Below are 72,089 nucleotides of genomic sequence, written 5' to 3' on the forward strand. Positions count from 1 at the left end.
TCATAAACAAAGAAGAACCAGTCCAAAATATAATAGTATACATCTTTGGTTGACAAGCTAGATTCTAGAAGGCTAGCCCACAAGTATATATACATCTTCCACCCAATTTACTAGCTAGAAACCCTTTAAGTATATTTTTTAGATTGCATAGCTTCATGGCTTCTTTAGCTATAACCAGAGAATTAGGTATTACAAGATAAAATCACTTCCATGTGAATTAAAATTGCTTGACCAATAATTCCACGCTCATGTGTCAATGATACATGAAAGACATTGTTGTTGCACAGTTGATTCATCATCATTAATCCAATTGAATAGGGAAATCATACATATATATGCAATGTGGCTGGACCCCTAATTATGATAGGCATAATTATTTTTAATGGATTAACAGCAGAGGATGACTAAAGTGAATCAGGTGCACATTTGTGTTTTTCTGTGTTACTGCTTGTGCTATGTATAGAAGGCTACCTCTACTTTTAAAACTCTGGTCTCGTGCACACACTCTTCTATAGTATCTGTTAGTTCTTATCATTATTTTTGTAAATCTTTTATTTGTAGGTTGAGCATGTCTCACATTAGTCTAACACAAATGGCCATATTTGGCGAGACAATTTTTTTTAATTAGATTAGGTTGAAATGATGATCACCTTATTAAAATCCCCAATTGCTTAACAACAACAAAATAAAAATAATTCTAGTTGAGATAGCATATATATACTTATAGAACTAGACATAAGAGTCATCGCTTTATTGTCTTTGTTAACAAAAAGTATGTAATCTTATCATGACAAACCAATAACTGTACATAATAAAGGAAGGCAAGTAATGGTTATGTCATATGTATTTCTTATTAACATAATTTGTTGTAGTTTAATGTCTAGTTACAAAAATGTCGTTCTTTGAAAATCCATATCCACTCCTTTTTGTCGATGACAAACACATATATCATCTGTGTTTGAATTAATTTTGTTTTCACAATTGTACTCCTACTTTGGTGTTAAACAATTTGTATTGTTTGTAGGTAGTACTATTAAACCGTTTATCGTCTCTTAAGGCTACCAAATAACTTTTTCTTGGTTCACTGAAGATACACTCATTTAATAATCATCAGCGTTAATTATTACATTTGTTGTTCACATGTGACTATTGTTTAATACTACATTTTTCTACATTGTGAACAAACCATAGTTCCTCCTTTGAGATTGAATACAATGATTAATATGGACAGTTTGGATTAATTGTTGTATTCCATCTTGAATTGTCTGTTTGGACAGTTTGAGAAGACTAATTATTTTTACTTAGTTCTTACTTATAGGTTAAGTATGTTGTGTTAAAATTGACTAAATTTTGGTTTAGTGCATGTTGCTTTGTTCTCCGGGTGCATACATGATCATGGTGAATTGATGTCACCACTTTCATGTCGTGTACTTGGAGAGCAAAGCAAAATGCTGCCAAAATTTTGTCAAATTTAACATAACCGTCTTAACTTGTTTGTGTGAATCAAGTAAAAAATTGTCTTCCCGAAAGGGGTAGGGTCACACCTTTTTATGAAAAAGAGAGGTTGTCATGCATATCGGATAATCTACCCCGTATGACAGTACACAAAAGATGGATCGAAGTTGGATGAAAGCAACACGCATAAGTCACAAGTATGAGAACAAGGTTGAAAAATTCTTGCAATTTGCCCAACAAAATGCACCAGAAATGGGTGGAGTATATTTGTGTCCATGTGTAAAATGTATGAATGGGCGATGACAATCATTGAACAACATTAAAACACATCTTATATGTGATGGTATCAGTCCTACTTATACAAAATGGATATGGCATGGTGAGTTACCACAGACGTCAATAGTCCCTCCGACTAATGCAGTTGATGTACAAGTCAGTGATCGTATAGAAGACATGCTATGCGATCTTGGACAAGAGGGTTTTAGGCAAGCACATGCACCTTATTATGAAAAATTAGAAATTGATTCTAAGAAGCCATTGTATCAGGGATGCACAAACTTCACGCGGTTATCGGGGGTGTTAGCTTTGGTGAATTTCAAGGCAAGATTTGGGTGGAGTGACAAAAGCTTCAATGCATTACTTTTGTTATTGAAGAATATGCTTCCTATAGATAACACGTTACCGAAGAATCATTACGAGGCAAAGAAGATATTATGTCCTGTGGGTATGAAATACCAGAAAATAGATGCTTGTCCTAATGATTGTATTTTGTATAGAAATCAGTTTGCCCAAATGCGCAACTGCCCTACATGTGGGCTGTCACACTACAAAGTGAAGTATGGCGAATGCAATGATGATGTAACCGTATACAGCGATCATCCAGCAAAAATGTGTTGGTATCTTCTAGTAATACCAAGGTTTAAGCGATTGTTTACTAATCCACTGTTTCACTCTCCAGAATACTACTTATTTGTGTGGATACGAAATCTACCGTCAAGTGCACCGGGTCGTCAAGTAAATAATTAAAACGGTGTGAACCGAGTATCAAACTCATGGAACTTGTTCATTTGGTAAAGTTTTGTTCAATAAGCAGGCATTTGCAAACAAAAATCATGATTGTGACTGAAAGTAAAAGTATGTTCTATTCTAATTACAAAGCAATAAACGTGAGCAAGTAAGAGTGAAAATAGATATCTAAAGGTGTCAGGTCCCCTTACTGAGCTAATTGATGCAATTAAGGATGTTTCTCTAATTAAAGATGTTTCTGTGTTCTATACTGAAGGCTCAAGTACTAAATACCGATGTCTCGTGAGTTTAGCCTAATTCTAATTAAACTTCGTTCACAGATGTCTCTTGTTGAACTTAGCTTAATTGAACAGCTTTATGTTCACAACATAATAAAAACTAAATTACCGCACTCCGTGTCCAGACATACGGTAACCTAATCCTGCTCTATCAAGTTCTAAAGAGACAATACATCTTTCAATGCTAAAGCTCCTAACAGTACACACATATGGGTGACCAAACCATAAGCGTGCAATAATAAAGTACCGATAGAAACAATGAACACATAAAACAACCTTAATTAGATAGGGAAAGAATTTACATCAATTACTCAACAAGAATCCCCAACTGAGGGTTTAGCCTTCCATAGCAAGGAAGCTCATTTTACAATGAAGAAGAGGAATTAAGAGAAAATGTTTGCTTACAAAGGAGTGGGGATGTCTCCTCCACCTAGGAACCTCACAATCACTCAAAAACTCACAAATCTTCCTAAAAGATCAAAACTTGGATTCTTTGCTCTGTTCTTTGCCTCTGTGTATTTCACTCTTCAAGCTCTGATGGCTATTCAACGCTCTCTATTTCACCCCCCCCCCCTTTCTCTTCTGCTATTCCAAGCTTAAAAAGGGCTCATTGACCTCAACGCCGCGCTTAGCCCCATTCTCGCGCTTAGCACGAGTAAGTGAACTTTCGCCCAGTGCCAAACTTGCGCTAAGCCTGGAAGGTGACAAACAACTCGCTAAGCGAGTTGATGACGCGCTGAGCGCATGCTTGCATGACAGATTCCCTTCCAAATTCCTCCTAATCGCTAAGCGCGTTGATGCCTCGCTTAGCAGATTTCACACGCTAAGCGCATTGAGCTCGCTTAGCGAGACATCAAATTTAGCACTTCTTCAAAATAACTCCTTTTTGCCTGAAATTGAAGAGAAATTGACATTAATTCCATACACAAGGCTTCTACTGAGCATAGATAAAAACAAAGCAAAATTTATTTACAATCCTACAAAAAGAACCATAAATTGGGGAAAATATATACATTTTGTAAAAGTTTTCTGTACAAAAGTTAGTCGTATAAGACGACTAACATGCACATGACGCAAAAAACCTAACATGGCATGCTGATGGGAGGATAAATGATGGATTGATCTGTCATCCTGCTGATTCTCCCCAATGGAAGACAATTGATCAATTGTATTTGGAATTTGGATAGGATCCAAGAAAACTAAGGCTTAGTCTTGCTTCCGACGGAATAAATCCTTTTGGTAACTTGAGTTGCAGCCATAGTTCATGGCCTGTTTTGTTGATGATTTACAACCTTCCTCCTTGGTTGTGCATCAAGTGAAAATACATTATATTGTCTATGATGATAGCCGATCCAAGATAGCCAGGAAATGACATTGATGTCTATCTTGCTCCCTTGATTGAAGACCTGACAAAATTATGGGTAGAAGGGGTTGATGTGTATGATGGCAAATGAAGAAGACATTGTATACAAGGCATCAAAGATTTCTAAAACCTTATCACCAAACTAAAGCATGGAAAGAAGACATTGTATATAAGGCATCAAAGATTTCTAAAACATTATCACCCATATCAGCGAATGAAAAAAGCATTTAATGGAACATCTGAGATTGATAGTGCACCGAAGTTGTTGTGTGGACACAAAGTTTTTGATCGGGTCAAGGACATCATACCTATGCTTGGGAAGACGCAAAAAAGGGATGGGTCCGACAAGAACATTTGGAAGAAAAGGTCAATATTCTTTGATCTGCCTTATTGGTGCGATCTACATGTGCGACATTGTCTAGATGTTATGCATCTCAAGAAAAATGTGTGTGATGGTTTAATTGGCACTCTTCTTAACATTAAAGGCAAGACAAAAGATGGTTTGAAATATCATCAAGATTTGGTAGAAATGGGTATACAACAACAGTTGCATCTAGTATCTAAAGGTCATCGAACATATTTGCCCCCAGCATGTCATACAATGTCAATAACAGAGAAAAAAAGTTTTTTTCATTGTCTTAAAAATGTTAAAGTCCCACAAGGATACTCTTCAAATATCAAGAGCCTTGTATCCGTCAATGATCTGAAATTGGTTGGGTTAAAGTCTCATGATTGTCACGTTTTAATGCAACAATTATTGTCTGTAGCCCTTCGCGATATATTGCCTGAGAAAGTTAGGGTTGCCATAACTCGATTGTGTTTTTTTCTTCAATGCGATCTACAGCAAAGTCATCGACCCTCAACAATTGGATGATTTGGAAAATGAGGCTTCCATTATCATTTGTCAACTGGAGATGTATTTTCCACCACCATTTTTTGACATTATGATTCACTTAGTTGTTCATCTTGTAAGAGAGATACGATTATGCGGACCCGTCTTTCTACGGTGGATGTATCCGGTTGAGCGGTACATGAAGGTGTTGAGAAGTTATACGAAGAATCAATATCAACCGAAAGCAAGCATTATCGAAAGGTATGTCGCAGAAGAAGCTATTGAGTTTTGTTCTGAGTACATGGAAACTGCTACACTTGTCGGCCTTCCTGAAAGTCGTCATGAGTCCACACGGCAAGGTAGGGGAACACAAGGATTCAATGTTGTAACCATGGATCACCAGTAGGTCTCACAAGCACATCTATATGTACTAACAACACAGCAGAGGTTATCCCTTACATACATTCTCACAAAGAAAATGTCGCAGCTACTCACCCAAACATGAAAATGATGAGGGTGTTACAAGAGCACAATAGGATTTTCATTAATTGGTTTAGAAAAACAATATTCGCTAATGATAGTGCTTCTAAAACATTAACATTGTTAGCTATTGGGCCAAATCTCAATGTCCTCACTTGGAAGGGACATGATATCAACAACTATTCCTTCTACACAAAGTCACAGGATGATAAAAGTACCGTGCAGAACAGTGGGGTGACCGTTGATGCTCATTCGGATCACTTTAGTAGTGCATTAGATAATAATCCGATTCGAGCGTCCATGCCTTATTTTGGAGTGATTCAAGAAATATGGGAGCTTGATTATGGTGAATGTCGAGTGTCTGTCTTCAAGTGCCAGTAGGTTAATGGAAATGTGGGTGTCTGTCAAGACAAAATGGGGTTTACTTTGGTTGACCTTGAAAGGGTTGGTTACAAGGACGAGCCTTTCATCATGATAGCATAAGCAAGATAGGTGTTTTATGTTCAAGATCCGAGTGACTCTAGATGGTCAGTTGTTCTACAAGGGAAAATAAGTGGTATCCCTAACAATATTGATGCTTCAACACTTGATGTTAACGAGATGCCTATGTTTTCCCCACAAATGCCTTCCACAAATGTTGAAAATGACGAGGAAGATGTACATGCAAATTTTAATGATCATGATGAAGGTTTATGGGAGAATACGGCTACATAACTGCGGTATATACACAAATAATGTTTAACATGTTGAAAAATTATATTTGGTTTATTTACAATTAATTGTCTTTATTTACAATTTCATACTTACATGTTGTTCTAATTAACTTGTGTTTCATTTTTATTTTAATTTTTGCAGGAGCCATGGCAACACCCCCGAGTTCCCCTCCACCTTTAGATGCTCCAAGCGCAACTACAAAAAAGAAGACTAGACAAACTACCCGGCTCAGAAGATTGACTAGCAAAAGCTTGGATCAGCCACGACCTACTGTCAATTTCAACCCTATTATTGGTAAAGGATCTAGCCACCATAAAGAAAAATTCCATAGTTACCTAGGGGTAGTAGCACAAGAAAAAATCCCTATTGTACATCCCAGTTGGAAAGTTGTCCCTGAATCTCTAAAAAATCTAATATGGGATGACATTTTGGTAAGTACACTTTAGTAACCATTTTAGTTTTATTTGTTTAATTAAGTTGCAAAGGTCGTTGTTGAGTAAGTGTTTGAATACAATTTATTATTGTAGGGTAAATTTGACATCCCTGAAGGATCCACTGCCAAAAAGAAGGTCATGTCGACGGTTGCCACGAGAAGGAGGCAATTTAAGTCCTCCCTTACCACTAAATATGAATATGTTGACAAAGACGGTGAAGATAACCATGATCCATCTACTAAGTATGGTCTAAATCTGAAAACTTGGGAACAATTTGCAAAGAGCCAACAAACCCCTAATTGGCAGGTTTGATGTAACTTGTTTTTACATAAAATTTGATTTAGGTAAGGTTTGTTAAACTCATTATTTAGTGGATACTGTTTTTACATCATGACAGGGAATACGAAAAAAAGCTCAGGATCATAGACCCTCCATCAAGCTGAGTTTATCGAAAATTCAGCTATGATCGTAGACCCTCCATCCCCGATTGCAAGAAATGTCAACTGGAAGATGGTCTGAACAAAGCGATATGGGTCGATGACATCTACAGCGGCACAAGAAATCTCTGACAAAATTGTGAGTTCATGCTGCTATGAGTTCATTTGAATTACAACTTTTGGAATAAAAACCATAACCTAAGAAGACCGTATAACTCGTTTTTGTTGTTGTCATAGAATGATTTATATGAACAAACGACATAGGACAGTTTTGTGCCAAATGGTCGTCAGGACATACTAAATATTGCGCTTGGCCGACCAGATCATCCTGGTCGTGTTCGTGTAGCTGGACATGGTGTCACCATCAGTCATTACTTTGGAGAGGCATCGTGTGGCTCCAACACTTCTTCGGCAACAATCACCCCAGATCAATTGGTTGAAATGATAGGAAATCTAAAGGAAGAGTGGAAGAGAGAGGTAGAAGAGGAAAATATACGGAGTATAGAGATAATGAAAAAAGAGTTGAAGGAGGCGATCAAAACACTCACCCCCAGTAGATGCGCCTGACCCTGGCGTATTGGCTACACGTGTAAGCACCAAAGGAAACTGTGTTGAAGCTGCTGGAAATGTTGTAGCTGAGGAGCCTTCTGCTATTGATGTCATTACTATGGGCTTGTACATAGCTGGTGAGGAGTGTACACAACTAGTGGCCTTGGGAAAGGTGTTTGATAGTGCCGCCACGATACACAATGTCCCTCACACAGATGATGTGATGAGGTCATTGTTGTAACTATTTACGATGGTGACGCAAGGGTCCCATTTCCCACGTCAGAGATTTTATATGTTAAGGAGGCCATTAACACATTCATTGGATGGCCGACACATCTTGTGAAACCTATCTCTAATGTAAGTAATATGATTTTCCCTCTACTTGTTTTCGTTGACATTGACATTGGTAATACCTCCTTGACAAAATAAATGTAATTGTTATTTTCTTTAACCATATAGGATTCAGACCATAATATGCCGAAACCGGTGGGACGTGTTGATGGGTGCAATGCAGGTGCTGTAGAGGATCCATTGGGAAATTTGATGAAGATATTGTATGACGTGTACCAGAAGCCAGTGGAACTCCCATTGGATGGGACAAAATTTGGGCTTCCAAATGAAAAAGCAAGATTTTTCATCACACATGCTGATGTAGCTGAAATAATAGCAGGTGACAAGTGTTTGAACATATCTATACTGTAGTTGTGGATAATGTAAGTCATTTCAATTACTAGGTTTCATTTTCATTACCTTATAATGAATATTGTTTCAATGTAATAGCTTAACAATAATCATTTGCTTGGGTTCGAAATAGGTTTATGGATGACTGCAGTAGAAGTAGAGGTCATGGTTCAGTGTATGGTTTCCTTGAGCCTTAGTCTATACACAATGCTAAGGATAGACTGTGAATGTATGAATACATGATTTTGATGATGCCAAAGAAGAATCAAACAAGGTTGTTTCAAAGGATAAGCATTGCTTCAAGATTAATACAAGGTTGCTTCAACAAACAAAGCCTTGCTTCAAGATTAACTCAAGATCAAGCCTTGCCTCAAAATAAAGTGTTTCCAAGACATCCAAGGCTCTGGTAATCAATTACCAGGCAGTGTAATCGATTACCAAAAGACAATTTTGAAAAATAGATGTTAAAAGGGTTTTGAATTTGAATTTTGAACCTGTAATCGATTACCAGATGTTTGTAATTGATTACCAGCAATGGAATGTAGAAGCAAAGCTTCATGGTGAATCAAAGGTGATTCAAAGGTGTTTTGATGATAACAATGATGATAACAAAAGATGATGACAAAGGTGATGACAAAAAGCTCAAAGATCAATCAAAGAACAACTCAAGTGAATCAAGATCAATTCAAGAGTTCAAGATAGAATCAAGAAGAATTCACGACTCAAGAAGAAAGTTAAGAGTCAAGAATCAAGATTCAAGGTTCAAGATCTCAAGAATCAAGATCAAGATTCAAGACTCAAGATTCAAGAATCAAGAGAAGGCTTAATCAAGATAAGTATGAAAAGTCTTTCTCAAAAATTGAGTAGCACATGATTTTTCTCAAAACATGTTTACCAAAGAGTTTTTACTCTCTGGTAATTGATTACCAGATTGCTGTAATCGATTACCAGTAGCAAAATTGTTTTGAAAAAGTTTTCAAATTGAATTTACAATGTTCCAATTAATTTCAAAAAGTTGTAATCGATTACAATGTTTTGGTAATCGATTACCAGTGCCTTTGAACGTTGAAATTCAAATTCAAACATCTGTTTTGCATTTAAAGCAAGGATTTGTTTTGCATTTCAAGAAATCTTATATACTTTTCCAATCAATCTATTACAATTCTTTACAAGCCTTGAATCTCTTTGAACTTCTTCTTCTTCTTCTTCTTTGTGCCAAAAGCTTTCCAAAGTTTTTCTAGTTTTCTAAACCTTGAAAACTTGTGTTGTTCATCTTTTCATTCCCTTCTGCCTTTGCCAAAAAGAATTCGCCAAGGAATAACCGCCTGAATTCTTTTTGTGTCTCTCTTCTCCCTTTTCCAAAAGAACAAAGGACTAACCGCCTGAATTCTTTTGTGTCTCCCTTCTCCCTTGTCAAAAAATTCAAAATGACACAGTCTAAGAATTCTTTTGATTCTTCCCTTTTCCTAATACAAAAGTGTTCAAAGGACTAACCGCCTGAGAATTCTTTCGTATCCCCATTCATAAAGTATCAAAGGTTTAACCGCCTGAGATCTTTGTCTTAACACATTGGAGGGTACATCCTTTGTGGTACAAGTAGAGGGTACATCTACTTGGGTTGTTGACTGAGAACAAGAGAGGGTACATCTCTTGTGGATCAGTTCTAGTGGAGGGTACATCCACTAGGTTCAAAGAGAACAAGGGAGGGTACATCCCTTGTGGATATTTGCTTGTAAAAGGATTTTTACAAGGTTGAAAGAAATCTCAAGGACCGCAGGTCGCTTAGGGACTGGATGTAGGCACGGGTTGTTGCCGAACCAGTATAAAAACTCTTGTGTGTTTGTCTCCTTCTTCCCTACTCTTTTACGTTCCGCTGTGCATTTAATTTCCGCTTTTACTTTTGGTTAAGTTTCTCTTCTACTCCTTATTCTCTTACCAACATAGTAAAAGCCTTAGAAGAGTAAATTTTTAATTAGTAAAGGTCTAGTAATAATTAATTCAACCCCCCCTTCTTAATTATTCTGAGACCACTCGATCCAACACGGAACTCTTGAAATTCAAATTCAAAAGTCTTGACCCTTCAAAATATAACTGTGTAATCGATTACCAAAAACCTGTAATAGATTACTAGTGAAAAATTCAAAAAAAGCTTTTTGAAAAGACACATCTCATCAAACCATTTTGAAAAAGCACAAAGGGCCTATATATATGTGTGACTGATTTCAAAAAGCAAGAGAGAGATATTCGAAGAGAACTTTATTGTCAAATACTCTCTCAACAACTCTTGGGCAAACACTTGCAAATCTATTGAGAGTTAATCCAGGAACTTCAAATTGTATTATCCACTCTAAAGGAGAGTAATCTTTCTATTCTTCTCAGAAAGTCAATTGTAATCAAGAGATTGATTATCTCTTGAATTGTGAGTTTCCTGAACACAAGGGAAAGGGATTCCTTGGGTATTCAGAAGTTGTAAAAAGGATTTTTACAAAGATAGTGGAAAATCTCAAGTGGGTTGCTTGAGGACTGGACGTAGGCACAGGAAGTGGCCGAACCAGAATAAATCGAGTTTGCATTTCTTTCTTCCCTTATCTCATTTATGTTATTGCAATCAATTTTGTCTTGCAGGTTTAAAGAACATTATTAAATTGATTGATGCTTCTTCTTCCGCATTTTGAGCCTATCATTTAGAAGGGGGTTAAAAGTTTGTTAGTGGGAAATTTTGAAACTTAATTCACCCCTTCTTAAGTTATTGAGGCAACTTGTCCAGCATAGACGTCAACAATGTCAACATTACATTGAAACATGGGTCAAGGAGTCGCAACGACAACTGTACTTAGGAGCTTACTTGAATCAGTAAGTTCAAGTTTTGTAAATGCCTTCTAAAAATATTTGGTTTATGAAGTAGCTAATTATAATTGTCGACTTTGGGGCACATTGGCAACTAGTTGTTCTATGTCCAAGGGAAAACATTGTTGTTTGGTTTTGTTCTTTTCGGAAGAAGCCTGATATTAACATAAAAGCTGCAATTAACAGGTTCTCCTCAAATTTATAATTGATTTATTGTGTAATTGTTGTTCAGACTATGACAAGGTTTGTCATGATATATATGTTTTTTTTGTAATTTTTGTAACCAGTACTTTCGAAGGTATGTCTGATCAAGTTGCACCTCAGTGGATTGAACCAAAGGTTAGTAATTATTTAATCAATAGGTGTTTGCAATGAAGACATTTGTAACTTTCTATGGGTTGAATGTTAAATATATTTTCATTGTAAAATTTAGAGTCATGTTCAAATCGGAGGCTATGAGTGTGGATATTATGTCATGCATTGGATGTGGTGCATAGTTATTGGCGGTTTGAAGGATGAATGGAACACGGTATATTTACTAACATAAATTTCAATTGTTAGTTTGGTTAATATTTGTTCAATTATGTTTGCGGTCGTTACTAATAATGTCATGGGTTGTTAATTTTGTAGTGGTTTTCTAATGAAATAGCATTAGACGTGGTGGCCATCACTACACTTTGCAAGAAATGGGTAGCATACTTTTTAGCTATTGAAAAAATGGGATGTTAAATATGATTTAGATTATATAGGATGAAATTTTTTCGTTGATGACACACTTTATTGTGAACATTATAAACAACTTTGGTCAATAATTGACATTTGTTTAACCTCACATTAGATTCATGGATTGAGACTGTCATTTGTAATTGCTGCATTCATGGACTTTAAGGTGTAATGTACCAAATATCGATAGGTGAGGAAAAGGGTCTATTATCAGGCAGGGTTTTTGTTGATAGTGTGAAGCCTCTGTAAACATCAGTTCTTAAATGAGGTGGCTATGTTATGAGTCTTACATTGACTAGAATAAGAAGCTTAATGTGCTAGTCATAACAGTTTTTGTTTTTCTTTTAATTTGATTCTCTGTGTGAGTTATCTAATTTCAAAATTCAAAGAAGGATTTGATGTTGTGCTTGTAGCAGCTGTCTGCATTTGCATTAGTTTCTCCTTTTGTGGGATTTCACTTCCTCAGTGTACAGTGTGTCTGCATGTAGGGCAATTATCCAAATGACATAAGCTGACAATTTTGAACAATAACTTTCTTCAGCTCTATCTCCATGTATGTCTTCATGTCTACATGAGGTTCTTATTCACAAGCACAATTTGTTGAAAATAGCAGTAATGCTTCAAAACTGATTTTGACTTGCTCAATTTTTCTGCTTATGTTCTAAATACCACACTTGTTTGTCTTTGTTGTTTGTCATTGTTTCATTGCTTTTCTGTTTTTGAAATTGAGGTAAAATGAACATGAGTTGGATGGAAATTCAGCTGCTGCTTATGAGTGCTACTAAAAAGTAGTTGATATTTCACCTCAAATTGCATGTGAACTAATTCAGGTAAAAAGGAGTTCAATATATCAGAGTTGGTCTGGTTGTTGTCTGTGTGTGTATGTGTGTATCTCATATGTATTTCATTTGAATATATTCGATACAATAATTACATTACATCCCCAACTAAATACTTAACCTTGTTTTTTCTTGGAAGGTATTGAAGTAGGAGAACCTGCAGTATATTGTTGCTCCTTACGAGGCAGATGCCCAAATGACATTCTTGGCAATTAGTGAACAAGTTGATGCAATTATAATAGAAGACTCTGATCTTATACCATTTGGTTGCCCAAGAGTAAGTTTACCAAGTGCCTTAAGCTATAGATTTTTTGTTATCTTTCTATACTAATGTATATTTATTCCTACTTTGATGTACTCACTGGTTTTTGGCTGGCCTGGTTCTTCGTTGAAAATTTAGATTATCTTTAGAATGGACAAGTTTGGTCAAGGTGTTCAGTTTCAGTATTCCATGCTACAAATGAATAAGGAGCTTAGTTTTGAAGGGTTCAACAGGCAAATGCTTCTTCAAATGTGTATTTTGAGTGGTTGTGATTATCTGCAATCCTTGCCAGGTATGGGTCTCAAAAGGGCCCATGCAAGCATTAAAAGAATTAGAAGTTATGACAAGGTAAGTGCAGTTGATACACTTAACAAACATGATTGTTCAGTACCATAAAAACTAACAAGCATGTTTATTTAACTATCATTGTTCATTTTCCTTATTTAAACTCACTAAAGCAGCTAGGTCTACATCTATACACATAACAAAAATGATTTAAAGTGCTTTTTTTTTTAACTATCTATATCTTTTAAATCTTGTATGTAAATCTTTCTATATGAAATTTTTGTATTTCTGATACAAATGGAAATGTATCAAGTTCTTAAGCACCTGAGATATAGTGGAGTTTTTGTGCCTCCCTTTTATGAAGAGTCATTCAAGAAGTGTGTGTTTGTTAAAGTGAAAGAATAAATTTATAGTAACTGAAATATCTCTATTTTTCTTGCATGTGTTGGTCAAAATAACTTGACTTATTTCATTTGTTCATTTTTGGATTAAGGACAATTTGCACGATTGTGAAAAAAAAACAATTTTGAAAATGATAGGAATATGATTGACAACAACTGAAAAGAATGTTCTTACTGCTCTATAACCGTTGCCATTGGTTTGCATAAATGTGCATGGTACAAGGTTTTCTTGGGAGTTAGAATCACCTTCACACATGTTTTGAGCAAATATGAATAGATTGTCACCTCTTTCTTTTTAATAAATGTTAAAAGCATTTAAGAAGTATACATGGATGTATTCTCCTTCAATTAAACCCTTGTTTAAAGGGTACTGTTGGTTAAAAGTCCATTTTTTTTAAATGGAAGGGAGAGAATCTTGCAACCAGATGAGCAATTGTGGAAACTAGTCAATTCAAAACGCATTCTGAAAGTGCAAAGAAAAAGATTGATTTGCCTGTGCAGAAAAATCTCTTAACTAGGTACTTTTGTATCCTACAAAGCATTCTTCTTGAATTGATTTTGATATGTTTAGCATGTTTAAAGGGGAGGAATGCAGGGCAGCATTCTATGGTTCACTGGGATACTGCCTGATGCTATTGATGCTTTACTTACCAATTTTCTAAAAATTTACATTCAAGATTATATAACATTTAAAACAGTCAAGTTGAGGCAATGAATTTTGGTGGCATTTAAGCTCAATGTTTCTTTACAACATACCACTTGTAGCTAGTGGATTTTTTTCTATTCTTCTTTAGAGTAACTTTTCCTTAGCCATGAAAGGTTTTGCTTCTCTTGAAGCAAAAATGAAATTCAGAGCTCCTTGGGTGTCACCTACTGCTATTAATGAAACAAAGAACTCTACTGCATCGGTTATTGACTCTGATAATTGGGGCAGTGTCCCTCCTCTTAATAGCCATGTAAGTTGCCTTAATATAGAACTATAACAATGAAAACTATACTTATTGTTGGTAGTGAGAATTAGATATATTTTTAACATATTCTCCCTTTCTTTCTTTAGATTGGATATAGTTGTGCCACAAGCATTTCTAAATTTACAAAGTCTCCATGTCATGGTAAGATATAAATCTGATGGTTTGCTTTGGATGGGAAAATGTAATCCCTTATGCCTTTACATGTGTTAGTTATTCATTTCATTGTTTGAATGATTTGTCTATGGTGGGTGAAGAGAAGAAAATCCTTGAACATACAGTACTACAACAGCCCAGGCAGCCAATTCATAAACTGTGTTTGTGGTTGCATGGGCACACAAATGTCAAAGACACAGCTAAAGGAAAAACTAGGGAGGAGGAAACAACAAAGGTAATTGTAAGGAGTGCTTATTTTCAGCACAAGCAAGTGGAAAAGAATGTTTATGACAGAAAACAAGATTGTATGTCATTTGGAATTGCTTATTTCATAGGACAAATGGAAAAGGCACAGTCTAGGGAAAAGCTCCATCAAAGGTGTAAATACGTAGTATTTGCTGTGTATATTTCATTTGGACCATATTTTTTGTTGAATGTGTGTCAAATTCGAATGCTTACACAAATATTTGCCAGTAGACCTACATAAGCTAGACATACTGAAAATACTATTGCATATAGAGGTCACATATACTACTACTTCTGGGGAAACTAAAAGAAGCCTTCTTTTAACCTCTAGATGATAAGCTTTCACTTAAATTTTTATATGATTACTGAAAAGTTGAAACCATACCTACCTCCTCTCCCCGGTTGAGGAGTTTAGCTCACCACTTATTGGGCCTGATTCTGGACATTTGATTTAAAATAGATCATAATTCTATAAAAAGTTGATATTGATAGTTTACATTTAGATATGAATGTTATTTGTTAACCATAGGGGGCTTTTAATTTTTGTAACTCTTGGTTTTTTATATTTGACGTAATGTTGTTTGCTTAGAATACACTTCTGCATTATAAAATAATCATTTCACTTTTACTGTGGTGCCTGTAGGTGGGGATTATCTCGTCCATCTCGTTATGTCCCTGAAATCCTGGCAGCTTTCTTCTGGACAGTCCCAGCTCTCTTCAATCATGTAAGGGTCCCTTTCTCTTTGTACAAGTTGAAGTTTGGAGAAGAATGTTAAGCTGGATTTTTTTTTACTTGCAGTTTTTGCCTTACTTCTATGTGATATTTCTTACCATCATTCTCTTTGATCGAGCAAAACAAGATGATGATTGATGCAAATCCAAGTAAGCATTCAGTTCCATGATTCTATCTGTTGATGTTACCTCTTGTGCATTTTTCTTTTCTGCATACCCTCTTAAGCCTTGTCTATGTTTATAAAAGGTTTGCTTTGTCTTATAAATTTTTGGTTGGATACATAGGCATCATTTTTATTAACACTGGGAGAAGAGAGACACTTGGTGCCTCTAAATTTTTTAAATAATAGATGAAAAAACAAAAAACAAAAGTTAAATACAGTTAATAAAAAAGTGACAAAAAAACTAATGATATAGGAGTGGGAAGTTACTATAGGTTAGAAGAAAAATTTGAAAGTTTAAGAAGTAGTTTAAGGGTAAAACATTCCAATGAAATGTGGACACCAAATAAGGGATATTTCCTTTATCATTAGTATACATATAGATTATTAAATAAACAACATACCAGTAGCCCAGTAGAATTAAATTGTTTTTGAAGTATGCAAATCACAATATAAAACAATAGAATTTTGAGCACGTCTCAACTTCAAGTGGTAGTGCTGCTAAAAGAAACAGAAATTTACAAAAAAGGATATTGCCACAATTATAAAAAAATTAAAAGAATGGCTCTTTTTATTTATCATGATTCATGGAATCGAGTGAAGTTTACATTACAGAAGGTTTGGGAATTGGAATATTCTGTTTGTGGGTCAGCACCATTGCAACATGGAAGTTGAAAATTTTCATTGCATAGAGGTATGACATGTACTGGAAACTATGTTGTGACAAGGTACCTTACAGAATCAAGGGAAACAAGTGTCATTTTCTTTTGTTCAAATAAAGACTAGGTTTGTTTTGTTTTTATTGATTGTTATTTTTCTCAGCTACTTATTCCTTCCAAAGGTTTCTTGTTTCTTGCAATCTGGAAATCAAGTACAGTATCTACAGATTTATGAAAATTCGATTGGTTGGTTGTTTGTAATAATTATTTATTAGTTGACACATAATTTGTGCTAAGATCAAAATGACTTTTGTTGCTTTACTCTTTTACCTTCACTTAAGCAAAGCTTATGAAGTGATTCACATACAATTTTGGCTCCATTGCAGATACATTATCTTTGGAAGGTGTCTTGTGACAGTGCATAGGGTTGATGAAGTTCTGGTGGATCTGATTGGACTAGTTGTCATTTTCAAATATTTTCAGTCAAGGCGCATCACTAAAAGTGGAAGAGGTCTTCATTACTTGACGTTTGATTTCATCCTACTAAAATGGGTATTCGGTGCTCAAAACTCATCCCTGCTGTGTCGATTCACAACTTAAGGCATCTATTATTGAAACTCCAGATGCTGGTGGGTAAAGTCATATTCAAAACTATTGTATAGTTCCAGGTAATTATAAGGAAATATGATATATGTTTATGTTACCTTATGTTCCAGAAATTGAGGATAGTAATGAGGTCAGTAACTGGCCTACATTCCGTGAATATACACTTGAGCAACTCAAGAATGCTACATCTGGTTTTGTTGTCGAGAACATTGTATCTGAACATGGACAGAAGGATCCAACTGTAGTTTATAAAGGAAAGCTGGAGAATCAAATGAGGATTGATGTTAAGAGGTTTAATAAGAATGCTTGGCCACATGCTCTACAGTTTTTGGTAAATTCACCTGCCTCTATTGGTTACTTACCTTGCTCTTAACTCTCAATTCTCGTGTTCATGACCTTGCATTGCTCAAATGCATTATTTATGTACTTTGTATTACTCAAACACATGGTATAGATGTAGACCGTCTGTGGTAGATAACATGCTGGTAAATTTTTTTCCAGTGAACCATCTGTGGTAAATTTTATGTTGTATCCAATTTTTTATATGGTAATAGACTATCCTATATACTCTTCCCATGTTGTCTGGTCAATTTATAGTATTTGTAACATGCAAGTATGCCTAAAGCTTAAAATTGTATCTGTACATACTTTCTTTCAATGGGCTGCTAATAATTTGAGATTTTTAGGTTTCATTGTTTCTGTGAAGCTAATGGTGTGCATTGGGTTGTGTTGATACACCTTCGACTTTTTCTTTCCACTTTCAATCATTGAAAACAATTTTTTTCATAACTACAGGAGGAAGCAAGAATAGTTGGTCAGCTTTGTAACCAAAGGTTGGCAAATTCACCTACCACAAGCAAGATCAGTTGCTTCTGGCGGAATATATGCCCAATGAAACACTTGTAAAGCACCTTTTTCATTGTAATAGCTCCTTTGATGCATTTTTTTATTCCTTTAAGTGTTGCACATCTGATGACTATGTCTTAAATTTATGGTTTATGGTTTTGTTGCTTTTTGGTTTGTTGTGGGGTTAATATTGTGGTTTGTTAGCTCAACTTACTTGATTAGTACATAAGCTGCCAAATTTCTAATGTTTTCCTTCTGGAATTTTCATGACGTTGTCCTTTTTTTATATGTTGATTATCATTTGGGCTTGGATAATCTTAGGACATTAGAGAGGATGCTAGTACAACATATTATGATTATTATCACATGACTAACTTTTAATTAATAATTTATTTTTTCTCTTTTTCTTTAGAAATTGCTTTTAATTAGATTGGAAGTATTCTTTTCTCTCAAAGAGAAGTAATAAACTGTAAACATAGAAGTAATATAGAGGGCAATTGCTTTTATAAGATTTGGTTCACTATAACTTGTTGGAATATTGTTATATAAAACATTATTTTGAGGGTAAAATTACCAAGAAGGCACCTATAAAACAATTATCTATCTCTATAAGGACTTATATGTGAATATGCTGCATTGGGAAGTGTTCACTTTCCAAATTTAATTTTGGATGGTGGAAGCAATGTTTTCTTAATAGTACTAATTTTGAAATGTAGAATTAGTCTTTACATTGTTACCCAAACATTATAACATAAATCTTTTACTAATTTTATGTGCATATATCTAGATTTCAGGAAGTTTGCTCCCTGTCTCTTCTAATATCCTATTTTGTTTGTTGTATTGTTATGATTGTGCAATTGGAGTGATACTTTATATGCCGAACACTAGAGTTTTTATGGTGTGAAATAATGTAGCCATGTGTCTAAATCAGGGGAAACACAACCCATGAAATATTCAATGCGACTAAGAGTTGTTCAACATGTTGCACAACCTCTACAGTACTGAACAAGCAAAGGGTGTGTACACAACCAGACATAACACATGCAGTTGGTGTTGTTAGTAGATTTTTGGCTAAACCAGGAAAAGAGCACTGAAATGCTGTGAAGTGGATTTTAAAATATCTTAGAGCAACTTCCAAAGTCAGCTTCTTGTGATGGCCGTGTAGAATAAAGTAAGATAGACTTAATTTAAAGATCATATGTTTTTCATTCGTACGATTATGAATGAGGTGTACATACAAATTATTTAACATATATGTTACTCGAGTTTGTATACTCTTTTCAGATGTCAACAATAAAAATTGCATAGCAGAAGTTTTCTCAATTAATACGATTTTAGGTGTTTCACAACTTATATGATTCATGCATAACGAAATGCATTGTATGTTTAACATACATTATTTGTCCAACATTTAACCTTAAACGTACTTGAATTTTGATGATGGATATGAATAATTGTAAAATACCTGGAAAACCAAAAAAAAAAAAAATCTTCTACGACGGTTACGTAAAAAATTGTCTGACGATTGTGATTGTAAACCGTCTTAGAAGGTGAAACATTCTAAGATAGTTATTTGCATAACCGTCATAGAATGCTTCAAATTCTAAGATGAGTATAGTCAAAACTCGTCTTAGTATGTATGACATTCTAAGACGGTTATGTCAAAAACCATCTTAGAATGTCATGAGCAAACCCATCTTAGAAGGTTAAGCATTCTATGATGGTTTTTTGTGTATAACCGTGTTAGTAAGTATAGGATTCTAAGACGATTATGACACAAAATCATCATAGAATGTCATACATACTAAGATGGATTTTGATGAAAAGTCGTCTTAGTTTGTATGACACTCTAAGACAGTTTTGTGTCATAACCGTCTTAGAATCATTGAATTTCTAAGATGGTTACGAAACCGTCGTCGTAAAATCTTCAAAAATTTACGACGGATGCTCTGACGATGACTCATAACCGTCTTAAAAAGTCAAAAATAACTGACTTAGAAAAGTGCTTTTCTAGTAGTGTTAAATCAGGGTAAAAGGTCCATAAGCAAAAATAACTTTTATATATATATATATATATATATATATATATATATATATATATATATATATATATATATATATATATATATATATATACCTCTAGCTTTCCAAAAGATGATGCAACATTGACAATTTTTGGCAAGGCCGAAAGCTGGAGAAGGGAATAAGTGTTTTGGCCAATTCCTTGGTTCCAAAGTAGTTTGTTTTAAGACATGCTTAAGGTTGTTCACAGGCTTTAGTTGCTATTTTACTTCAAGCAACTCCACTAGCATTTTCCTGCAACCAAAATCAAGAGACTTAATTATTAATTTCTTATGAATGAGTAGTTGATAAGAAAAGCTTAATTTTTGATGGCATAACACAAAAAGTTGAAGTTATTTGCAATATATGTCAATCTTTCTTTATAGATGTGACAAATAATTAGTCAAAATAATGACATAATTGTGCTTGCTTGCTACATATGCAACATCAATAAATCAGTAAAAAAAATTATTAGTGCCAAGAAAGAAAAAAGCACCCAAAGTGAATTTGTCTTCAAATAAGTATTCACATTCATTCCTAGAAATGCAATTCTATTTTCTTTTTCTACTTGTCTTTGTTCTTTGATTTGATTAACAATATTCAAAAAACACACACCAACCAAAGTGAATTGCCACATACCTAACTTATACCTAACTTGTAATTTGTTAATCATGTAAGTAAAATTTCTACAAAATTGTCAAATTACAATATAACATAATTTCTTTCAAGTAATTTAAATTTTAAGATGATTTAAGAAAATTGTCTATCCTATGAGTTATTTCAAATTAAGATTTCCTTGATACTATGTGAAAAATGTTCATTTCAGTTAGTTATATTTCATTCATATTTTCTATATTAAATAAAATAAAATATTCAATAAATTAGTTAAGTCAAAATAAAGAAAGATAGATAAAATATTTATATTAAAAATTATTATAAAAATTAATAAAAAAATATAATTTGATCATAATAATTTAAATGTTAAATGTGATTTTAGTTAAATTATCCATCTCCCATGAATTATATAAAATTTTGTACTTGCTTTAATAAAACAAAATGTTTCTCCAAGTGTTATATATTAAATATATTTTCTATATTAAATAAAATATTCAATAAATTAGTTAAGGTAAAATAGAGAAAGAACGAAAAAAATATTTATATTAAAAATATTACAACAACGAATTAAATAATATATAATTTTGCCATAATAATATAAAAGCTAAAATATGTTTTTTTGTTCTTGCAAAATACCTAAATTTCATTTTTAGGCCTTACAAAAAAAAAATTGTTCGTCTTCCGTCCTCAAAAAATTATAATATATCACTTTTTGGATCAAATTCAAATTGAATGAATCTAAACCTACGTTAAATTATTTTTTAATTTAAATTTTAAAATACAATTTCTGATAGTTAAAAACTATCACAAAATGAAAAATAAACATCACAAATTTTTTAATCCCTCTTCCCTCACCTCCTTCATCTTCTTCAAACCCCATTAACCACCATAGCCAATCTTCTCAATAAAATAAATACAATAAATAATGGGAACCAAATTACCCAGATGCTATTGTCTTTGGGTGCAATTGGGTTAATCTTAGGACCCCTTAAAGTAATTGTAACTTGTTGTCATTGAAGAAGGCATGGGTCATGGAGAGGTGGTACAACTACTTGTTGTCAGTGACCCCTTCCTCGTCAAAGGTGACAATGGATCGAATTTCAGATCTTGGATTTGGATGGAGCGAAATTTCATATCTGAAAAAAAAAACACAAAAAATGAAAGAGAGAAGCGATAGATGGGGTTGGAGTTGTCGGGGGGAAGGAACATGTCGAGGCTAGTAGGCTTGACCGAAGAGAAGTGAGCGAAGAACACATAGACGTTGTAGAACAGAACAAATTATGTTGAAAGAAAGGATGATCAAAAAAATTGTTTTGCCTTCTACTTTCTAATAAAAAATTATTTAGGCTATTGAAATTACATCATTAGCCTCCTTAGTTTTCAGACAGATATCCAATATAGGGTTATTTTAATCTTATACTTTCCTTTCTTTTAGCTACAGACAAAACATTTTTTTAATTTTTTGGAAAAAAAAACTATCATTGTGCCCAAAATTTTATCAAGCACAATGTCATTTAAAAAACAAACACTCAACCTTTCTTCTCTCCACCAGTCATCCACTAACTTCTTCTCTAATTACAAAATGGCTCGGTGCAGACCTAAATATAAAAAATCGAGAGAGAAGAAAGGTTGTTTAAGAGAAAACTCTATTACGTCTATTTCTCAGCTAAAGCAAAACCTTCAAAGAAATAAAAATACTTTCTTCCTTAACTTTCTCTAGTAAAGCGGAGAAGAAAGGGCAAACCAACAAAGGTTTAGGAAATGGTTTTGGTTACACCTCTTCACTATCTCCCCTTCTTTTATGAATCTTTCTCTCTTTATATATGCTTTTGATTTTGATTTTTTGGTTTAGGGTTTTCAGACAAGAAGAAAAGGGATACAGTTTATATTCTCTTCACATCATCTCTTTCTTTTTTTTCTCTCTCTCTATGTAATTTTGATTTTTAATTTTAGGGTTTCAGACAAGAAAAAAAATCGAAAGAGATTGAAGAGAAACAATTAGACCTCTTCACTCTTCACTTTGTCTTCCTCACTCTCATTATGCCTATTTGGAAATGTTAGTTGGAGTGGGAATCTAGAAAGGAAGGGTATGAATAGATTCCACAACTTTTTGAATTTTCTTGATGAAATCAATTCAAATCCAAATACCATCTTGAACAATCAAGGTTTTCCTCGAAATCTTTTATCACAAGGATAATCTTGCTTAAGAAAAACAATCACTTCTTGTTCAAAAAAAGAGTTTTAATGGCACATCCAATCACAAAAGCCAATATCAATTTAGTTCAATATCAAGATCAATTCAATAACAAGATAAGGAATTTAGAGAATCAAGACAAAGGTTTATATTGGTTCAATTTTCAAAAGAACCTACATCTAGTTTTCTCTAAGAACCTTATAATATTCACTATAGAAAAATCACTTTACAAACGCTATGCACAAACAAATCTCTATCACAACCCTTATTCCCTTGAACCATACAAGAGAAAACCTATGAGCCAAATCCTAATACTCAACAACCTTGTTGCTAACCCTGACCAAGATCAAAATCTAAGATAAGAAAAATAAGAAATGGAATGAAAACGCCTAGTTGTGTAGATGGAAAATCTTCAAGTTTCAATCCATGGTGTTCATCTTATGATGTTGAATGCATGATATTGACAAGATGATCTTCTTCAAAGAAAATCCCTTGTAAATCCTCTAAGAGACTCTTCTTAACTGATATGTGTAATTTTATCTCGCAAAATAGTCACACTAGGGAAAAAACAATATGGGTATTTATAATAAAAACAAGTATAACTGCCATAATTGATCATCAAACCCTAGTAATCGATTATTTCATTCATATACCCCTTTTTATTCATTTCCAGATCGTGGTAATAGATCACAATAATGTGGAAGCAATGCCTTCCAAGGTTATTTTGATGATGTCAAAGAATCAATTCAAGATTCAAGAACCAAGCTTCAAGAATCAAGATTCAAGAATAATCAAGATTAAGATTCAAGACTCAAGATTCAAGAATCAAGAGAAGACTCAATCAAGATAAGTACTAAAAAAGTTTTTCAAAACATAGAGTAGCACAAGAAGTTTTCACAAAATCATTACCAAAGAGTTTTACTCTCTGGTAATCGATTACCAATGTTTTAAAATGTTAAGATTTCAAATTTCAAGAATCACAACTTGTGTTTAAACATTTTCAAATCATTTTAAACTTGTGTAATCGATTACACAATACTTGTAATCGATTACCAGAGCTTCTAAATGTTTTGATTTTCAGAATTTAAACTGAGGAGTCACATCTGTTGATGTGTAATCGATTACACCTTGATTGTAATCGATTACCAGTGACTGATTTCAAAAAATAAATTTCCAAAAGTCACAATTCTTCAAGTGACTTGTTTTTTAAGATTTTTTTTTTAAAAGTCGCAACTTTTTAAGTGACTAGTTTTTAAAAGAGTCACAATTTTTAAAGGGTGACTAGTTTTAAAGAAATTGCCAAGAGTCACAAACTTTAACTTGAGTCATCAAGAGATTATAAATATGTGACCATGGCATGAATTTCAAATCATCTTCTTTCAACATCCTTCAATCAATCTTTTTCAACATTTTACAATCTCTTTCAACAAGTTTCATAACAAGTTCTTTACAGATCTTTTTGATTCTTTTCTCTTCATCTTTCTAAAAGTTTTTGTTCAATCCTTTCTCTTTTAAGAAAAGTTCATTGATAAAAAAACTTGTGATATTCTTCTTCATTCACTTCTCCCTTTGCCAAAAGAATTGAAGGACTAACCGCCTGAATTCTTTTGTGTCTCTCTTCTCCCTTTGCCAAAAGAACAGAAGGACTAACCGCCTGAATTCTTTTTTGTCTCTCTTCTCCCTTACAAAAGATTCAAAGGACTAACCGCCTGAGAATTCTTTTGATTCTTCCCTTCCCCTTAAGCAAAAGATTTTAAAGGACTAACTGCCTGGGATATTTTTTGTTTCCCCTTACAAAGATTCAAAGGACTAACCGCCTGAGAATTTTTTGTCCCAACACATTGGAGGGTACATCCTTTGTGGTACAAGTAGAGGGTACATCTACTTGGGGATTGTTATACTGAGAACAAGAGATGTTACATCTCTTATGGATCACAAGTGGAGGGTACATCCACTTGGTTATTCAAAGAGAACAAGAGAGGATACATCTCTTGTGGATCTTTGGCTTGTAAAGGATTTTACAAGGTTGAAAAGAAATCTCAAGAACTGGAGGTTGCTTGGGGACTAGATGTAGGCACGGTTTGTGGCCGAACCAGTATAAATCTTGTGTTTGTCTTCTTCTTCCTTACACTCTTTAATTTCCGTTGTGTACTTCTAATTATCGCTTTTACTTTTGGTTAAGTTTCTATTTCTGTTCTTTACTTTCTTAACTTAGTAGTAAAAGCCTAATTGAATCTAGTAACATTAAGAATGATATATTTTTAATTAGTCAAGACACGTTAATAATTAATTCAACCCCCCTTCTTAATTATTCCGAGGCCACTTGATCCAACAAATAAGTTGGTAGTCAATTATTTCAATCACAATCTTCCCATTGCAATTCGATATAATCGATTATGAATAATTGGTAATTGATTATCCTACATGTAGTCTATCATATTTGCTTCTAGTAGGTTGTTGTAATCGATTACAACCAAATGGTAATCGATTAATTCACACACAGAGAAATTAAGTTTTTAAAAACACTTGTAATCAATTACAAACCCATGATAATCTTTTAATGGTTCACAGTGACTTTTTTCTCTTGAAAACAAGCTTGCTAATCAATTGTTAATTCCTTGTAATCGATTATCCCGATTAGGATAGCTTGTTTCAACATAATTGATGCAATCCTACCCCCTAAGGGCATTGGATAGAAGACTCCAAGAAGATTGGGCCAGAGATGCAAGAGAAGTCCCTAGGGTTCTCATGAGCCTTAGGGTAGATTCTAGGTCCATGGGCTAAGTATGAGCCCACTTATCTTTGTACATATTAGATTAAGGTTTCATTATTTTTGGGCCTTGTAGGCTCCATAATGTAGGTAGGGTACCCTAGAAATGTAGGATTTTTCAGCCCTTGTATTTTAGGGCACCTATACTAGTTTTTGTATTAGGGGTAGTTTTGTAATTTCACATGCATTAAGTGAATATTTGATGTGTGTGTTGGAAAATAAATTTAATAGAATTAGGAGAAGTCCAATCCAATTAAATTTTCGAGGGGGAGGTGAGCATTTGCTTGCTACACCCCATTGTCACATCATATAGTCACGCTCTGTGTATGTCTTTCATGCTCTACATGTCTCATGACACCTAAGCACACTTAGTGGAGAATCTTGAACTTGATCTTGGATTAAAGGGCTGAACCATAGCTAAAATTCACTAATCATAATTAGTGAAATTTTGGCTCCAAAATTTGGCTCCACAAATTCAATTTCAAATTCAAGTAAAATTTGAATAGAAATTCAAATTTCCCTCAAATTTTGTGTGACACTTAGGCTATAAATAAAGGCCATGTGTGTGCATTTTTTCAACTTTGATCATTTGAGAATTACACTTCAAAGTTCATACCTCTTTTGAGGCACAAAGTTATGTGCTCCTTCTCTCCTTCTCCTACCTTCAAGCTCTTATCCATGGCTTCCTATGGTGGTGAGCTTCTTCTTGACTCATCTTCTCCTTGAAGTTGCGTCTCCAATCATCTTTCTTCCTTCTTCATTCCGCTGCCATTAAACTTCAAGAAGCAAAGGACTCCATTGATGAAGAAGATCCAAGGCCTACAAGCTCCTCATGGAGCTACATCATATATAATACCATAAATGAGAAAAAAATATATATAATGAATAAGATTGGTATTTGTTATATAAACAACCTCAATGAATTAAGCTTACAAAGCTCATAGTCCAAAGAAACAACAATGGTACCACCACGATAAAATTACTCTTCTCATGATTGGGGGGTTCTTTAAACTCAAACACTTTGTCATTAAAATTTGAACAAATTTAAAATTTTCTGGAATGGAGTTCTTTAAACTCAAACTCACTATCTCACTAAATCTTCCCAACAATCATCAACTCACAATTAAAAAAGGTTAATGACAAAATTAATCACTTTTTAAATTAGTCACTAAGGCATGTGAAATCATAACTCAACCAATGAAATGGAGTTTTCTAACTAAATAGCTAGAAGCACAAAGACTTTAAAAAAAAGGTTCTCTTATATATAAAAGCTTGCATTTTCTTTAAAATAAAGATGCAGTGGAAAAAATGGGGGAAAAAAAGAACAACCATTGATTAAAACTTCATCCCTTTCTTTCCAAAATCCAATTAGGCACGAGATTGAAGTTCAAGTGAGTTTCTTGATTCCTTAATTTCCAGCTAGAAAGAAATTAAAAAGAAACCCATGATTATTAAATATAAATTAAATCAATCAACAAAGAAAAAATACAAAAAAAACATAGAAGGAAACTAAGAAACTCATTTTCAGTTGATGAACTATTCCTATAAGACTTATGATAGCAAACATCAGGGTTGTTCAAGATTCAGTTTAGTTTAGTTTTCTCTCTCAAACTGAACTAAATTAACAAACAATTCCAAAAAAAACTAAACTAAACTACTTAATCTTAAAACCAAACTGAACTGAATTGTTTATAAAGTTTAATTAATTGTTTATATAATAAAAAACTGAACTGAACTAGTAAATATAAGTAAAGTTTAAAAATTCACAATTAAATACATTTTTAACTAAACTAAAGTGATATTTAGAAATAGTACAAGATCAAACATAACTTTTCTTGATAGAATTTTATTTCTCATATTTTCGTAAAGACAACAACTGAAGTAAACAGTACTCTAGAGTTAGAATCCTGCCATATATGATGAAGTAGTATGCATTTCCCGTGCACAAAAAATCATAGCATTCACATAAGAAGAGGAAAGCCATAAATGTCAACTTCAATAAATTAAGTGTATTCATGTTCAAACAAGAAAACAGATCATTCATAATATGAGAAAATTGAAGTATTGTCGCAACACATTTTGTATTATCAAGTATTATCAAGAGAAAATGGATATTTTTTGTAAATAGAGGCCTAATATGAGAAAATTCAAGTATTGTCGCAACACATTTTGCAAAAATAGTTCTCAATCCCTCCTTGTTTCTTTTATTTTTTTAACTCCAATAGTTGAGTATAATAACAAGTGCACTCAGTCATTATCTAATAGTTTAGTTTTCTAAAACTGAAATTACAAAATAGTTTGGTTCAATTTTTTTAATAAAAGCAGCTTAATTTTTCACTTCAATTTAGCAGTTAGTTCAGTTGAAACAGTTTATTTGACCACCCTTAATAAACATCCTTTATAAGTCAAACAAGCATCAAATCAAATTGTTGGACAAGTGGCCTTAGATATCTTAAGAAGAGGGGGTTGAATTAAGATATCACAAATTATTCTCCAATTAAAAATTCTACTTGATTTTAACCCAAGTCCCAAGATTCCTTTTAAAATGAATTCCTAAATAATTGTTCAAATTAAACTTACTAAATAGAAACAATAAGCAATAATAAATAAAAGAGTTTAAGGGAAGAGAAAGTGCAAACACAATTTTTATACTGGTTGGCAAAGTCCGTTGCCTATGTCCAGTCCCCAAGAAACCCGCTTGGGAGTTCCACTATCTCACAAATCCTTTACACCTTCTGAAACACACAAGGACAACCCTTCCTTTGCGTTTAGATGCTTTACAACAAGAGACTCTCGATCTCTTAATCCCTTTTCAGAAGTATGAAGAAGAGAAGAAGAAATCTCTCTTGAAAGAGATAGATTATACAATGAAGTACTCAAATAATTCCTTATTAAATTGCAAGTGTTTTGGCCAAGGAATGTTTTAGAGGATAAGACAATTTTGCTTTTGAGAGGATAAGACTTTTTGTTCAAAAAAACTCTGAGCAAATTTGTGTTCCAAGTCACATATATATAGACCTTTGATGACCATTCAAAAACCATTTTAACATATGTGACTCTTGGAAATTATTTTTGAAAATCTCTTCTGGTAATCGATTACAAGACTTGTGTAATCGATTACAGGCTTTAAGATTTGAATTCTGACTATTATAAAACGTTCAATGACTGTTGGTAATCGATTACCATTCAAGTGTAATCGATTACATATTGTGAAATTTGAATTCAAATTTCTAATAGCAGTTATAAATAATTTCAACAGCTGGTAATCGATTACAAAACTTGTGTAATCGATTACATGTTTTCAAAAGTATTCTAAAACATTTTAAAAGCATTTCAGGAAACATTTTTGCCACTGGTAATCGATTACATCCTCTGGTAATCGATTACCAGAGAGTAAATCTCTTGTAAAAACATTTTAACTTAAATTCTTTGGCCAAACCTCTTGTTGTTTCAACTTGGAATTTTCCTTCTTAAGACTCTAGTGATTATCTTGATCATATATCTTGAATTTCTTGGATTCTTGGATTCTTGTCTTGAATAAAACTTGAGAAGCGTGTGATCCTTTGGCATCATCAAAACATCAAAATATCTTTGCTTCTACACAAACAAACATCACAGAAAGAGATACCTTGGATGTTGTAACACCCTATTTTTCGTAAAATAAATAAAAATAGTTTTATTTAAAATTAATAGAATTTTTAAAAATTAAATAAATGAGAGAAAAGGGTTCTTTGTTAATTAAAATAAGAGTTTCATAGTATTAGAAAATAAATAGAGTAAAATGATGTCTTAGAAAATAAAGGAATGTTTTAATTGGTTATTTATTTAATGAAAGAGTAAAATAGAGTTTATTTTTATAAAATAAGAAAAATAGAGTAAATAATGAGCTCAAAGTACCTTATCTATAAATAGAGACACATTAGGTCAGATTTTTCATTTATGATATGTTTCTACACTTTCTTTTCCTCCCAAATTCATTCTTCCTTCTTCCTCTCCCAAAATCCACTCTTTTTCCCGCATACACCCTAACCTATTCTAGTAAAACTATGATCTTGGACACGTTAACCATTGGATCATCTTGAAATTTGGGTACCACCTTTGGAACTCATTTTTTCACATTTCCACCATTAGGATGTGCTAAATAACGTCTGTAAAGAGACAAATTCCCCTTGCACGGAGACAATGAAATTGAGGCTCTAATCCCTTCTCCTTCTCTCTAACCCTTGGAAACCCTAGCAGAGAAACTAGAGAAAAAGCTTGAGGAATCTTAAGGAACCACTAAAGATGTCACTATTGTTGTTGGAATACACACGTGAGCCCGCTTAGAGGTAAAGAATGAGTTTATTGCAATTGGGGTTAGAGTGAACATGTGTAAGGATCCTTAGAGAATCAAATTGGGATTAATTTTCGGGTGTTTTATGCGTTTTAATTTTGCTTGTGCAACTATAACTATGAATTTCTCTTGTTTGACAGGTCAATTGATGTCCTGATGTGAATCAAATGGTTTAATTGAGTGTTTGGCTTTGAATGTTAGAAACCTAGAAATTCAAAAATTCTTGATTCTTGCATGTTTTCTCAAAATTGATTGAGGGGTTTTGTTCCCCTTGATGTGATCACATGTTTTGTGCTATTCATTTTTGAATTTGGGTGTTTTTTGAGGTCGGAATTATGCCTCATTTGCTTCAAGAAACGGAGGTTTTTTGCGAAGCACGACTGTGCTTGATGAGAGCCCACCCGTGCTTATTGAAAATCAGTTGTTTTAAGTCCGTGCTATTTTCATGATAACGTGAGTTAACTTGTATCCTAAAAATGACTAATAAAATGATTGAATTAGGTTTTGTGATCTTTATAAAAGTTGTAGTCCTAGATGTTAGCTAACAAATTCCATTGGTTTCACCCAATTCGGAGTTGTATAGTCCCCTAGAGAGTCAAACTACTTAGCAGAGGTCGAGTTGTCAAGATTAAGCAATGATCCAATGTTTACCTTAGCTTTAAACATAGTTAATAGGCAAACCGGTTTTTGTGATCAACATAAGAGTTGTGGATAATTATCTTATATTCAAACAATATAAGTATGAACTTAAAAGGATGTTTTAATTGGTTATTTATTCAATGAAAGAGTAAAACATAGTTCATTTTTATAAAATAATAGAATAAAGAAAATAGAGTAAATAATAGATTAAGAGTACCATAGTTATAAATAGAGACATATTAGGTCATTTTTTACATTTATGATATTTCTTTACGAATTAATGTTCGTAGAGAGAGAAATTCTCCTTGCACGGAGACAGTAAAATTGAGGCTCCACGAATCCATTTTCCTTCTCTCTAATGCTTGGAAACCCTAACAGAGCAACCAAATGAAAAGATTGAGGAATCTTAGCGAACCACTAGAGACATAAGGGATGGGTTACTCATGCTTGGGGATCAAAATGAACATTTGTAGGGATCCCTAGAGGATCAATTTTGGGTTATTTTGGGTTGTTTTATGAAATTCAGTTTTGTTCTTATGCTTTTAATCTTGAATTGACTATGTTTTACGGACCAATTGATGTCTCGATCCAAAATTGTAGTAAAATTGATGTGTTGAGTGTGAACCCAAGAAATTGGGGTTTTTTCTAATTAAATTTCTAAAATGGCCTGAGTATTTTATTAAATGAGATATTTGAGTGTTGCAGCAATTTTTTTGTAATCATTCGCAAATTCTCAGGACTGTATATTTGTTATCCTTGTGCGCAAAACAAATATACCAAAGGTAGGCATTGATTGGATATTATTTTGTTGATTTTATACGCAAATAGATAGTAATAAGGAAATTAAGACAATGACTCATCTTGAGTTTGTGTTAGTATCTTTGTCATACTATTTATATATTATAAAGGCTTGAAATTGAGTCACGTAAGGATTAGAGAATCTATGCTAATATTTTATCTACGAGTAGTAAGTATATATTCTTGTTTGTTTTATTCATATTTTGGAATGTACTTATATTATTTTATATTATATATATTTGTATACTGACATGTTATATATATATATATATATATATATATATATATATATATATATATATATATATATATATATATATATATATATTTGTTTCATGTAAATATATTTAAAATCTTTGAAGTTAGATATATTTTTATTATTATTATTATACAATGCTTATCTATTTGTTAACTATATTATGTGTGTGGGGGGGGAGGGGGGGCGTGTGTGTGTGTATTCTGTAGTTGGTTAATTGAGAGTTAAGGGTGCATTTCAGTGTTTTATACGTACTATTTTGATTTGGTTAGTGTGTGTATACTACATAGATTTTATATTGTTATTCATTAATTGACACAAAAGATGTTATACTGTTGCTATGATATGATTTTCAAAATTATTTGAGTTGATGTATATGATGCATGAGGCATGATAAATTGTTATATTGAGATCATGAAATTGTGATTGAGATTGAGTATAAGTGACAAGTTGAGCATGTGTCAATTTGTGAGATCCACGTGAATATGTGATGGTGGATTGTGACATTGTGAGATGCTAAATTGTGGACATGGGATATGGTTACAAGTAAGTGTTTGGTTAATACTTGATGTAATATTACTTGTGCTGTGAATTGTGAATTATACAATAACCTGACTGGTATTTACCTTAAGAAAAGTGTTTATGTGTGAGGTGTTAAAAAGAAAGTGTAAGGTTCCAAGTTAGGAACCTAAGGTGTTAAATTGTAGTGCAATGTCTTAAATGTGTTTGAAAACAAGTGTGAGGTTGTGAGTATTGTATAATTCATGAGCAGTGTTTGCGTGCAAAAGTTATTTTAGGGATTGGACCTGAATCAAGAAGGTGAGGCCTTAGCGGATTCTTCAAAGTCTAGGCTTTGGGGGTAAATACACTCGATTTGAGTGTTCCTTTAAGCCTATATTGATCTTATATGGTTGGAGACTTCTCGCAAAATAGAGTGACCCTGACTGGTCACCTTATATTTTACTTGGTGAGAGTGACTTGACATACCTATTGTGTGGCATGTCTTGTTATGTACTCCTAAGCGCCTTTGTGTTGTTTTTCACTAACATCATACCACATTGCATATAAGTTGAGTCTTAGTATAATTGTTGCATAACACCTGTGAATTGTTTATTATGAAATCGATGAGTGTTGTTACGTATTGAGTCGAGTGTGTGATTCATGTGTAATGTGATTGGTCATGGAAAAATAAATTTTAAATGATAAAGTGGTAAAGTGACGTGGATTGTATTAAGTTGAGCTAGGTGATAAATATTTCTATAATGTATTTTGCTTATGTCTTTCTTTATTCGTATTTTATTTAGAAATGTGATAACTCATTCCCTATGTGTTGTCTGTGTTTAGATCCTATAATGATCTCGAACCTGGTGTTTTGGGAGCAGATGACTAGGTGGATGACTTTAAAGAACCTCGTGCTAGAGAACGCTGAGACACAATGCTCTAATAGGATGTGACATTGGAGCATGTGTTTTTGTTTCAATTGCATGATGTTCTGAACATGTTATTTTACTTTATTTTATTCCGCTGCTTAATTTGAGTTCTTTTGTAAACTTGGACTACCTTTTTTTGAATTAGAGATGCTTTTAATAAGTTTTATTTGATAACAGTGAAGCAACTATGACCCTTTTACCCATGTGGATTTGTTTACGTGATTTGAATAAAAGTGATTTAATTAAATTCCGTATTTTTATATGTTTTCTTATTTATATATATGTCGGGGTAGAGGGTGTCACATTTAGGAGATCCACTATAGGAACCCGATGAGTTGAATCACTTAGAGGCATGTCGAATTAAAATAATTTTGAAAACAATTGAGTAGTTGTATATATTGCATAGTTTAAACTTTAGTGGTACATATATGATTTTAAATGCTTTTTTAATGAGATGATTATTCATATGAACATAACATATTAATATTATTATTGTATGATATGTGTATGATACATGAGGCATGATAATATGATGTTTTGGGATTATGAAAGTGTGATGAACTGTGTATAAGTCACAAGTTGAGTATGTGTTAAATTGTGAGATCACACGTGTATTGAGATGTTGTGTGCATTAAGTTGTGAGCTATGAACTGTAAAATTACACGACTATAATGCACGACGAGTATTATCATGGGATCCACTGTGGGAACCTAACAAATTGAATCACTTTGAGGTGCTACGAAAGAACAATTGAGGAGTCGTGTGTTTTGTATAGTTCATAGATAGAGTTTGTGTGTTAAAATATTTTTTAGGTTGGACCTGAATTAGGAGGGAAAGGCCCTGATGGACTCTTTGGAGAGGTCCTGATGGACTCTTCGAGGTCTAGGCCTTGGGGGTAAATACACCCAGTTTGAGTGCTCCTTTAAGCCTATGTCGATCCCACATGGTTAGATCATTTTCGCAAAACAATGTGACCCTAACTAATTTTCCTATGATTTTACCTAGTAAGAGTGACCAGTATGTGATCTGTCTTGTCATGTACTCTTAGGCGCCCGACAAGGTTTTTCACTGACATGGTACCACATTGCATATAGGATTGAGTCTTAGTGTATTTGTTGCATAATACCTATTTAACGATTATTGTGCCTTGTTATGTGATGGTGTGTAATGAATTGTATAAGTGTGAGATGCGGTATTATATTTGAGATGTGTTGTCTTGAATATGTGATTAATCATGAAGGCGTGGAATGTGATTTGTGATTAAATCCTAGGACAAGTGATGTTATGTGTTGAGTGATGAAGTGAGATGAATTGTGCCAAAGTTGAGTCTTGTTATACCTATATTGTTGTTATAATTATATTATTGTTATTTTTATATCATACGTGTATGTTTTTGTTTATCTCTATTCGTTAAGGAATGTGATGACTCACTCCATATGTGTTGTTTATGTTTGGATCCTATGATGATCTCAAACCTTGTATTTGTGGGAAAAGATGACTAAGTGAATTGTTTTAAGGAACCTTTTGCTGAAGGACGCCGAAACACAATGGTTTGATAGGATTTGACATTAGGACATGAGTTTCTGTTTTAATTGCATGACGTTCCAAACATGTTATTTTACTTTGTTTTATTTTGTTGCTTAACTTGAGTTATTTTGTAAACATGAACGACCTTGTTTTGAGTCAAAAATGTTTTTGAGAAGTTTTATTTGGTACCAGTGAAGTGAATGTAAACTTTTTACCCATGTTCATTTATATGCATGTTGAGATAAAGGATGTCACAGAAGTGTGAAATTAATTTGACCCTACTCAACCCTGATACAACACTCTCAAGCAAATTGAACAAGTAAAAACATGTTCCACAACTCCTCATCCACGACCAATGTGGAGCAAATTTCGACTTAATTTAAACATAATAAAATAATTAATTAGCACAACTATAGAGATGATCAAATGAAGAAACATAAGAGTTTAAAACAAAATATTAATACTTTCACACTCCTATCTTAAAAAAACTAATTAAAAAATAATATTAATTTTTAAAAAACTATATTACAAAAATAAATTCAACTATCTAGAAGGAATAATCTTTTGAAAACATACTAATCTTAAATAGGTAATTGGAAGTAGTTATTCTAGATATAATATTAATTAAAAAATAAATTTTCATAAAAAGTATTTGTTTTATACATGTTTATTTTTGTAAAAAAATAGACATATCTTAAGAAAACTAATTCAACAATCTCGAAAAGTATATTTTCCCATAATGCTAATCTAGAGTTATTTTCCCAAATTAAAAACTAATTATCTTTATTAGATTAAAAACACAAATAACTTATCCTAGAAACTGTTTGATACATAAATGCTTATCTTGGTTAAGAAAAAAAATAATCTTAAAAAATAATTGCAACAAACTAATTATCCTTATGGCCTTTTATTATTATTAAATACAAATCTATATGAGGATGAAAAGATTATTTGATTCTTTTAACATGTTTTTAATTTAGAAATGTATATGTTTGTAAAAAAAACTATAAAAATTAAGGTATATGAAAAATTGGAAGGAATAATAAAATATTTAATATTTTAAAATTATTTAAAGATTAATATTTATGTATTTTGCATTATAAAAGTAAATTTAAAATTAATTAATCAATATGTGAGGTCTTTATATAACATTGAAAGTAAAATAAGTAATTTGTAGAGTTTTTCTTAAAAAAAAAAAGAAGAAAATATATATATATATATATATATATATATATATATATATATATATATATATATATATATATATATATATATATATATATATATATATATATATATAAGGAGAAGGGTGGGGTATTTTTGGAATATAAAGGGAGATGGTGGGGGGTAGTTTTCGAAGAAAATAAAAGATAGTAAGTGTGGCGTGTATAAAATAAAATATTATCTAATTGATTGTGTTAGAAAATGAATAATGGGTGAATCTCACAATAATCGTTTGAAAAAATAAATATATAAAGGGGGCTTCAATTAAAAGCATGTCTATTGGAATAAAACGTCTAAAGGCAATTAAAAGCATTTAAAGGCAATGAAATGAATTTTAAAAACGTAAAACCAATTAAGAAATTTGAAAAACAAATGTTTTCTTTTTTAAATGCATGCATATGATATGATTTTTGTTTACCTTCTTGTTATCACTATAAACATTGAACCAAATCATCTAACACAACATTATTATGTTTTTCTTCATCCAATCATCTATCATTATACAAACAAGGCCCTGAATGGCCACGCGTCAAGCTGTCGTTGATCCAATTCCCGCCTAAAAATGTCACCTCATGCTACAGTGCCAACAAAAACGATGCATTTCATTTCCAATGCGTTTTGATCTATCATCTTTTTTATGTTTTTTTTATTTTTAATGTTACGTATACCAATGCTTTACGAATACCAAGACATTTGCTTCTCCTGAAGAGTTTTTTTTTTGTTATACACTTATTTTCCTCTTTCCTCTTCGTATTCCTTTTCTCGTTCCTGCCTAAAAATGTCACAATCTCTACATTTATTGTTTTTGTCTTTTTGCATTTATTGCAGACATTTTCCAATGTTGACTCTACGTTACCATTTTGCATTTTCGGGTACACTGCCATTTCGCATTCCAGTTGCATCCATGTTGCTTGGTTTCGTGTTTATTTTCTCTCCTGTGAGAAAAAAACATGGAAGACAATGTGTTGGTGTCGTTTCTCCTTTGCTGCTCATGCTCTTGCTTATCTCACCACTGGCTTCCTTCCACCGTAGCTGCATACACGCATAAACGGACCCTTCGTAAGTTTTCATTTCCCTCCCCGTCTTCTGCGTTTTTGTTACATCTAAAGATGGGATTTTTAACACCACATTTCTTCATTTGCCCACCCGGCTTCTGCGTTTTTTCTTTTTGTTTTTTTTTTCATTTCGCTTCCTGTGTTCTTTGTTTGGCAGAGAAGGTGGACGAACATACTAAAGCTTTGATTTTGATGAGTAAACGACATTTTCTTTGTTGCTCCGACGTTGATGCGCTTCGTTTACCCTCCTCGTCTTCTGTGTTTTCTATTATTCCAATCTGTTGCGGTTTTTGATGCTTAAAGTTTTCTTGCATGTTTTTGGTTTCACAGAGAAGCTCGAAGAACACACTAAAGCTTCAATTTTTTGATTTTATAAGTACGGGTGCGTTTATATTGATGCTCCTTCAAAGCTTTATGATGTTGCTTTGCTTAAACTTATCTTGCATGTTCATTATTTCGCAGAGAAGGTCGAACAACTCTAAAGCTTTGATTTTTATCTAAAAAAAACAGCGATTTTTATCACAATAGGTGCGTTTTCTTTGTAGTTCTTTCAAAGCTTAATTTTTTTGGTTAATTGTTTGGGTGTTCCTGATCCTTCTCCTACTTTGTTTCGCATAGAGCCCGAAGAACACACTAAAGCTTTGATTTTTATCTCAAAAAAAGCAGAGATTTTCATCACAACAGGTGCGATTTTTTTGGTTAATTGTTTGGGTGTTCCTGATCCTTCTTCTACCTTGATGACACTTTCTTTGGTGGGTTATGCTCTGAAACATATTGGCCTTCGCAATTTAACGTATATATTAACTTAGCCTTGACAATATCATTCAGGTTATGTTATGTTGCCCAAATTCCTATATTTTTGTCAATTTTGTCTCAGATTATTAATTCATTGGTGGGTTATGCTCTGAAACATATTGGCCTTCACAATTTAAAGTATATATTAACTTAGCCTTGACAATATCATTCAGGTTATGTTATGTCTGCTCTGAAACATATTGGCTTTCATTCTTACAGTTGCAATGATAACTTTTGCTTATCTAAATGATATAGTTTCTAAAGAGTTATTTGTAGATAATAATTTTTTTTTTATTCGCATGTATGTCTATCATTAATAAATGATACGCCAACTTTGTTTGCTTTTGTAGCAGTGGTGCATTTTGTATCACCTACTTATTATTTGTGTGTGTATTCTGTTATTTAGTTAAGGTTGTTTATATTTTGGTATATCCTAACTAACATTGGTTTTTAATTTTGACCGAGACCAACAAACTACACGACTGACAGTGTCTAACATTTTGAGTACAGGTTTGTCATCTATTCTATTTCTCCTTTAGTTTTGTGTTTGTTGAAATTTTAATATTGTTTGCAATCTTTATTGTTCTGAATTGGGTTTGGTCTTTGTTGCAGTGGTTGTTAATGTCAGAGTCACCGGCGATGCTTCTATTCTGAAGCAATCCAAATTCAAGGTATCCCCTTTCGCCCTTCCTTTTTAATAGGTATGTTCTTCTGATGTCAGTTATACTTAATTTGTTGCAAGTGCAAGTTTGTGGGTGAGAGAGATGGTTCTTAAATCTGAGTTGATGATGGAGATGTTCTTTTGGCTGGAATTTTGTATGCTTTTCAATTGCGTGATTATTTGAATCTTCATCATTGGTTAGGTTGACCCAAATTAATATTTACATCTTAAATTGTATGTTTAAGACCTTCTATTTGGACTTTCAGAGAATTTTACCCAGACCTTCATTTAAATAAGTAATATTTACATCTTAAATTGTATGTTTAAGACCTTCTATTTGGACTTTCAGAGAATTTTACCCAGATCTTCATTTAAATAAGTAATGTATAATTAACCAAAAAATTTGGTGTGGTGTACAAAATAATGTTCATCTTTCATATTTCTTTCTTTTTCATTTTACATGTGTTTTGTTTTCCTAAACTAATAAGTATTAATTATTAATAATTGAATAAATTTTGACGTCGTTGTCAACTTAACATATAGATGCCTACAAAATCCTGTTAGTAGATTTTTTGGAATTTGTGTTTATACAGGTACTAATGACTCCTAACATTTTAGCATGTGGATATAAGCATGTATCAAATTAACAGTTGTGTGTAGTGACCGTCAATATTCTGATTTCAATTTTTACAATGACATGTCACATCCATAATAATTATTAGAGTACATATAAGAATCCATATAATTAATACACTACTAGATGTTTGCTGAGGTGCAATTTCCCAATGCCAAAATACTACTTGTCTAATCATAGATCGGGAAGTGAAAAAGATCATCTTTTGCATATACATATAATTATTTTTTTGATTAATAGTAAATGATACTATTTTTAAATATTTAAGCTTTGGATGAAATTATTTATTGTTATTTAATTATACAACAGTAGTCATAATTCATAATAAACTAGCACGAAAAGTGTAAAAGGCTATCGGTTACTATGTACATTGTTAACTATTCATTATAAGTGTTCACCCTCCTCCCCTCATAATTAAAACGCAGTATTATATCAATCCATAACCACACAGTATCACCAACTTTTCACTCATTTGTCGAAGAACATCTCCAAACACAAAACACCATGAATACATCATCGAACGCGTCTGATGTTGTAAGTTTAACTTTTCCATACTTTATGATCATGCATCCTTCATCCTAATTTCATGACCAACTTTTTTGCTTCATACATGTATATATTCGATATACATTGTCGATAACTTTTGTCCTTCTATGCTTGCTCTTTTCGTTCATAGTACATGTTTGATATTGCACATATTTATCTTCTCCTTTCAATGGGTACAAGTTTGTTCACTTACTCATTACATAAATGATTGTCATGTAGGGCCTGTCAAATTTGCAGGTATCAACAATTGTGCACCGATTTGAGGCGTCATTCCGTCTTGAGAAGGTCACGATTTTCACACCTAAACATTTATCTATTTATGTTAATCTCAAATAAATAATATGTTTAAAATGTTAACGTGCAGAATGTCATTGAGGTTCCTTTATCTTATCATAGACAATGGTCCCCAAATTATCCAACTTATGTGTTATTCGACTACAAAGGAAACAAGCACTTTATAAAGCTTCGTAAATATGCTAACCGATTCTTTTTTGGCGATGGACTGAAGGAACTTAGGAGAACCCATGGCATTTACGAAAGTGTTATCATGTGTTTTGTTGCATGGGACAAAAATACTAATTTCAGTGTGGATGTTGTGGGACCTCTACATAGACAAACACACCAAAGGTCAGCCACAACCACCAGGCGCCATGTTTTTACCATTGATATCTCTAAAGATATGATACAACACAATTATCAATTGGTAGGTATTTCTTAATATAATCATAATCCTTTATATTATTTATTGTTGACGTTTTATCTTTAATCACTGTGTTCGTTCTAACCTAGGTTCTGCCACCAGAGGCTTCAAATTATTTATCTAGATCAAAAGAATATATGATTGTAGATCGTGGTCGTGGTAGACTTTACGAATGGATGATCACCATGAATAATGGTCTATCATGTGTTGTTAAGTCCTGGATCCAATATTTAGCTGATAGACATTTGAAGCCTGGAGATGAGGTCGTCTTCTTCTACAACTTTGACCAACATTTATGGGAGGTCCTCTATAGGAAGCAAGTTAAATGGAATCAGGAAAAGGACGAAGCTGACTCCACTTGAAGAACTCTTTAATTATTTATGTTTGTTTTATTTTTATATATTATGTTTGTAACTTAATTACCTTCGGGTAACATACAAGTTTTGTTGTGTTTACTTTCTGTTGAACATTGTTAACAAAACAACAAATATTATTATCTTATATTCAATGTTTGCGGATTCAATTTTTCTATGACATATTTATTATTTTTGTTATATTCAATGACTCCACTTGAAGAACTCTTTAATTATTTATGTTTGTTTTATTTTTATATATTATGTTTGTAACTTAATTACCTTCGGGTAACATACAAGTTTTGTTGTGTTTACTTTCTGTTGAACATTGTTAACAAAACTACAAATATTATTATCTTATATTCTATGTTTGCGGATTCAATTTTTCTATGACATATTTATTATTTTTGTTATATTCAATGTTTGTTGTTTTCAAATAATATGAGCTCGGCCTTTGAAAAAGGCCTGCACTTTAGTGAAAGTGGTTGTTCACCTTTGCAGAACCAAGAGCCATTGAAATGTAGGGCTTCATTTGCTTGAAGTACATGTAAGTTATTTTTATTTGTCTACTTTGTGATTGATTTTTATGTACTTAGTATATACATTTACTGTTGCAGACTATTGATCCAACGCCAACACTCCGTAGTGCTTTCCTCTCTATGAATTAAAGTTGCGCAGGTTTATTATTTGGTATTAGAGACTCCAATTGAAGATGGAACCTCATATGTTTTTTATATAATTGTTTGTTCGTAAATATGTTATGTGTGTCTATCATAGTACTTTGAATTGCAATTACATTACCAGTCTTTTCAGACAATATTCCATCTTTGTAATCTGAATCATGTTATTATATATTGGGTTATTTATTATCTGCTTAAATATACAAATTATTTTTTTACAATTTTTTTTAATGATTAGTAATATTTAACATTTAAGAAACCTCAATTCTGAGTATGAGCACATGTGTTCGTAATATTCAAATAGGAGTATGAGTCCGAGCGTCGGCTCGAGCAAAAGGCTAGTTGATTTTGAATTTGTTGTGATACAATGACATGTGTAGGATCACCATTTGAAAGACAAAATTACACAAAATATTACTTACACGTGCCTTCTGAAACTATAAGTGTTTTTTATAGTTTAATTTTTTTAATTATTGTAATCATATCTACGTTATCTCTAAACCTTCACAGGGCATTTTAAATTACAAAACTAACCATGTGCCTATAATTAACACGTGTCCTATTGTGAGGGTATTATGGTCCTTTCAATTGCAAACATTACAAACGTGGACATGAATTGCATAAGGGAAAATGCATTAGAGGATGGTTTTATCGAAAAAAATAAAAAAAATTGGGGAAAAGTGAAATGAGCCAACCGCCAATTGGGGGATTTTGAAAAACACTAAGCATGGAACGTTCTATGGTTTTTTTTCCAGAATTGCATACTCTCTCTCATGAAAAATATCAAAGTACACTAGTTTAAGAAATATTTCTTAAACTACACTAGTTTGTTATTGTTGCACGGAAGTCGGGTTTGGCAACCCCGACTTCCCTTCGTGATCCTTTTTTTTAATTAAAATATTTTTAAAATTAAATATTATATTATATAAAAATATTTTTAATTACTTTTAAAATTACTTAATTATTAAATTATTATTTTTAATATTGATTAAATTAATTTTTTGTTAAGAAAATGATATTGTTGAATTTAATTAATTTTTTTACATTATTTAAGATATTTTCAAGTCACACGGTTTAAATATCTTGGGTCTGTAATACAGGATGATGGAGAAATTGAAGGGGATGTGAATCATCGCATTCAAGCAGGATGGATGAAATGGAGAAAAGCATCGGGGGTGTTATGTGATGCAAAGGTACCGATCAAGCTAAAGGAAAAGTTTTATCGGACTGTGGTAAGACCGGCGATTTTGTACGGAACAGAATGTTGGGCGGTCAAGAGCCAACATGAGAATAAAGTAGGTTTAACGGAGATGAGGATGTTGCGGTGGATGTGTGGTAAGACTCGACAGGATAAAATTAGAAACGAAACTATTAGAGAGAGGGTTGGAGTAGCGCCTATTGTAGAGAAGATGGTGGAAAATAGACTTAGGTGGTTTGGGCATGTAGAGAGAAGACCGGTAGACTCTGTAGTGAGGAGAGTAGACCAGATGGAGAGAAGGCAAACAATTCGAGGCAGAGGAAGACCCAAAAAGACTATAAGAGAGGTTATCAAAAAGGATCTCGAACTTAATGATTTGGATAGAAGTATGGTACTTGATAGAACATTATGGCGGAAGTTGATCCATGTAGCCGACCCCACCTAGTGGGATAAGGCGTTGTTGTTGTTGTTGTTGTTGTATTTAAGATATTTTTTAGGTGAATATATGTTTTAAAATCTGAATTTTGTATAATAATATATATATTTTAGTAATAATTTTAAAATTTTGAATATAATTATTTTACTAAATATAATTTATTTGTTGATGTCATTAGATTTAATTAAAAATGATAAAAGTAATGGTTTTAATAATTTACTTATAGAAAAACATTATATTGCATTATCAATAAAACATATAAGCAATCACATTTGGCTAAGGAAAAACTTAAGATGAAGATATGTTTGGACAATTGTTGTTGTTATGACCATGTTGCCGGCAAAGTCCACATTTTTTCCTACTTGCCCGTTCATTTTCGTCTTCGTCTATCTCAGTAGGAATGCGAGTTGAAACGGGACGACCCTTTGCAGTCCTCTTTCTCCTTGGATCAGGTCCCCACTGATCTTCATATTCTTGTCACATTGATTGATTTGTGTGGCAATAAACCAAAGGAGTTGTTGTAGATGTAAAAAATGTGTTGTAAAGTGAATAACATCGGCACATGGGTCATTGGATCAACATTGACAAATTTACAGGCAGCCATGACGTGAGAACACGGTAAGTGTTTAGCCTGATATTTACCACAATCGCACATTTGGGATTGTAACATTACTCTAAACCTTGCAGGTGGTCTGGGTGTTTGAAGTGAGGATTGAGTCTCTGTTATAATAAAAGTGTGATTGTGTCTGTCGAATTGATTTACAATATGTGTATCAGATTCTTGTTGACTGCTATTCATTGCATCGAAGACGACTTCAGAATACTGTGAGCTGGAGTTGATCATTGCCTGAGTTTGTCGACCTCTAATAGTAAAGAGTTGTGCGGTCTTAAAATACGTCTCCTCAACCAACGATGACACCGACAAATGTCTTGTGTTTTTGAACATGGAATTAACAGACTCAGACAAATTGGTAATCATATGTCCCCAACATTTTCCCTCATCAAAGCATTGTACCCATTTTTGTTTGGGTAATTGATCAAGTCATTCAGCTGCACTAGGCTTATTCCCACAGATATCCCTAAGATGTCGCCAGTGCATCTTCTCCGTGTATGCGTAACCTGTAAATATTCAATCAATCTATTATGTTATAAAATTTGATTGAAAGAAAAGTTTAACGAATAAATAAAATAGATTCTCACCAACCAACATGAGTGATTTCTTTAAATGTTTGCAGTTTGAGTTACAGCGAAGAAAGTTTTTTGCAATGTGGCGTAGGCAAAAGAAATGGGATATGTCCTGGACCCATAAGTTACTAGGGTTGTTGTAGGCACTTATAATTGAGGGGTGTCGGTCTGAAATGAGAGAAATGTTAATTTGCGGAGTAACATGTCTTCTCAAATTCTTTAGAAAAAAACCCCAAGCTGAAGTTGTCTCCCCTTCTACAATGGCGTAGACAATCGGAAAGATATGGTTAGCTTCATCTTGTGCGGTAGCTATCAACAGTGTGTCAGTATACTTCCCATAAAGCCATGTACCATCTACTTGTACTATAGGTTTGCAATATGCAAAGCCATTAATGCATGGACCAAATGACCAAAAGATACGTTTAAACAATCTTTTGCCCGGTACTATTTCTCCTCCCTCATACACGGATTTCGTTTGAGCAGCGACCACAATCCCAGGAACACAAGATTGCAAAGCTCCCAAAAGTTTTGGCAATTTGGTGTATGATTCTTCCCAGTTTCCATGAATCATCTCCAACGCTTTTTGCTTTGCTAACCATGTCTTCTTGTAGGATGGGGTATCATTCATGAACGTTTTGATCTCTGCAATCAACGTCTTGATGGAGACGGTTGGGTTTGTTTTGACAATTGGTTGGATGATCTGTGTTATGACGTGTTTGTCAAGTTGGCGATGATCTTGTTTGAGCATTGGCACGAGACAAGTGTGATGACCTCTGATACTCTTGATAATCCATTTGTTATGCCTCTTAGAATTGCATGCGCCCAAGCTCCATGTACAATCATTTTCATGTAATTTACCCACAAAGCTTATCCTTTTCTGGTCAGAGTAAATTGTTCTGCAATCAAAATGATTTCTAATGTTGTATTCTTTGACTGCTCGAATACATTGTACTTTTTCATCGAATGTCATGCCAACCTCGAGTTCACCAATTGGTGGTTGTACATTATATTGCTGATGAACAAAATGCTATCGATCAATGTAGTGTGGTAGGTGGTCAAAGTTCAAGTCTACTGAACACCTAGGTTGGTGATATTGCAACGGAGGTGACGGAGGTGTCGTTGGTCTGCCAATGCCCTCGTCATCGCTTTGGTCATCAATTTGGTCATTGCTTTGGTGATTGATGTGATCAAAGAACTATTGATCTTCATCCTCACTAAAATCATCCATGTTTTCATCATGAAATCATATAATGGGATCTTCGTTAGGAATGGGATGTTCATCTCGGTTTGATGTTTGCGTTTGTGGTAGTTGTGAAGGTGGCGTAAAGGGGGATGAAGGATGGTTTTGTTGGTCAAAGAAGGTTTGTTGGGCATCAAAAAAAGAATAATTTCTGGATAATAGTTGTGTGTATGAAGTATAAATGTGAAAGGGGTCTTCTGCTTCAAGGTTGTTGTACGATAACTATTGTGTAGGCGGTAGTTGTAGTTGTGGACATGAGGGTTGTGGAGACGATGGTTGTGGTTGAGGAATAAGGTCAGTAACAGCATAGAATTCGGCAGAATTCAATTATGGATTCTGGAGAATTGTTTCCATCGCGCCTCTGAGATCATCATTGTCGAATAGTTGAGCTGAAATAAAACGTGTTTGACCGAGATGAAATGAAATAGGGACACAAAATAACAATTGAGCAAATTGTTCAGTTGCTCAAGCAGGGAGACGATTGATAATTTTTTGAATGAATTGTGTGAACGTAATAGAACGACTGATGTAAAAAATATTGGGTTCGCAGATGTGTACATCGATCCTTGAACTGGGTCGTCTACAATGTGACCATTGTGGTAAATGATGGTCACAATTTCTTTAGGTGGAGCCATGGTGGTGCTTATGAGATATGAGTGGAAATGGTGTAAGAGTTACAAATCGAGTTTTGTTTTGTGAGAAAGTTGTTGTGTGTGATATGTTGTTGTCAAATGGTTATATTATATATGGGCTGAGAAAGTTTAGTACCAGAGTTAGATTGGAATGTTAGGTGGGAGAGTTAGATTGGAAGGTTAGGTTGGAGAGTTAGGTGGCAAAGTTAGTTACGAGGGTTAGATTGGAAGGTTAGGTGGCAAAGTTAGTTATGAGGGTTAGGTTGGAGGGCTAGGTGGGAGAGTTAGATTGGAAGGTTAGGTAAGAGAGTTAGATCGGAAGGTTAGGTGGGAGGGTTAGACAGCAAAGTTAGTTACGAGGATTAGGTGGGAGGGTTAGGTAGGACATTTAGTGCGTGTGAGTAAATATTGTGCAACTGCGGAACAGTGTACACATGTGAGTGAATAGTGTGCAACCCGACACATTAATATACTTGACAGACTGTTCGTTTCATGATGATTGTTGACCACAGTGTTCCGCATTGCATGCCAAGGTCACGCGGATTGTTCAGAAACATGTTAATGGGATAAACATACGCATGTGAGTGAACAGTGTGCAACACCACACTTTAATGGGGTTGTTGGTGCATGTGAGGGTTAGATGAGACATTGCTCCACATCTCTAAAATCATGCATGTGTAGACTATTATTACTGAAGTAAATTGAAAATAACAACTTCCAAGCATGCAACAACTACAACTACAACTACATAATAAAGACTAAGAAAATCTTCAATGCAATACAACAACAAAAGATGTTAAATTAATCATTCTAATTTCAGGGAATTGTCCAGCTTCTGCTCCATGTCAGCCCAACTTAGGTCGTAGACTTGAGTAGGTGATAATGAATTATGAACATCAACTTTAAGTTCCATACATATTACACTTGTTATATTGACAAATGTATGAAACATGCACAAAACATCTTCTTCATCAATAATTTGAATTGCCCTATATTGAACTTCACCATTGAATTCATATACAGGACAACGATACCAAAGGGCACTAATTATAGGCGTAACACCATTATTTGTAATTGATGACTATATTGCGGTGATTATTATATTTAGTAGCGTCATTATAGGATTCAAGAGTAACGACTTTGTCTTGTCACCTCTGAAAATTGTATTTGCACTTGAACTTTGAATGATTTCACCATTGATATAAACATACGCACAAATAGGCTTTGACCGCATTGCTTGCCCTCTCTGTTTTCTCTCACAATTTGATTTGATGCAACTGTGCAAAGTGTTGGGTGACATGATATGTTTATATATGAAATCAATCATAGGTCCATGGTTCACGTGAATTAGAATCTTGATGCGTCACAGTACCACAGTCGTGTTAACGTGCTTTGGAATCTCGAGGCCTTACAACGAGACAAATTATAAATGTGCTTTGGAATCTCGAGGCATTACAGTTAAATTAAGTGTAATGTTGAGGCCATGTGAATTGTTGAGAACGAAGTTAATGTGGTTAATGTACGCATGCGGGTGAACAGTGTGCACAAAAATGTCATTGGTTCACGTGCATTAGAGTCTCGATGCATCACAATACTACAGTTGTGTTAACGTGCTTTGGAATCTTGAGGCCTTACAACGAGACAAATTATAAATGTGCTTTGGAATCTCGAGGCATTACAGTTACATTAAGTGTAATGTTGAGGACATATGAATTATTGAGAACCAAGTTAATGTGGTTAACGTACGCATGCGGGTGAACAGTGTGCACAAAAATGTCATTGATTCACGTGAATTAGAATCTCGATGCGTCATAGTACCACAGTCTTGTTAACGTTCTTTGGAATCTCGAGGCCTTACAACGAGACAAATTATAAATGTGTTTTGAAATCTTGAGGCATTACAGTTACCTTAAGTGTATTTGTGCTTGCAAAGCTGAACACAGTTTAAACGATAAATAGATGGGAGGTGCATGTCAATACCACATTTGCATCACCCAACTTCAAATTTTTATATCATTTGTATTCGGTTTACCATTTGACATCATTCTCATGGATCATAAACCTCTATTGCATCATCAACACATTCATCGTTCACATACTACGATTAATGACTTAATCACTTCCTATTACCATACAATACTTGAACCAGAACCACAAATTATACCATTATTATCGTGTACCGGGTTCCAACATATTGCACTAATCAAACAGTGTAAAGTTGATCTTGCATTGATCACTGCATTGGTTGAACGATGAAGGCCTGAAATACATACCTTTCACCTGCCATCACACTCGAAGATGTTGCACTTCATCTAGGCATTAGAGTCGATGGTCGTCTGTGGCTGGACCTAGCTTCTTACATTGGGATGAGTTATGCCACGAGTTACTAGGGGAAGTCCCTCCCAAAAATGCACGTAAAGGAGCTGCACTGAAGATGACATGGTTGTTAAGCATGTTGCGCGCACCATTTCCTGAAGAACCAACAATGCACCAACTACAATGCAGGTGTAGAGCTTACATAATGTACATGATTGGCAGTGCATTAATTCCTGATAAATCTAGAAATAGAGTTCATTTAATGTATTAGAACCTATTACGTGATTTGAACAACACAAAAAAATATAGTTGGGGTTTGGCTTGTTTAGCAAACCTGTATAGAGAACTATGTCGAGCATCATCGGAGGTTGGTAAAGCTATGGGTGGTTATGTCATACTATTGCAGTCATGGGCTTGGTACCGCATGCCTTTTATTGCACCAAGAGTCCCATGACTCGAAACAACTTTTCCACTGACTAAAAGGTTATTTACATATGGCGAAATGTAAATTTTTTATTTCAATGACGTGTATTATAACATTATAATGAATATTGATTTTGTATGTTTTACATTTCAGATGGAGTGGTGGTAGATTAGAATATAGGGCCACACCTCATGGTGACTTGGTCGGATATAGGTCTCGTATAGATCATATGGAGAGTCATGAGGTATAATACTATCATGATCTGCACCTTAAATATGTACATACATACTAACATGTTGCCTTGTTGGCATATATTTCAGTTTTCTTGGGTCTCATATAGAGGATTTGAAGAACACCTACCCAGACATGCATATAGAGACATGGAGATTTGCTCTGCATGTACTGCAATTATTTGTTTTTCAATTGTCGAATGGCATCAAACAAATCGGGTGAAGCTACAGTTTGGACTACAACAAGATATCCTTGTTGATCCCATGAATCTTGATCTACTTCACCAAATTGACATGCGAGGAAATCATTACATTGATTGGATGGAATACCATGCGGAGTGGATTAATATCAGGAAAAACAAACGCAGTGATGTTTTAGCTGGGCAATGGGTTAAAGGAATAGTGACACATACACTAGCATACATGGAATGGTATAGGAAAAACACTAATTTGTTCTTGTCTGTTGCACAACAACTACATGATCCACGCACAACAATTACCCATAATGTTGCAAGGTCAGGTGTTGAACAAACACATTTTGAAATTCCACATCCTCAGTCAATGTATTCTACTCCTTCACTTGTTCATCAAACTTTTGGCCACACTGGCGAGTCAATCACCGCAACCACCCATGAATGGATGATCGATTTATTTGGCATTGATTTCAATACACCAAATTCAGCGGCATCATATTTAGCTACTTTACAACAGTTCAATGCACCACATTCGTTTGGAGAACAAGGTCAAAGTTCTTCAGCTGCAACAACCAACATTGAAAATACTAACATAGAACAACAACATCATCATGACGTGGGAGAACCAATCATACTGGAAAGAAGAAATCTGTGACGTAATCGGTGTCCACCACCTTGTGGGAATGGTCATTGTCTTGGTCATTGAAGTATAAAATGTTGTGATAATGGGATCAAATATGTTTAAGTACCCCTGTAACAGCATCATCAAATATGATTTGGACCCTTGCAACTATGCTTAAGTGCCCATGTTATGCATTTTTTTCAAACTATGTCCAACACTTTAATGATATTCGGGACACACTTTTTCCATGGTTTGAACGTCAAAGAATCCAAAAAAAATTATATCGTGCACCAGTTCCATGGAATAACACTTCAAAATAGAAGCACAAAATCAAAAAAAACTATGATATGAACCCTTGCAACTATGGTTAAGTACCCATGTTCTGCATTTTTTTAAAATTATGTCGAACACATTAATGATATTCATGACTCGCTTTTTCTATGTTTTGAACGTCAAAGAATCCAAAAAAAAATTATATCGCGCACCAATTCCATGGAAATAATGCCTCAAAATCGAAGCACAAAATCAAAAAAACTATGATTTGAACCCTTGCAACTATGGTTAAGTACCTATGTTCTGCATTTTTTAAAAATTATGTCGAACACATTAATGATATTTTTGACTTGTTTTTTCTATGGTTTGAATGTCAAAGAATCCAAAAAAAATTATATCATGCACCAGTTCCATGGAATAACACCTTAAAATAGAAGCACAAAATAAAAAAAAACTATGATTTGGACCCTTACAACTATGCTTAAGTATATATGTTCTGCATTTTTTCCAAATTATGTCGAACACATTAATGATATTCGTGACACACTTTTTCTATGGTTTGAATGTCAAAGAATCCAAAAAAAATTATATCGTGCACCAGTTCCATGGGATATCACCTCAAAATACAAGCACAAAATCAAAAAGACTGATTTGGACACTTTTTCCATGGTAATAACGTCAAAAAATCCAAAAAAAAAAATATTTGTAACACACTCTGTAATTTGCACAGATCAATTTTTTTTACTCTAAAATTATAATGGACTTCTGTTGCATCAATTACCAGGGATAAATCATAGTCGAAATTAACAACACTCGGCAATTAGCACACGTCTCTAAAAAACATAAATGTCGCACTAGTAAAACTGACATGACATGGACAACTCAATTTTTTTTACTCTGATAATTATAATGGACTTCTGCTCCATCAATTACCAAGGATAAATCACACTCAAAATTGACAACACTCGGCAATTTGCACACATCTCTAAAAAAATATATGTCGCACCAGTAAAACTGACATGACATGGACAACTCAATTTTTTTTCACTCTGATAATTATAATGGACTTTTGCTCCATCAATTACCAGAGATAAATCACAGTCAAAATTGACAACATTCGGCAATTTGCACACGTCTCTAAAAAAATAAATGTCGCACTAGTAAAACTGACATGACATGGACAACTCAAATTTTTTTCACTCTGATTATTATAATAGACTTCTACTCCATCAATTACAAGGGATAAATCACAGTTGAAATTGACAACACTCAGCAATTTGCACATGTCTCTAAAAAAATTAATGTCACACCAGTAAAACTGACATGACGTGGACAACTCAATTTTTTTTTCACTCAATTGTTTTTTTCACTCTGCAATTTGCACATTATGGACCCTTGTAAATATGCTTAAGTGTTCATTTACCCGTTCATCTAAATGCACAGTTAACTAGTGACTCACCCAACTATAACCAAATTCTATAAATACCACTACAACTAAAGACATTCGTAACAATTTCAAATTTTCATCTCAATCCCTACCACAATGTGTCACCTAACTACATATGTTTGTGTTTACTATGACAGCCAAATTAGCAATACTAATGAGGGCACCACCTTCGTTAGTAACAACACAAAAACTTTCATGGTCAACAAGGTCATAACCTTTACACAATTGCTTGAACTTGTTCACCAAAAACTAAACATTGACCCACAACAACATATCCAACATATCCACTTTCGATGCCCTATATTTGAGTCAGGACAACGTTATATGTACACATCTTTTATTCTGCGAGATGATGCTGATGTTCGACAAATGTTCAACATTTTTTAGAACAACCCAGCACTACCATTTGTTGAGTTATTTGCCAAAATTTGTCACAATAATAACCCACCAGGCAACCAACATGGCTCAACCTCTAATGTTGAGGACTTATCAGATGAATACGAGACTTGTTGGGTCAAAAACCATGATAGTGATACTGACTCCTCTTCCGGGCCCGAAGGAAGTAACCTGTCTCCATCCCACGAAACAATATTCAAACGGGATTGGTAATCTACGGATCATTCATGTCTAAGTTATTTCTTCTTTGAGATCTTCATGTAATGTCTTATGTCCATCTTTAGCTATCACTTTACGTATTGAAATAATTTTTCCTTTAAATTTAAATTAGCAATTTTCAATTTACCCACTTTTATTGCAGTAGTTGACATGGTAACATAACTGTCAAAATTCACAATACTTTGCAATTTATACTACATTGTTTCTAAAAATTAAATGTCTCATCGACAAAACTGACATGAAATGGACAACTCATAATCTCTTTGTTCACTCTGAAAATAATCATGGACGTCTACTGCTTTAATTACAAGGGAAAAATCACAGTCCAAATTGACAACACTCTGCAATTTGCATACTTCTCTAAAAATTAAATGTCTCACATGCAAAACTGACATGAAATGAACAACTCATAATCTCTTTGTTCACTCTGAAAATCATCATGGTCGTCTATTGCTTTAATTACATGGGAAAAATCACAGTCCAAATTGACAACACTCTGCATCATGAGCTGTCCATTTCATGTCAGTTTTGCAGGTGAGACATTTAACTTTGACGTGTGCAAAACTGACATGAGATGGACAACTCATAATCTTTTTTTTTCACTCTGAAATTTTAATGGACGTCTGCTACATCAAGGGAAAAAGAAACATTGGATTCCAACACACATCAACGTGGCAAAATACTCATACAACTATCAATAACACAACACACACAATACAAACGCACAATCTCACACAACATACTATCATAAACCAAATTCAATCTTATTACTATGTCATTTTTGGGAGAAACAAGCAGCCAGACCATTGCTAACTCCAGATTAGCCTTCATTTTTCCAAATGGATCAATCACTCATAACCAAACTGGTGTTTATTTTCAAAGTCCCACTCCAACACCAATGCGAATTCCTAACGACTATTCTTTTGACACACTCAAGCGTAGAATGCACAACACCCTTCAACTAACCAACGATCAATTAGTGGATGAAATCTACTACCGACAACCATTCATAGATGCAGGTCAGCAATATTTTTTTCAATCTCTACAATTGAAAAATGATGATGATGTTTACACAATGTTAATGTGTAATGAGCAATACTCGTGTGTTGGCCCTATAGAATTATTATGTATCATTATTAGAACACTGGATGTTATACTCAACCTGCTTCAATCAACTATCACTCCTACTCATCATGCAATTATGTATTACAATGGGAAGTGGAACATACCACGTCAAGGTGGATTTTTGGGTTACTCCTTTACTGGAACTAATCCAATAAGATCTGGCATTCCTTCGGGATGTGGCATGGACAAACTCAATGATTTAATCAAGTAAGTTGCACCAATAGGGGTTCCCCTAATGGAATTCACGAATCACAATTGGTTAGAAGATTGTTCTTTTGACAACCAGGTCATTCTAAGTATTCAGAAAATTTGATTGAATATGAGATAACATAATTGAAAAATGACGAAGACGTGCTAAAGGTGTTAGCACAATCCAACTATTAGAAACAATTCGGCACAATAGAAATTTTGGCTATTTTTAGCAAACCAGTAATCCAAATAGAAGACATGTATCCTACACAACATATTTCAAATCATCATTAGTTTTGTCATATTTGCGTTGTAATTGTAATTTTTAATATGTTTTATTATTGTCGACTATCATTTCGGTTACTATAATTTGAATATTTTGTCTACTTTATAAGACAGATGTATCAATTATTTTTTCACGGTATTTTTTTTACTTTATTTTAATACTACTACTTAATTTTATTATTTTTTAATTATAAGAACATAAAAAAATAAACAAAACATAAATTTAACTACACAATTACATATAACGTAAATAAAAAGTTATACTCTAGTTTTATCCAATTTTTATATTTTTCTTTATATATTTTTTTTTCTTAATAAAAAATTAATTTAGTCAATATTACAAATAATAATTTAATAATTAAGTAATTTTAAAAGTAATTAAAAATATTTTTATATAATAATATTTAATTTTAAAAATATTTTAATTAAAAAAAAAGGGATCACGAAGGGAAGTCGTGGCCAAACCCGACTTCCATGCAACAATAACTGTCGCAACGTGCCCTTCGCGGGCGAGCGAAGGCAAGGCTCACGGGTGCGCTTTCCAAAGGAGGAAAGATGCGCGGAGTCGCCACCAACGTTTATTTGTGGAAAACGTCGGGAAAACCGAAGGAAACCGGTCAAAATGAAAATTCTAAGTTCGGGAGTTGTATTTACGCTTGAGGAAGGTATTAGCACCTCTCACGTTTGTCTCAAAGGACAACAGCCTATTTTTTAGAATTGTGGAAATTGTATTGCCTTAACTTTTATTTCTTTTTATTTTTTGAGGTCGACAAAAGCGGGGCTTTTGCTCCTACGTACCCTTCTTTGGAGAGGAAATCAAACCTACGTAGTTCTTTCTTAAGAGTGAATCAAGCGATTCTTTTTACTTGAATTTTTGATCATTTTTAAGGCGTTGGACCTTAAAAATGATCCTTTTTACTTGGTAAGAAACTGAAATGATAAACTTTCAAACCCTATTTTTTGTGGACGAGCTTGACTAGGCGAGTTGATTTTAGCCTTAGTTTCACTTTAGTTATTAGTCAATTCAATTAAGAATGAGAAATCCCAAAGAGAAAACGTCCGATTGATTTTTTCGCTTCATTTTACTAAAAGATATTTTTTTATCATTATATTATTATTTTACCTCTTTTTTGATTTCCAACGTGGTTACGGCACGACCGAACGGTCGGAATTCATTTTAACAGAAATTAACGGATGATACAATTCAAATGTTCGGTGGAAATTTATTTTATTTTTTGATTAGGCGAGAAATGACTTAAATAAATGACTGAAGCACGTCAAAAGGGGGTATAGAAAGTGAATGAAAACGAGAATAAAAATACATGAAACAAAATGTGGACCACCACGGGTACATAGAATGAATTGAAAAGCTCGGTTTGGGGTACTTACTAGTTGAAGACTGAAGAAAACGAAGAACGAACGATGAATGTCGAAGAACGGTTGAAAATCTTCGCGTAATTACTCACGGAAACGTTACGGAAGCGCCTCGGCTTGGATTTTCTTCACGGAAACAATTTTCCTCAGCAATTTCGAGAGAATAGGAAGTGCCAAGAAGGTTGAACCCCTTCCCTCTTCACTCCTCCCTCTATTTATAGCAAAATATGGGAGGAGCTTGCCACCCAGCTCGCCCAGGCGAGCAAGGTTGCTTCCTCCAGAAGCAACATCCTTCTGGAGGAAGAATCTGGAAGTCCCAAGTGGGCCTGATTGCTATTTGTACCCCCCTTTTTACTAAATGCACCCCCTTTACCTTTTTTGGTAATTCTTTTTCCGTAACGTTACGAAACTTTACGAATTTCGTAACGATACTTATTTTCCTTCCGCAAGGTTACGAATCCTTACGGATTATGTATTTACTCTTTTTTAGCTTTCGAAGAAGTTACGAAAACTCACGGATTGCGAAAAACACCTCCTTTCGATTTCTGTCACATTACGGAATTTTCACGGATCACGTAATCCTGCTTCCTTTTGATTTTCGGCACGTCTCGGGACTTCACATATTGTGCAACAAAGGGTGCCAAGTATCTTGAAGCGGCCAATCAAAGGTTGTATATCATCAAACAATAATCCCCGAACGAAATTAGGGTATGACAGTTGCCCCTCTTTACTTACCTCTCATCGGAGATAAGAGGAAAGCAAAGATAAGACACTGATTTCGTCCGTCCTGCCCTTTCCGTGATGACGACTCTCGTTTCTACTCCTTCTTTTTTTTTTTTGCACAACACAAAACAAAATACAAAAACCAACAACAAGAACAACAAATATAATATACATATACACATATACACATGTTTGGCGAAGGAACCGATCCGGAAAATAACAGAAAAACATGTTTCCCAGTCACCAGAGGCTCCGCGCTTGATAACGGAGGACACATAAACAGCGCTAGGCAATGAATTCATGGGTCTCCGAATAAGATTGGAGAATGGAGAATTGGCGAACAACGCTAGGCAATCAATTCGCGGGGCTCCAGACTCGATGGTGGAGCACACATGAACAGCGCTAGGCAATGAATTCATGGGTCTCCGAATAAAAGTGGCGAATGGAGAATTGGCGAACATCGCTAGGCAATTAATTTGCGGGGCTCCAGACTCGATGGTGAAGGACACATGAACAGCGCTAGGCAACAAATTCATGGGGCTCCGAAAAAAGTGGAGAATGGAGAATTGGCGAACAACGCTACCCAATAACTTCGCGGGGCTCCAGACTCGTTGGTGGATGATGCATGAACAGCGCTAGGCAATAAATTCATGGGGCTCCAAAAAAAGTGGAGAATGGAGAATTGGCGAACAGCGCTACGCAATAACTTTGCGGGGCTCTAGACTCGTTGGTGGAGGATGCATGAACAGCGCTAGGCAATAAATTCATGGGGCTCCAAAAAAAGTGGAGAATGGAGAATTGGCGAACAGCGCTACGCAATAACTTCGTGGGGCTCCAGACTCGAAGGTGGAGGATGCATGAAAAGCGCTAGGCAATAAATTCATGGGGCTCCGAAAAAAATGGAGAATGGAGAATTGGCGAACAGCGCTACGCAATAACTTCACGTGACTCCAGACTCGAAGGTGGAGGACACATGAACAGCGCTAGGCAATAAATTCATGGGGCTCCAAAAAAAGGAGAGAATGGAGAATTGGCGAACAGCGCTACGCAATAACTTCGCGAGGCTCCAGACTCGAAGGTAGAGGACACATGAACAGCGCTAGGGAATAAATTCATGGGTCTCCGAATAAAGTGGAGAATGGAGAATTGGCGTAGAGTGCTACGCAATAACTTCGCGGGGCTCTAGACTCGATGGTACAGGACACATGAACAGCGCTAGGCAACAAATTCATGGGGCTCCAAAAAAAGTGGAGAATGGAGAATTGGAGAACAGCACTACGCAATAACTTCGTGGGGCTCCAGACTCGATGGTGGAGGACACATGAACAGTGCTAGGCAATAAATTCATGGGTCTCCAAATAAAGTGGAGAATGGAGAATTGGCGAACAGCGCTACGCAATAACTTCGCGCGACTCCAAACTCGTTGGTGGAGGACACATGAACAGCGCTAGGCAATAAATTCATGGGTCTCCGAATAAAGTGGAGAATGGAGAATTGGCGAACAGCGCTACACAATAACATCACGGGGCTCCAAACTCGATGGTGGAGGATGCATGAACAGTGCTAGGCAATGAATTCATGGGGCTCCGAAAAAAAGTGGAGAATGGACAATTGGCAAACAGCGCTACGCAATAACTTCGCGGGGCTCCAGACTCGAAGGTGTAGGACACATGAACAGCGCTAGGCAATAAATTCATGGGGCTCCGAAAAAAGTGGAGAATGGAGAATTGGCGAACAGCACTACACAATAACTTCGCGGGGCTCCAGACTCGAAGGTGGACGACACATGAACAGCACTAGGCAATAAATTCATGGAGCTCCGAAAAAGTGGAGAATGGAGAATTGGCAACCAGTGCTACGCAATAACTTCGCGGGGCTCCAGACTCGATGGTAGACGACACATGAACAGCGCTAGGCAATAAATTCATGGGGCTCCGAAAAAAATGGAGAATGGAGAATTGGCGAACAGTGCTACGCAATAACTTCGCGGGGCTCTAGACTCGTTGGTGGAGGATGCATGAACAGCGCTAGGCAATAAATTCATGGGGCTCCGAAAAAAGTGGAGAATGGTGAATTGGCGAACAGCGCTACGCAATAACTTCGCGGGGCTCCAGACTCGAAGGTGGAGGATGCATGAAAAGCGCTAGGAAATAAATTCATGGGGCTCCGAAAAAAATGGAGAATGGAGAATTGGCGAACAGCGCTACGCAATAACTTCGCGGGACTTCAGACTCGAAGGTGGAGGACACATGAACAGCGCTAGGCAATAAATTCATGGGGGTCCAAAAAAAGTGGAGAATGGAGAATTGGCAAATAGCGCTACGCAATAACTTCGCGGGACTCCAGACTCGAAGGTGGAGGACATATGAACAGTGCTAGGCAATAAATTCATGGGGCTCCGAAAAAAGTGGAGAATGGAGAATTGGCGAACAGCGCTACGCAATAACTTCGCGGGGCTCCAGATTCGAAGGTGGAGGACACATGAACAGCGCTAGGCAATAAATTCATGGGGCTCCAATAAAAGTGGAGAATGGAGAATTGGCGAACAGCGCTACGCAATAACTTCGCGGGGCTCTAGACTCGAAGGTGGAGGACACATGAACAACGCTAGGCAATAAATTCATGGGTCTCCGAATAAAGTGGAGAATGGAGAATTGGCGAACAGCGCTACGCAATAACTTCGCGGGACTCCAGACCTGTTGGTGGAGTACACATGAACAGCGCTAGGCAATAATTCATGGGGCTCCGAAAAAAGTGGAGAATGGAGAATTGGCAAACAGCGCTACGCAATAACTTCGAAGGGATCCAGACTTGAAGGTGGAGGACACATGAACAGCGCTAGGCAATAGATCCATGGGTCTCCAAATAAAGTGGAGAATGGAGAATTGGCGAAGAGCACTACGCAATAACTTTGCGGTGCTCCAGACTCGATGGTGGAGGACACATGAACAGCGCTAGGCAATAAATTCATGGGGCTCCGAAAAAAGTTTGTTGGCAGGACCAAACGGTCCACCGGTTTTTTCCACCTAAAAGGCAAACATGCTTTTTGCAAAGAAAAATAAATCATTCGCGAGAGCACCATATCTTAGAGAAACAATATACTTGTGCCAAGGGTAATCTTCCTTGTAACCGAGAATGAAGGGTAGGATGTCAGCATTTAGCTTTTAAATGTACATACAGGGGAAACGTCGGGCTAAGTTGAAAATAAATCACTCATAGTGTATAAAACTCACACAGGCAAGTTTTTTACCCTATTCCTAAACCATAACTGCACCATGACTTTTTTTGCACACGATTTCCTATCGAATCAGAGATCAGACGTACGATCACGGATCAATAAAATTTTCTCGAGTGTAGTGTTTTTGGAGAGGACGCTGGGTGTTTCGATCTTTTCCTCTTTGTTCATGTGGGGTGGGATATCGCCAGTCGAGAACGACCTTGAATGGCAATCTGAAGGGAAGAGACACCAAAAATGGGTTTTCCTTTGCCGGCAGTCACTTACCTTGCTGAAAATTTATCTGGTCTGAAGATCTTCCGTTCTCTTTCTTTCATTGATCGAGAATTGCCTCTTTTCCTTTTTTACTTCCTTTCGATCTTTGATCGGGAATCCTTCCTTTTCTTTCTTTTGTTCTTTTCTTTATTTTCATCTTTTTCTTTTTCTTTCTTTCCATTTCTTCCTTCCCCATCCCTTTCTTTGGGAAATCGGGTTTTAGCATTCTATTCGCTCTCCCTTGAGGAGATTCGGCTGTCCTTTGCTTCGGGGAAGGAATAAGGATTCTTTTTTATAGGCCAAGGTTCAAAAAGGTCTAAGGTTGTGTTTCAATGGGGTCTTTTATTGTGGGAACCCAATCTTGATATTTGGGGAGAAACAATTTTGGGTGTCAAGGTGTCGATTTCGGGTCGAACTTCCATATTATTCCATAAGGCACGCGTGACAATGATGATTTGAAAATAACGTGCAAAATTAGTCATGGCTACAGCCAGGTGGGCACTTAAGCATCCCGTTTATGGCATTGTGATACTACGGTTGGGAATTTACACAAACAGACCCAATGTTTCCAAATTATGTTCTCCCATCAGTTCAATGAATTCATCCATTCTTATCTCGGTTTATTCCGGAAAATAAACTCTTAGCATCAGTCCCTTATTTCCAGAAGATACGTTTGCTCTTTACGAATGATTTATACTTCTTAACTATAACATGTCGACCTTCGCGGTTTTTCTTTCTTTTTCCTTTTTGTTTCATTTTTATATATTCACAAAATTATACACCTATGGTCCTCTATGAAGAAATTCTCTTTGTATATCTACACTCTTATGCATGGCAAACTCTTTCTGTATATGCATTGGAACTCTCTCTCTTCACGTCACACGGTCAAACCCTATTTACATTCAAAGATCTTTTTCGTTTTTCTCCAACGCACACTTATGGTTCATACAAAAGTTTCTTTATATATACTCATTCACACACACAAGAATCCCTCTACACGTATTTTTTATAAAAACCCTTCTATGCACATTTTCCTTTCACATACATATATAAACATTTTCCTTTTTCTTTATATACGTAGACATTTTATTCACAACGCTTCTTTCTTTTTATCATGATTTTGGTTCATCATTTTTTATTTTGGACGACGTTCCTAAATGAAAAAATCTACGCGATTCCGAAACTTCAACAAACACTACTGACAACAACGAAGTAAATACTAACGTAACAGTTCAAACAACATGTATGCACAAAACAAGGGAGACAATCAAAACAAAACAAACGTCAGTCCCTCAAGTCATAGAAATAGGATAACATACAAATGATAAATGATGGAACATACGAATTTGGGGATTCCACGGTCATGTGGCTTCGCATGCCACCGGACTCTTGGGTCACGGTAACAAAAGGTGGGGTGGTCGACAAAAGCAGGGCTTTTGCTCCTACGTATCCTCAATTTGTGATGAGGAACTCAGACCTACGTAGTTCTTGACAACTATGAGACTAAAAATAGTCTCGGTGTTTTCTTCACTAAAATGCGAACATGCTTTAGTAAAGAGACAAAACTTCCAACTAATCAGAGTAACATATGCTTTTTGGATTAAAAACAATGTGTCTATCAGGGAAGGAGAGTATGCTGATGAAATTTTCTCATAACCGTAAATGAGATTTTGGATGTTAGCATTTCGTTTCTAAACGACCATTTAGAGGAAACACTGGGTCCAACAAAGATAGGAGAAAATCACTCAAAGTGTATCAATCTCACATAGGTAAGTGTTTTATCCTAATTCCGAACCATAGATATGTCATGACTTGATTTTGCAAATCATTTCCTATCAAATCAAAGATTACATGTGTGATCATGGATCAATAGGACTTATTTTGGGAATGGTTTTTAGGTGGGGAATTTGGCTTTGAGTGTTTTTGCCTTTTCCTTTTCTGTTTTTGTTTAGTGCGGGGCGAGAAAGTCGCTAGCGCACAGGATTTTGGTTGGCAATCAAAGGGAGAGGACCACTTTAGGTCGTGGTTTCCTTTTTCTTGTTTTTTTTTAGTTTATTTGGTGACAATTCTGTATTGTTCAGATATTGTCTGGTCTAAAGACCTTTCTGCATGTTTCTTTTGTTTTCTTCCGATCCTTGATCGAGAATTTTTCTTTCTTTTTTTTGCTTTCTCCCACTCTTTGATTGGGAATTTTCTTTTCTTTTTTTTTTTTGTGTCTTCTCCCTTTCTTGGATTGGGAATTTTCCTTCTCTTTGTGTTTTCTTCCGAGGGCAAGGATTGACATTCTCACCCTCGGTCAAGGTTTATGATAAGTTGGGATTTTGGCTTAAGGCTTGTAGAACGGCTGGTCACGATATATGTCAGGGTTTGGCCAGCGGTTCGGGGATAAAGGGGACGTCCCACATTATTTCCATGATACACATGCAACAAAGATGATTAGGAAATTTTATGCAAAACTGGTCATGCACGCATCTACGTGGACGCTCAAGCATCAAGTTTTTATGGTCATGTGACACTAGGGCTCAGGATTCATTTTCCCTATTTTAAGTCAACCCAGTGTTTCCAAAATATGTTATTTTATCAAATCATGCATTCATCCGAGTCCATTTTGGGCGTTCAGAAAATTTTCACAGCATTCACTCTTCAGGTGTATACACATTTTTTCAGAAAATGGTTAAGATCAGTAAAATCTTTCAAAGAAAAGTTGGAAATTATCTTTTTTCACAAGCATGTTGTTTTTTAGCTAGACAACTTTTATTTTTTATATCTTTTATTTTCTATTTTTTTCTTCCTTCTTATTCTTTTCTTGTTCGCTCTCTTTTTGCTCTTTTTTTTTCCATGAGATATTTTGCTACCTAAACATACATATATTTTTGTGAAGTATTTTGCTATATACATGCGTGTCCTAGGTATCTTGCTACCTAAACATACATATATATGTTTTGTGAGATATTTTTGCTATATACATGCATATCCAAGGTATCTTGCTACCTAAATATACATATATATATATATATATATATATATATATATATATATATATATATATATATATATTGTGAAGTATTTTTGCTACATACATGCATATTCAAGGTATCTTTCTACCTAAACATACATATATTTTTATGAGGTATGACTACCTTCCGAGCTTGTGCTTGTTTTATTCAAATACCTAGGATCATGAGCAACTAGGTGTGTCCTGCTATGACTTGAGAAACAAAAGTGATCAAATAACAAGCAGAGATTTAAAAGGTACTAGGTTGCCTCCTAGTAGCGCTTCTTTAACGTCTTGAGCTGGACGCGTGATGGCTTGTCGGTCACGGACCTAGTACTTTGCTTACCTTTGGCTTTGGACTTGGTCGCCTATTGGTCGGCCATGGGTCGTAAGCAACGCTCTAACCTTTTTGTGGATGAGCTGAGGTGAACTCTAGAGGTGATGGCGGTGCGTCTGTTGCCCGCTGCCGGCCATCCCAGGCTGCTGTGGTGTTTCGCCCTGCGCCCGCCTGGGGACGTAGTACTTCTTGATGAAAGCTCGATTAGTAGGGGGCCTGATGACCTTGCTGGGGGCGACAGACACTCCGTAGAACTGACAAAGGCCCGTAATTAGAGCTTGGCAACTCCAAGACCCTGTTGGACTTCTTCGGGTCCATTGGGTGTCTTGCGGGCACGATCCCTACAAACAATAGATGAAATCAGAAATCAGTTGAGCGATGTGCATACTTACCTATGTCATGATGACGTGACCTTGTCGGGGGGAACGGGCACCCTGTAGGACTACAGAGGCCCGTAACCAGAGCTGGAAACCCCAGGGCCCTGTTGGACTTCTCCGGGTCCACTGGGTGTCTTTGTGGGTGCGATTCCTGCAAACAATAGATGGTATCAGAAATCAGTTGAACCATATGTATACTTACCTATGTCACGATGGCATGACCTTGCTGGGGAACGGGCACCCTGTAGGACTGACAGAGGCCCGTAACCAGAGCTGGAAACCCTAGGTCCCTGTTGGACTTCTTCGGGTCCACTGGGTGTCTTGTGGGTGCAATCCCTGCAAACAATAGATGACATTAGAAATCAATTAAGTCACATGCATACTTACCTATGTCATGACGGCACAGACCAACTGATACATCTACAGGGGGAGATTGGCATTGTGGTCGCTGGGCAGAATGTTGCTAAATAGCAACGTCATCCATGTAAGAGTGGTCATGTTGGTGCGCATGATCTACACTCGTCTTTTTGCAGCGGCACAGGTGAAATCTTTCCCCGGTATGCATAGTAGATGCGTGATAGCCTCCTTCTCTGGATGTGCTCGCACAGTTGGTCGCCCTCTAATATCAGGGGGTGCCCCAGGAATTGATAAAAGGAAACTACTGGCCCCTTAACCGGGAGTGCAAGTCTCGGTGAAGCATCTAAGGGCAAAGGACCTTATATTCTCTTAAGGTGTGGATATGGAGCACACTGAAAACGAGGACGCGTAGCCCTCTAAAGGCGAGGGCGTGCAGCCCTCTACATGCGAGGACATATAGTCCTCTAAAGGTGATAGGTACTAGTACCCAAGGGTCCACCTTTATGAGAAAGCAAGAGATCGACTCATCGAGAGGGCCGGTCATCCAACAAGATTGGACACGAGATGTAGGAAATCTATGCAATTAACATGAATTTTTAGGGATGCAGACGCATGCAACCTTTGTCGTGAAATTTGGTAATGCTGACCTCATATGAAACAATGCAATGCAATGGAAAGTTGTACAATGTTCATGACATTCTTTCCCTATTTTGTGATTTTGATTTTGATTTAATTTTTTTGGAAAACACAGATTGACTGTCCTTTTGAAAAAGGTGATAATTCATGCAACCTTATCCTATCTTTTGCAAATCTCTCTGGGAACTCCCTCAGAGTGTATATTATGTTTGATTTAGTCACTTGACCATTTTGGAGTGACGACAATAGAGCCGTTTGACGTTTAATCAATCTATTTGAAATTCCAGGGTTTGTCTCCCCCCCCCCCCCTTTTTATTTAAAAACATCGATGGGTGAGGACTTTTGGTCTGCCCCTATATTCACTTGAGGCTCGTGCATGATGCCCCTCATTGCCCCAGTGTAAGGCTTTGAGGTACCAATTGTTATCTTTCGTCATGACCTTGTAGCTGGGAACCTATCGGGTGAGAACTTCTAATCTGCCCCTAGGCTCGCTTGAGGTTTTTGCACGGTACCTTTCATTGCCCCAGTGTAAGGCTTTGAGGTACCAATTGTTGTCTTGTCTTCAGAACCTCGTAGTGAGGAAGAAGCAGCTAATTCTTGCAAAAAGAATTTTCCAAGGACGAGAAATAGTTAAAGGATTTTTCAATTGATGGATTAAGTCAAATGACTCCTGTCGCAACCTACCCTTCGGCGGGAGGGCGACGCGTGACTCGCGGGATGCGTGTTCCAAGAAAGGAATACGCGCGGAGTCGCCACCAACGTTTATTTGAGGAAAACGTCGGAAAAAGCGGGAAAGACGCGATCTACGAACTTTTAAGTGAAAGGTTCGGGAGTTGTATTTAGGCACGGGGATGGTATTAGCACCCCACACGTTCGTCCCAAGGGACGGCAGCCTTTAATCGAATGTGCAAACATGACTTTGATTTTTATGTTCCCTTTTATGTCCTTATATCCTTTATTCCCTTTTTATATTTTTTCTCTTTTTGTGGTCGACAAGGGTGTTCCCTTTGCTCCTACGTATTCCTCAATTTGCGATGAGGAAATCAGACCTACGTAGTTCTTTCTTATCAAGTGATTCTTTTTTACTTTAAGAGGTGATCATTTTAAGGCGTTGGACCTTGAACATGATCCATTTTACTTAGTAAGAAATTGAAATGACAAACTTTCAAAAACCTATTTTTGTGGACGAGCTTGACTAGGCAAGTTGATTTTAGCCTTAGTTTCACTTTAGTTATTAGTCAATTCGATTAAGAATGAGAAATCCCAAAGAGAAAATGTCTGATTGATTTTCCGCTTTATTTTACTAAAAGATGTTTTTTTATTATTATTTTATTTTTTATCTCTTTTTGTTTTCCAACGTGGTTACGGCACGACCGAACGGTCGGAATTCATTTTAACCGAAGTTAACGGATAATTCAAACGATCGATGGAAACTTATTTTATTTTTAAGTTAAGCGAGAAATGACTTAAGTAAAATGGCTTAAGCACGTCAAAAGGGGGTATAAAAAGTAAATGAAACGAGAATAGAAATACACAAAACACAATGTGGACCACCACGGGTACATAGAATGAATCGAAAAGCTTGGTTCGAGGTACTTACCCGTTGAAGATCGAAGAACGATGAAGAACGAATGAAGAACGTCGAAGAACGGTTGAAAACCTTCGCGAAATTCCTCACGGAAAACGTTACGGAAACGTTTCGGAAGCGCCTCGGCTTAGATTTTCTTCACAGAAACAATTTTTCCAAGCAAATTCGAAAGAGAGAGAAGTGCCTAAGGGGCTGAACCCTTTTCTTCTTCGCTTCCTCCCCTATTTATAGCAAAATAGGGGAGGTGCTTGCCGCCCAGCTCGCCCAGGCGAGCCAGGTTGCTTCCTCCAGAAGCAACAGCCTTCTGGAGGAATCTTCTGGAGGGCCCAAGTGGGCCTGGGTGCTATTTGCACCCCATTTTTACTAAGTACACCCCCCTCTGTTTTTTTTTTTGTGATTCTTTTTTCGTAAAGTTACGGAAACTTACGAATTTCGTAACGATACTTGTTTTTTCCGTAATGTTACGGAACCTTGCGGATTACATAATCATCCCCTTTTTGACTTACGGAATGTTACGGAACCTCACTTAATTATGCAACGATGCTTCCATTTGATTTCCGGTGTGTCACGGAAACTTACGAATTGTGCATCAATATTTTTTTTGGTTTTCCGGCTTGTCCTGGAATTTCACAAATTGCCTAATGATGAGTGCCAAGCACCTTACAAGGACCAAACAAAGGCCGCATGTCATCAAGCAAAGGTCCCCGGACGAAATTAGGGTATGACAACTCCTATGTAGAAGCAAGATGTTTGGATGATGCTAAAGGATCAAGTGCTTCTAAGTTTTATTCAAGACAAGAATCCAAGAAAATCAAGATATATGATCAAGTTGATCTCTAGAATCTTTAGGAAGAAGTTTCCAAATTGAAAACAAACAAAAGGTTTGACCAAAGAATTGTATCATTTCAAATTGAGATTTCCTCTCTGGTAATCAATTACCAGCAGTTGAAAATGTTTTAATTCAAATTTTTAAAACCTGTAATCGATTACACAAGTCTTGTAATTGATTACCAGAGGGGATTTTCAGAATATAATTCCCAAGAGTCACATCTATTCAAATGGTTTATGAATGGCCATCAAAGGTCTATTTATATGTGACTTGGAAACACGAATTTAAAGGGAGTTTTCATTGCCCAAAAAGTTTTATCCTTTCAAAAGATTAAGATTTTTTCTGAACTGAACTGTCTTATCTTCTCAAAAAGATTCCTTGGTCAACCACTTGCATATTCAATAAGGAATTTTGATTGATCTTCATTGTACAATCTATCTCTTTTAAGAGAGATCTCTTCTTCTCTTCTTCTTATTTCTGAAAAGGGATTAAGAGACCGTGGGTCTCTTGTTGTAGAGGATTCCTGAACACAAGGGAAGGGTTGTCCCTGTGTGGTTCAGACTTTGTAAAAGGAGTTTTACAAAGAGAGTGGAAAATCTCAAGATGCACGATGCCATGTCGTTTTCCGTAATGTTACGGAACCTTGCGGATTACATAATCATCCCCTTTTTGACTTACGGAATGTTACGGAACCTCACTTAATTATGCAACGATGCTTCCATTTGATTTCCGGTGTGTCACGGAAACTTACGAATTGTGCATCAATATTTTTTTGGTTTTCCGGCTTGTCCTGGAATTTCACAAATTGCCTAATGATGAGTGCCAAGCACCTTACAAGGACCAAACAAAGGCCGCATGTCATCAAGCAAAGGTCCCCGGACGAAATTAGGGTATGACAACTCCTATGTAGAAGCAAGATGTTTGGATGATGCTAAAGGATCAAGTGCTTCTAAGTTTTATTCAAGACAAGAATCCAAGAAAATCAAGATATATGATCAAGTTGATCTCTAGAATCTTTAGGAAGAAGTTTCCAAATTGAAAACAAACAAAAGGTTTGACCAAAGAATTGTATCATTTCAAATTGAGATTTCCTCTCTGGTAATCAATTACCAGCAGTTGAAAATGTTTTAATTCAAATTTTTAAAACCTGTAATCGATTACACAAGTCTTGTAATTGATTACCAGAGGGGATTTTCAGAATATAATTCCCAAGAGTCACATCTATTCAAATGGTTTATGAATGGCCATCAAAGGTCTATTTATATGTGACTTGGAAACACGAATTTAAAGGGAGTTTTCATTGCCCAAAAAGTTTTATCCTTTCAAAAGATTAAGATTTTTTCTGAACTGAACTGTCTTATCTTCTCAAAAAGATTCCTTGGTCAACCACTTGCATATTCAATAAGGAATTTTGATTGATCTTCATTGTACAATCTATCTCTTTTAAGAGAGATCTCTTCTTCTCTTCTTCTTATTTCTGAAAAGGGATTAAGAGACCGTGGGTCTCTTGTTGTAGAGGATTCCTGAACACAAGGGAAGGGTTGTCCCTGTGTGGTTCAGACTTTGTAAAAGGAGTTTTACAAAGAGAGTGGAAAATCTCAAGTGGGTTGCTTGAGGACTGGACGTAGGCACGGGAAGTGGCCGAACCAGTATAAATCAAGTTTGCATTCCTCTCTTCCCTTAAACTTCTTTTATTTATTGCTATTTATCTTTTGCTTTAAAGAAGTTTATTTTGAATTGTCTTTTGAGTAATTCATGTTTAAGGGTGCATTGTTAATCCGAAAAGAGAGAGTGAAAGTTTAATTGGGGAATAGTCTTCGTATCTTAATCAACCCCCCCCCCCCCCCTTCTTAAGATAACTGAGGCCTTTTGTCCAACATCCTATTCTTGATAACTCACTTCTCTCTAAAAAGACAAACTTTCCGAAATGATAAAATGAGGTCACATGAACGTCTTGAAAACACAGTCAATCAAATGCTCTTTTTTTTTTCTTTTTCTTTTTGAACCCCTTTTTTTTATTTTGGAACTTATTTGTTTTGAACTTTACTCGTTGTTTTACGGCACCCCCACCAACGTGCAAGACGAGTAATCTCCGATTGAACGGTCTTGGAAGTCAACACTCAGGAGCGTAGGTCGCTTGAGCAAACAGACCAATGGCTTGCACTCACATTCCAGGGGAAGCAAAGATGTAATTATGAGGGGATGAGAGAGACAAGGATGTCAAATTTATCCATTTTATTTAGCATTGTAATTGTGGTTTACAATAATGGCATAAACTTGAAAATCCTGATGAGTCATTAGAGACATCTAACAACAGCTTTCAAAATTGCCCCATGTGTGGTGTTGCTCGTCAATGTTAGGATTCAACAAGCGATTCTCCTCAAATTTCAGCCAGCCCGCATCAATTAGGCCTTGCACCTTACGCTTCAGGGCCCTACAATGCTCAATGGAATGCCCCGGGGCTTCTCCATGACAAGCACACGTTGCGTTCGAATCGTATCCTCGAAAAAATGGAGATTGAGGAAACCTAGCAGGGGTTATGGCTACCATTGCATTATCGAGTGGATATGGGAGCAAGTCAGCATAGGACACCGGAATTTGGGTGAATCCTACAGGTTTTTTTTCGCTGCAAAACTCATTTCTTGGCGGGTGTTTTGGTTTGTGCTAAAGGTGGTGTTTAGCATTGGTAGGTGGGTTTTGTGGTTTGATTTAGGGATGGCCTTTATGGATAACTGGGTGGTGGGTAAGGAGATGGGTTGTTATTGGTTGAGTAATGACATTGTTGGGTTGGTGGGAAACTTGGCCATATAGGAATGGCAGCCACAGCATGGGTTTCTCCCTCATTCTCATCCTCTTCATTTGCCCCAGTTTTTATCAAAGCAAGATGATCAAATTTTCCTCTTTTCAGACCCACTTCGATCCTTTTGCCGGCGAAGACCATATCCGCAAAGCTGGAAGGTGTGTAACCCACCATTTTCATAGTAGAATACTGGTAATGTGTCTACCATTACGATTATCATCTCCCTTTCCATCATTGGGGGTGCCACTTGGGCTGCCAGATCCCTCCACCTTTGGGCGTATTCTTTGAAAGGTCCGTGCCCCCTTTTTGCATATGTTCAGTAATTGCATCCTATCCAAAGCCATTATACTGACACTGCCTAACAAAGGCAACCATTAGGTCCTTCCAAGCATGGGCTCGGGAAGGTTCCAAGTTAGTGTACCAGGTAACAGCTACCCCCAGTAAGACTTCCTTGGAAGGAATGCATCAGCAATTTCTCATCTTTTGCGTATGCTCCCATCTTCCGACAATACATCTTTAGATGGTTCACGGGGCAAGTAGTCCCCTTGTACTTGTCAAAGTCCAACACCTTGAACTTGGGAGGGGTGATGATATTGGGTACTAGGAATAACTCTTCTAGGTTAGCAAAGGCATAATCTTCACCTCCTTTAATGGCCCTGAGCCTTTTCTCTAGATGATCCAACTTTCCCATAATCTTCACCTCCTTTAATGGCCCTGAGCCTTTTCTCTAGCATGAGGGTTTTTACTTGTTGTGGAATGCAAGAGGTGTAGCTGGGGGTGATACTGAGGGCCCTCCAAAGGGTTTTGTAGGGGTATACCACTAATTTCCTGCCCTTCAGTGGTATATCCGAGGCAAGGCTCGAAGTCGGCTAGATTGTGGTGGGGCATTTCATGTGTCTCACCCATGGGTTGAGAGACATGTGCATGATCAGTTTGGGGTTGTCGGCTCTCAATGAGTATGGGAGTTGAGTTATTGACATTCTCACTGGGAGTGTATGCTACATTGGGTGGTGTACAGTTGGGAGGAAAGCCATGTGGCGGGAAGGCGTGCTTGTTTTGACTTTGCGCATAATGGGGGCCGCCCGTACTTCCCAAATCTTTGCCTACCATAGCTGAGGTTGGATGATTCATTTGGTTGAGGCCCGATAGGGGCATCAGGTTCACCTTAGCAATAGTGCTGGTAGCGGCGGTTGCAACCGCATTGGCTTCCATTATCTTCTTCACGCTCATCATGGCCTCCATCATTGTGGCCATTTGCTCTTTCATGGCCTCCGTGTTGGGCCTTCATCTGCTCTTGCACCTCCTCTACTTCACCCATTACTCTACTTCTAGCACGGGTTCGGTAAGGGCACCGTAAAGCGTGTTCTTTTCCTTTTTTATAACAATGATTAAATTTTTTTTTCAAGGAAAGAATGCAATGAACAACATGGATGTATGCGAATGATGCACAGTTGAAGTATTGCGAATCTTTACGCAGGATATGGGGTTGAATCAATTTAGATTTTCAACATGGTCCATGACATCTTCGTCAAGGTGAAACTGGAAGTAACAAGGACATTAACAGTCCTAAATGTGTTTGGCAGTAGACGAAGCAATGATGTAACACAATCCATCTTTTGCCCCAACTTTTGCAAGATGGTTACTTCCATACTTCAACTTGACTCGATGAATCTTTTCGTAAAAGCACGAGCTTGGTTCAACCCCATAACCCAGGGAATGGCAATTTTGATCGCCAATACTTCAACAACATTTCATAGGGATGAAAGATTCGGGAATACGCATGCTATGTATGGAAAATGTAATTATGAGATTGAGATGCCCGAAGAGACATCCTTTCTTAATTAACCACACATTAGGTACCATGCTCAATCATTTTGTTTTGTTGTTTGTGTTTTTTTTTTAATTTTAGAAATGGTTTTATGATCCCAACATGGTTGGCTCATGGTACCTAACACATGCAACTAAGAATGCATCATGAATTTTCATGCTTCCCTTTTTTTTGTTTTTGTTTTGTAGAGGAAGGCACAAGGATCATGTATGAGCAAACATGTAGAACAAAAAGGTATGCAATTTGTAGATCAAAAAGACAGTGAACGCATATGCATGATGATGCAATGACTCATGCAAAATGTGAGGCTGGAATATGATAACGGACAAATGCAGGAACGATATGTTCATTATGATGCCATGAAGAGATGCTTATGCGAGGCATGATATGAATGCATTTTACAGACACGAGAGCCCAGAAAGTTATCTCATCTTACTTGCACACTTGGGGGTGCAGTGCCCCGTATGTGCAGTTAAGAAGACGATATGGATCTTCCGACTTCCCACGACAAAAGATGAGACCCACATACAACGCATGTGTGACGGCATGATGCAGATGCGCAAAAGCGCAACAGGGGGATTTACACAGCATGGAAATATCCTCAAATAATCATACAACAAAGGCGTACATGACCTTTAGGTTATATGCATGATAGTGTTTAAAATGGAACGCAGCGTGTTTGCTCCGTGCCCCTATTTTAGGGACCTACAGGATAGTATCTAGGGTCTCTAATAACTACTCCCAATGATTCATAACTCACACGGCCTTTTTCTAGAGGTATCATTACTCAAGATAATAATATTGTGGCGGTATGGAATACCAGCAACAACATATTATAAAGAGAGAAAGCTCTAGACGGGGTTTCCCTATTATCAAGCAAGTCGGAGACCTAGCTTGATGATAGATTCACCTCCACTCCTTAGATTCCCATGAACCTAGGTATAGGGCCCCTTTTTTTTACTCAAACCCGTGGGTGCTTAAAATGCAGTGTAAAAATGTGAAAAGACAGCAGTTATTACATTTTACACAATTCAACAAATGCACACACAAAGTTTCACAATTCCACAATTCCTTAAAATAGGCCTAACTCACA

General features: G+C 35.5%; 1 pseudogene; it reads left to right on the plus strand.

Annotated features, from left to right (window-relative positions):
• Positions 1-11,396: 11,396 nt before the first annotated feature.
• Positions 11,397-40,721, plus strand: LOC102663034 (uncharacterized; annotated as a pseudogene).
• Positions 40,722-72,089: the final 31,368 nt, after the last annotated feature.

The sequence above is a fragment of the Glycine max genome, chromosome 6, assembly GCF_000004515.6.
Source record: "Glycine max cultivar Williams 82 chromosome 6, Glycine_max_v4.0, whole genome shotgun sequence".
NCBI classification, from domain to species: Eukaryota; Viridiplantae; Streptophyta; class Magnoliopsida; order Fabales; family Fabaceae; genus Glycine; species Glycine max.